Source organism: Myotis nattereri, assembly GCF_964212035.1.
Source record: "Myotis nattereri genome assembly, chromosome: 8".
NCBI lineage: Eukaryota > Metazoa > Chordata > Mammalia > Chiroptera > Vespertilionidae > Myotis > Myotis nattereri.
Genome location: NC_138083.1, coordinates 73,461,232 through 73,533,320, shown reverse-complemented (window position 1 = coordinate 73,533,320; position 72,089 = coordinate 73,461,232).

Genomic DNA, 72,089 nt, shown 5'->3' with positions numbered 1-72,089 from the left:
TCCAGATCTTAGCTATTGTAAATAGTGTTTCTATGAACATAGAGGAGCACATTTTCTTTCTGATTGGTGTTACGGGATTCTTAGGATATATTCCTAGAAGTGAGATCACTGGGTCAAATGGCTATTCTATTTTTTGTTGTTGTTTTTTGTGGAAACTCCACACTGTTTTCCATAGAGGTTGCAAGAGTCTGCATTCCCATCAGCAGTGTACTAGGGTTCCCTTTTCTCCACGTCCTCACCAGAACTTTTGTTTGTGTTGTTGACGGTAGCCATTCTGGCAGGTGTGGGGTGATAGCTCATTGTGGTTTGAATTTGCATCTCTTGGATGATTAGTGACTTTGAGCATTTTTTCATATATCTCTTGGAAGCCTATTTTTTGGGTTGTTTGTCTTTCTTTTGTTAAGTTTTATGAGTTATTTATATATTTTTAAAATTAACCTCTTATCAGATGTATTATTGGCAAATATGTTCCACTATACCTATTGGGATCTCTTTTCATTTTGTTGATAGTTTCTTTTACTGTGCAAAGCTTTTTATTTTGATGTAGTCCCATTTGTTTATTTTCTCCTTTGTTTCCCTTGTCCTAGGACATATTCCAACAAACATATTGCTACCAGGAGATATTCCAACAAACATGTCTGAGATTTTGCTGCCTTTGGTTTTTTCTAGGATTTTATGGTTTCACAACTTCAGTTTAATATTCTTATCCCTATTAGTAGTGTTACTTCTGAAATCTACTTTGTCTGACACTAAGATAGCCACTCCAGATTTTTTAATTGATATTAACATTTTATTTTACCTATTTGTTTTTAGCTTACTAGTGTTTTTGTATTAGAAACATGATTCTTTGTAGGCAGGATAGAGTGGAATCTCCCTTTTTAAACCAATTTTATAATCCCTGCCTTTTAATTGAGGTATTTAATCCATTTACATTTAATTGTATTGTTGTGATTAGATTTTCTTGTCTTTGTCTTTTTTTCCTGTTTCTTCATTTAGGGGATTAAGAAGTATAAATTGGTAGTTACAAAGTAACCACAGAGTTGTAAAATACAACTTAGGGAATATAGTCAATAATATTTTAATAACTATGTATGGTGCCAGATTGATACTAGGCTTATGGGGAGGATCACTTTGTAAATTATATAAATGTCTAATCACTATGCTGTACACCTGAAAACAATATAAAATAATATTGAATGTCAACTGTAATTAAAAAAATACAAAACTCACTGGTTCTCTGTTCATTTTGTCTGTAGTATTGGGTTTTGTGGGGGGGTTTTGAGTTTTTGATTGCTATGTCTTCAAGTTCATAATATTTTCTACTGCAATGTCTATTCTACAATTAACCTCAGCTAGTGTATTCTTCATCTTAAACATTGTTGTTTTTATCTACAGAACTTCTATTTGGATCTTTTTAATATGTTCTACATCTTCTCTGAACCTTTTCAATACACCAGAAAGTTTTCAGTTCAATTCCCACTCAGGGCACATACCTAGGTTGCTGGTTTGATCCCCGGTTGGGGCATGTATGGGAAGCAACCCATAGATAGGCTGACCGTTCAGATAGATTGATTTCTCCAAGACCACACATTGCCAAGAAATGGCAAAGCTAGTGTTGGAATTGCCTTAGGACGAAGAAAGGAAGTTTAAGTTTTATATTATGAACAAGTAAATCACAGGAGGACCTTGCCATGTACACACACCAGCAGCATAAATGCCACTCTTAAGCATTCGCTACAATTTCCCCTTAATGTTTCTACTTTTAAAGATCCAAATTCAGACAGTCTGGATTTGAATCCTGTCTCTATCACTTATAGTTAGTTCTCTGATCTTGAGCACATTGAAGCTTCAATTTGCCCATCTGTAAAATGGAGATAATGAGTATCTGCTAAATATGGTTGTTTTGAAGATCACATGAGATAATCCATGCAAAGCCTTTCCCACAGTGGTAAATATTATGTTTCCATGTATGAATTACTCTAAATGTTAGTACCAGGATGTGCTCTATAAAGCTTAGCTCTATCCTCAATTCAAATGAAGTTTTTCTTTCTCTTTGTCTTTCTTGACATCAAGAAATTGGTTTTTTTCCTCTTTAGATTCCTAAGATTTGCACTGGAATTTGAATTGCTCTTCCTGAACTTAACTGGTCTATCTGGTCTCCACTTAGAAAGTTGTTGCAGAGTGGTTCTGTTTTTTGTTGATTACGTTTCTATAATCCTCTCTTAAAATCTTTTCTTACTGGTCACTTCCCACGGTGTCTACCCAATTGGTTTCTCTAAGTGAAATCCCCATATTTTTATCATGTTTGTTTATTCTCTTTCAACAACTGTATAGTTGTTCTAATCCATCCTTTTACTTACCCATCCCTTTGGACCCACACAAATGGCATTCTTCTAGCAGACTTTTATGTAAGTCACCTCTTAGTTGCCCAATGCCAATGTTAACATATAAAAACCAGAGTTATACTATTTTTTCCCCACTGCAGCCACATGAAATTATAGTCAAATTCACATATAACTGTATTTCTGTGTTGTTGGTTTTGTTTTGTTTTGTTTTGTTTTTGCATCAGTCCCTGACCTTGGCTTTAGGAGAAAATATAAACAATTACTCTCGATACTTCACACAAATATTTGGTACATACTGTGACTTCTTTAAGAACTTGGAGGAGAGTGAGCAATAGATATGAAGTAAAAGATGTCTATTTATTCATCTGAGGCATCTTCTTCAGACAAGAGCCTTCAATGTTAAGGAAAGGGAGATCCATGCATTAGGGGTTAAAGATTTCCACAGCGCACAAAGGCACCTTTTGTAAGTGATCTCATTTAGAAACCATCACTGAGAAATCACACCCTTATTTCACACATCTCTCTCTCACCATTCACTGGGACACTGAGCCATGCCTTGATTATATCCCCAGAGAGCAAAGACGTACTTACAAAACTGCAAACAACTCAGTAAACTTGCTAAAAATACTTATATTTCTGTAGATGACTCTAAGCAGAAAGGGAGAAAAAATGTATTTAGTAAAACCAGAAATATCCAACAGACAGTGGAGTGGAACTGAACAAAATCTGATATAAATATATCATTTGGGTCCCATCTGAATTTAGCTATAAAGACTGTAACAATACAGTACAAATCTATCTTATCCAGCATTTGTCATCTAACTCGGGATATCAGACACTTTATAGCATTAGATAATACAGTTACAGAGACATCCACTAGCAGAGGGACAGGAAAATTAAAAGTCTTAAAGTCAGAGAGGCACAGCAGTTTTCCAAATGAGATTTATAAGCAAATTGGTAGACTGACAAGGCCCGCATGAATCATAATGCATGTTTAAAAAAGTGACTGTTTTGGAATGACATAAACTAGGTCCAGAGAGCATTAGAAAGGAAGAAGAAGAAAGATCCAGACCCCACACCTATGCGAGGAGCACCTGCCATGTCCCCACCATTGCTCCAATCCCTTCCACACACTCTATTCCATTTTATCTTTGGGGGGTCTCTCTGATATGGGCATCATCATCTTAACCTTACAAGGGGGGAAATGATAATCGGAGAATGAAAGGGAATATACCAAAGTCAGACAACACGTGTCAGAGGCAAGATTCAAGGTAAATCTTCCAACTTGTGGTGGTTCTTAAACTTCAGTGTTCATATGACTTGCGCGCGCGCGCATACGCGCGCGCACACACACACACACACACACACACACACACACACACCAATCCCCATAAATTTTGATTCAGAAGATCTGTGGTAGGAGTGTGCAGGGGATTTGAAGGATTTGGACCTAGTTAAAAAAAAAGGTCAGACCAAGTGCAGTAACATGCCAGAGCTGTATTGGGCAGCCCTTGTGCAGGGTTGCAGGAGAGGGGAAGTCCCTCACAGCTTGAGACCTTCCTGAGGCTTCAAGGGAACCACCACTGTCCAGAGGGGAGGAGGGCAAGAGAACTCCTGAGAAGGGGGACCTAAGCAGGACTTAGGTGCCTAGGTGGTGTCACTCAGCAGCTTGGTGGGGGTCCTGGGTCAGAGAACTCAAATGGGCCACAGTAGCTCAGGGCCTTAAACTACAATGTTATATCTTATCAAGGGGTAACAGCTGCCCAGGTGAGGTTTCCAGGGGTATGCAAAGCAGGCAGTTTTTAAATGGCTACGAATTTGCTTGTTGGGGTTGTTTTAAAGTAATTGGATGTGTTTAACTTTGGGTTTGGTGCTAGTAAGCTTTTGAAATAACAGGTCTCAGTCTGTAGTGAAGAAATGATAACTGCAGGGCCAATACACAGAGACCATCTTTGGGCCATTTATACAAAAGAGTGGGACACCTCATTCACGATCAGTCTGTTGTAGACCACATCTTTAGGCATAAAAAAATGTTTCAGATTCCATGTTTGGGCTCTCTCCCAGCCACCTGAAACGTGGATAAACATGCCCACTGATACTTTCCAAAAGGAGGGTTTCCTGGGAAACCAGGTGGAAGGTGGTCAGTGCTGAGTCAGTGTCAGCCTGGGCACATGCTGGTGGGCCTTGAGATCTGGGTTAGGGTGGCCAACATGCTCTCATCGTCTTAATGAGGACAAGTTCTCGCCATACCAGCTCAGCTTCTGCAATCCTTCTTTATGATCAATGTGAGAACAAGGCAGCTTTGGCCAATGAACTTCCCAACCTGGTTAGGACAAACAGTGAGGTACACACCACATTCGTATCATCTTATGACTCAAACCAACATATATGTATATGAAACTACTACTACAGGGGTGGGCAAAGTAGTTGTATAGTTGTGCGTATGTGAACCACAGAGTTTATCCTTATATTATTATTTTTTCATTATTGCATCATTTATTTGTATTACAACTATACACCTACTTTTGTCCCCTGTTGTATAAGCTCACAGATGGCAGGGGCTGGGTTTGTTTGAGGCATAATTGTGCACCCACTATATAAAGTGATGTCTTTCAAAGGAACATAGTTAGTAAATGAGTATTGGCTGAATGAAGAACATAGATATCCAAGTTTAGTGAATTCTATATATTCAAGTGTACACTGAGAAATCTCTGAAGCCATGTAACTCCAATCATTTCTCCCACCCTTCCTTCCAAATGAGGACTCCAGATTCTGGGGCTGAGCCACAAACTAAGTCTGCCACTGGGATATGGCATTTAGGACTGTGCTTATTAAACAGGAAGGGGTAGAGAAGGAATTGGGGGAAGAAGAGACAGAAAAACCCTTTGGGAAAAAAAGGCTTGAGAGGCAGGGTCCTCTCCTTCCTTACAGGTGGGGGTGAAGAAGGAAATTCTTCTTTTACCTTAAAATTTTTCCTAGGCTTGGCCAGGTGATCTGTTGGTTGGAGTATTGTCCCTTTCACTGAAAGGTGGTGAGTTTGTTTCCTGTTCAGGGCACATACCCAGGTTGCTGGTTCCATCCCCTGTTGGGGTGCATGTGTGAGGCAATGGGTCAATGTTTCTCTCTCTTCTCTCTCTCTCTCTCTCCCTCTCTCTTTTCCCACTCCCCTCTCCTCTCTCCTTCTCCCTTCCTTTCTCTAAAATCAATTTAAATTTTTTTCTTCCCTTCCCTATTCCCACCTCATTCTTTGTGACTCAATCAGAACTTCCCCTCTTTTTAAAGTCTGTTTCCAAGTGCCCAGGAATCACCTGGTGCTGGTAATAAGTCCTTGGGTGCTTCATGTGCATTTTAGAGTTTGAGAAGTACAGTCCTGGGGGATATCTTCCTGGTGGGAGTGGCAACTTACCTATGGCTTCCATTTATTTCCTTGTACATACTTCTCATTCTATTATAATGACTTTAGGAAATTCTCTCCCATTCTACAGCAGTCTTTTTCAAATGGCCTGCAAGTAATTAGTTGTATTATTGAAACTCATACCTGGATAGTGGAATCAATTTGGTGGGTCATAATCAGATTTTTTAAATGAAATAAAATAGGGTAAACTACTCCAGAATAGAATGGAAATGTCACTCAGGCAAGTATTGTTCAAAAACTTTGGAAACAATATATATCTATGTGTGTGTTTATGTAGACTGGATTATCTACGTATATTTACTGTGGTTCATGGTCATGAAAGCTTGATCCCCAATAGAGTCGAAACGTCTTGAATTCAGGGTGGGTCTATTTGCTCCACTCATTGTATGTATAACACCTAACACAGTGAGGATATAGAGTAGATGCCTCAAAATGTGGGATGTTGCATGGGAGGTTATAGATCATCATAGTGACATCAACTATTAGTAGAGATAACAACCAATGAGAGATGGCTAAAGGCAGAAGAAGAGGAAGCGCCTTGCAGAGCCCAGAAAGTAGGAGAGGGGGGAAGAGAGCTGCCAACAGATTTGAGTCCCTATATTGAGATAGGCCTGAGTCCAGTATCTGCATGGGATTCATGCTCCCAAGATTATGTGGCTTTTAAGGCATCCCAGTCTCCATCTGACTGTAGAAATATCCCTGAGCATATCATAAAAGGTACAGAAAAACGGCCATTAGCCTGCAAAATTAACCATAAGTAGAGGTTTAAAAAGAGATGGAAATAAAACACTGTGTGTAAAAGATTCAGGTTGAATCTCAGGCAGAATTTTACATTTGTAAGATGGCTAAACAAAGCTGAGTGAAGACCAACATCAGATATCCATCTTTTGCACAGTTACTGATGTGGTATCTACTAATCCCAGACACTGTGCTGGGTACTAGAGATGCAGAAGTGAGCAAGTGGACAAAATGGCACTGGTCTCATGAAACTGACATTTTAGTGAAGAAAGAAATAAACAAATAAAAAACCTCATATTTGTATTTATCTTTGTATTGTGTTTACATGATACTATCCAAAATTCTGCATTTTACTTACAATATTTATGTATACAATATGATGATCGCAGGTGGAAATATTGCTAATTGATGGAAGGTGAGAGGTAGTAGTCCATCATCTCCTCTCTTAGCCCCTCGCCTATGAGCTAGGAAGATCAGGATGAGGTGAGAACTACACCAAGAATACAGTTGATCCGAGATTGAATGCCATTTTTAAAATATATTTTTTATTGATTTCAGAGAGAGGAAGGAGGAGGAAAAGAGAGAAGCATTAATGATGAGAGAGAATCATTGATCAGCTACCTCCTGCACACCCCCCACTGGGGATTGAGTCCACAACCTGGGCATGTGCCCTGACCAGGAATCGAACCCTGACTTCCAGGCTCATGGGTCTATGCTCAATTACACTCACTAGGCTTGATTTAGATTTTTAAATGTGATTTAATTTATTTAAAAAATTCACTTCCTTTCTGTTTAGATCTGACAATCTGCTATCAAAGAAGCATGGCATTATAGGGAATATTAGCATGGTGAAGTCCACTGATGTTAGCACTTTGTTCTGCACAGCCCTAGGACATCAGTAACTGGAGACCCCAGTTCCCTCCTCACAAGCTTCAGGACACTGCCACTTAACACCTGCTCTATGTGTGGGAGTGCCATGGAAAGCTGTGCTTGGCACAGCTGTCCTGCTCCTGAATAACTTTGACAAAGCTCTCCAACATTCTCAGCTTTCAGATAGAGAAACTGAGATTCATTGAGATTCGCTGACTTGATCAAGGTCACATATTTAGGAAAAGTTGGGTGTAGACCTATGAATCATACTTGGTTTCCCTGATCTTGGTCAATTACAAAATAACAGACTTTCTACAATGTCTTACTACGGAAAGAAGTTTTCCAGGCTAGATTTCCCTTAGTGGGCAGAAGAACATGACTGGGCCAAGAATCGCTGGCCTTCTAGACTTTGGCATTACAGGTCCTTATCAGGTGATGGAGCATACACATGCTTCACTAGATACTTTCTCATAAGAGCTAACCAACAGAGACCTAACTCTGTGGAAATGTCGTTGTTCACATATCTTCTACCTTGATGCATACCATCTGCTCTCAACCCTGGTCTATTACAATCAGGATATATATATATATTAGAGGCCTGGTGTACAAAAATTTGTGCACTCGGGGGGGGGGGAGGGAGGGGAGGTCCCTAAGCCCAGCCTGTGCCCTCTTGCAGTCTGGGACCCCTCAGGGGATGACCACCTGCTGGCTTAGGCCCTCTCCCTGGGGGATTGGGTCTAAGATGGCAATCAGACATCCCTCTGGCAGCCTGGCAGCCCTTGGGGGATGTCCACTTGCCAGCAGGGAGTAGACCTAAGCTGCAGTCGGACATCCTTAGCGCTGCTGAGGAGGCAGGAGAGGCTCCCACCACCACCGCTGTACTGGCAGCCATCAGCCTGGCTTGTGGCTAAACAGAGCTCCTCTCATGTGAGAGTGCCCTGACCACCAGAGAGCAGCTCCTGCATTGAGCATTGGCCCCCTGATGGTCAGTGTGTGTCATAGTGACCAGTCATTCCCAGTCCTTCTGCTGTTAGGGTCAGTTTGCATATTACCCTGTTACTATATAGGATAGAGGCCTGGTGCACGGGTGGGGGCCGGCTGGTTTGCCCTGACGGGTGTCCCGGATCAGGGTGGGGGTCCCACTTGGGTGCCTGGCCAGCCTGGATGAGGGGATGATGACTGTTTGCAGCTGGTCACACCCCCTTCAGGGTGGGCATCCCTTCTGGGGTGCCTGGCCAGTCTGGGTGAGGGGCTGAGGGCCGTTTTCAGGCTGGTGGATGACTGAAGCTCCCAACCTCTCCTTTTTTTCTTTTTTTTTTCTTTTTTAATTCTGGGATTTATTTACCTTCTATTGCTGTCACTGGAGCTGAGAGCCGGCTTTAGCTCTGAGGCTCGGCTCCAGCTCTGAGACCTCGGCTGCTGAAAGCAGGTATCTGTGTTTGTTCGGCTTCTATAATTGAAACACTGTTTCAGCTACAGCTTTGATGACTGAAAGCAGGTTTCTGGGGTTTATTTACCTTCTATAATTACAACATTGTTTCTTAGACTGCAGCTCAGAACCTGGCAGCGGCAGGAGAGGAACCTTGGCTTCCTCCTTCACTGGAGCAAGCAAGCCTCCTGTTCACATCAGCTGCCTAGCTGCAGGCCGCCATCTTGGTTGGCAGTTAATTTGCATATCTCACTGATTAGCCAATGGGAAGGGTAGTGAAGTTATGGTTAATTACCATGTTTCTCTATTATTAGATAGGATAATTTTGTTTCCTTTCTCAAGGAATTTCTAAAATGTTGAAAGCAAAGTGTGCATCCAAGCTTAATTTTGAACTCCTTCTTCACCCTGTTTCCAACCATCAGGTTTATCCTCCATCTGTATTATCTTTTCACTCTGCCAACTCCAGGGAGACCTTTCTCTCCTTTGTATTCAAAGTGTTGGAGATGCTGGTTTTCTCTCATGGGCTTTTCTTTGGCTCAGCCCCACTTCTCATAAACAGAGATCCAGGCACACATTGTCATAGACCAGCCCTCAGAGTCTCATCTGCTGTAGGAGAGGTCCTCACAGCAGGCATCCGTTGACTTTCTCCATGCTGCTTTCCTATCCTTCCTAATAAAACAGTACTAATGCATCAGCTCTTGTTCAGTCACCTGTGTGTCTTTTTACCAATTGAATTGAGTTGGTCTACTTCCTAAAGGGTCTTATTCTTGTGTTTGCACTTACGCTTTTTCCCCCCTCCATCTAAGCATTTTAAATACATAAGAACAGATGCAACTGTTTTTAAACACAGTTGCAGAGTTTTTCCTCACAGACAAGACCCACGCATTCTGGTAAACCAGTTGGGTGACCCGGCTGAGCCATCAGTGGGATTCCTGACAGCCGTTTTCCAACCCACCCGCGCTAAGATGATTACAGTATGGGCTGTCTCAGGGGCACATCATGTGTTTTGTTTTGGTTTCTTTCTTTCTCTCACGGAGCATCCTAGCTGGAGCCATTCCACTGGCTTCTCCAATGCCAGCCCACAGGAGAGTTCCTTCCAACAGCTATCCGTAAATTCTGTGCGACTGCACTGGGCACAGCCACTGACCATTTCACAGCCACCCGGGCTCACCCTCTTTACTTCCCCTCTCCAAATAGCCTTTTCTGTTCTTCTGGGATTGGAACTAGAAACATCACACATCCCCAAGGCAGCAACAATATCCGTGTTTACTTTAGAAGACATTTTGATAAGCACCCAAGTGTTTTAGCTGAAACTGAAGGGTATTTTTGTGAGGGAGCAGATTGTGGGGAAGTTTTATGTTTCAACATACTCCAGGGAAAAGAAAATTACTTTCCTGGAAGGAAAGAAAAGAAAAAAGAAAAAGAGAGAGTGAAAAATAGAGAGTAAGTTCAAGCGCACGTCACAGAAAGACAAGCTAAGGGAATCCCAACAGCATAGAATTTTGGGGGGGCGGGGAGTGGCACCTCTCTTATCCCCCACCCAAAGCCCAGACTCTAGGGAAACTGCTGATGGTGCTGGAAACAATGCTTGTTTTGTGATTGGGAGCGAACTGCCTTCTTTCTGTGGGAGACTGAGCCCACAGAGTTTAACGTTCTGCTTTTCTGAGGGGAGCAAGCTCCCCAAAATGAGTGCGTAAAGAATAGGAACAGCTGAAAATTCCAGCCCACAGCTTCAAGTTTTCCAAAGCCTGTTTGCTTTGGCCCGCCCCTGCCATTCCTTTCTCTTTTTTCAGAAGTGTGAAATGGGTTGGTTGCTGGTATTTGTTCTGTGGTCTCTGCTAACTCTTCCATCTGTATAAACTCAGCTCTGCCAACCTAGCAGTGTAGCATACTTTCTCTTCAACTGGCTAAGGGGACGCGAAGGTCCTATTAAGTGGCGCTTTGAAGGCTTGCAAATGTGATGCTGGCTGTGGGATTGAGGGTGTGAGGCTTAACTGTGCTGCCCTCCCAGGGTCCGGCCTTTTCCTCTAGGACGAGTAGCTAAACCAGATGAGGAAAAGTAAATCCACATCTGGATTGGACTGTGCCTTCCCCGGAGCAGCGAAGGGGTGGAGGTGCCGATCAACGGTGCACAAATCTGAGCATCTGGACATGGGGCATTGCTCCTAGTGGTTTCTTCCTTTCTCATGTGAAAATATTTGTCTAGGGATGAAGAGAGTCATAGGAGAATCTATACAGTCCCATGTTTTCCCACTTTCCTTCTATATTTACCGGTATCCAGGTTGACCATTCTTCCAGAAGCAGCAGGTAGCAGTGTGCCAATATTTTTATTTCTGTTCTCACTATAACAACTTAGCCTATTTAATTAACTGTTTTTCACTTGTTACTGTTACCCAGCAAAAATATTGTCAAATACAACAATTTGTCTTGGGGTCAGAGACTAAAAAATGTGTAGAGGTGATGGCGTCTGCCAAGCTCAACAAGTATCACTGAGAAGTGTAAACAGCTATTAATGAAAAAAGTAGCCACAATTAAATAAACCAGGAGGTAGAGGACACAGGTGCCAAGAGAAGAGCTGTTTGCTGGCATGCCTGTTCTAATGGACAAAGGCTAAACCCAGCCCAATGGGGTCTTCAGTGGAGGGAAGCTGAAATTGAAGAGCAAAATAAATAATCATTACAAAGAAATGGTTTGAATAGTGCCCCACTGTCCTGCATGGCATTTAAAAAGATCTCAACTGTGTCACCAGGAAAGCCCATTAGCTCTTCTTTGGGCAGAGATGGCAAGCTCTGTCCCAGGGCTGCTTGGGGAAACTAGTTTTCAGATACTAGGTGTTCGTATAAACTTACTTTCACTAGTCTACTTCAGCATAGATGCTAAAATTTCAAGATCCTGACTTTCCTTTATATCCCTATTCCAGATAGAGCATTAATATGCTAATAATGGGGCAACATCAGACTCTATAAGATGTATTTCAAAGTTGTTGGATATTTTTACGTTTTTACAATAGAGCGGGCAATACATGCTTCCCATGATTGTGTTAAATAAAATTACCTTTATGAAATAGGCAATGACTTATCAGGAACAAAGTGAATCCTTAAAAAATAGTAACTAAATTTTTAAAATGGATGGTGGGCCTACAATAATCTTTGCCCTGTGCAATATAAGAAAGAAAAAATATAATTTCATTCTCTAAAGTCACTCTTATGCTGTGATGGATAATTCCAAAGAGATGGACAGAAACGTTAAGCACAGGAGTCTCCTTTTCATGGGAGAATTCTCCCCACCCTAAATCTCTTGGGCACATACATATAGGGTTTTTTAGACTTGGGGGCTCATGTAGCAGAAATTGAACATGATGGAGTCAGAACAATGGAAAATATCAGGAAACATTTCCGTAAGGCCACAGAAGCTTTAAATATATGTTCCAAAGTTCACAGGTACTTTTTCAAGGCAAGGCCAGCACCATGAGGTAAGACCCATCATTTGCTTTTGATTCTCTCTGGACAATTGTACTCTGAGTTCCTAGACGCAAGAGATTCTGTGTCTCCAGTACCAGAATAGTTAATAGTGCATAAATGGGTGCTTAATAAATCAGGGTAGTGACTTGAGTTCAAATCTTGCCTCTGCTACTTCCTACCTATGGTACATTACTCTCTCTGAGCCTTAATTTTCTCTTCCATTAAGTAGAGACACAAATCTTGTAGGATAGTTATGAAAATAAAATGGCTTTATATGTTGAGTGCTTATGGAATTGCCTGGTATATAGTAACAATCTGTGAATGATATTTGATATGATGATGATGCTGATGCTGATGACATAATGTATTGGTTGCTTACTATTAGCCACTCATTCTCCTTTCTTGCTAACAGAACCATAGTTTGGCAAAATAAAACATGGAAACTCTATTCCCTTTTGCCTGAGCTTGATCCGGCATGCAACCCAGTTCTGGCCAACAAAATATAATGGGTTTCTGCTGAAGCTATCTTAATCTAGTTCAAGGCACTGAGACAATTTACAGCTAGACTTTAATCAGTATAAGGACTGAATCTTTTATCCTTACACTTAGAGTGTAGCCGTTCCAAATCCCCAAACAAACTATGGTGGTGTGTTTGCTATAGCTCTCCTTCCTTGGCCCTGGGCTCCAAATTGTGCTCCTATAGTTCCATGTAGCTATACAATCTCAGCTCAGTTTTTCAGCCTCTCGGCTACCTATTGAGGTATCTTCGAGAGCTGCACTACTCTGGGGTTCCTTCTTCTCTAGAATACTGACTGACATGTAATTCTTCAATTTTAAAAAGCTGTTTGGTTTAGCTGTTCCAGCTGTTCTTAAGGAGACGCTGACCTGCATGTTGCAGCCCAGCAGAAGCAGAAGTCAACTTTGAATATTCTTGACGACTATGTAAAGACATGCTTATAACACTTTTAGATTCAAAGAATGTGTGATAAGTGAACTAATATAAAGCTGAAAGCTAAACAGTAATAGTCTCTGGGGAGAAAAAAAAACAAGAAAAGATAACGGAAGGAAAGAAGAAAGAAAAGCAAACAAAAATATGAGACGAAAAAAGCCAAACACCTCATGGCGTGGGTGTTCTTTTATGTCTATTTTATAATGGGGACTGACATTAAAAGAGACTTGCTCAAAATTCATGCAGATCATAGTCACTAGAGTTGGTTTTGAACTTGGGAGTTTCTGACTCCAGACTCTATTCGGCTCTCTTCTCAACATGCTTATCTTGTTTTATACTTTTGATTTTTCCCAATCTTTTAAATTGTGAATTCCGGTAACTAATCTGAGCTTTTTGATTCAACTGAAAACCTTTGGCTATTGAAGTTGACCATACAGAACCTTCTTTTTCCACCAATAGTGATCAATCCACACTAGCTAATCTCATCTCTGATCTCTATACTCTCCTCCTGGGTGGTTCTCTCCCACCGTGGAAATTAATATGAAAAATTCATGGGATGATAAGAAGGCAGCCATAGTGATCACCAAATGAGTAGAATGGATAGTATCTGTATCTCTCCCTTCCTCCTCCCCTCCCTCCTTTCCTTCTTTCCTTTCTTTCTCTTCCTTCTCCTCCTTCTCCTTTTCCTCCTCCTCCTCCTCTTCCTTCTTATCCTTCTTGTTCTTCTTGTTCTTCTTCCCTCTTGCTCTTGCTCTTTCTTTTCTTAACAAATATTGAGTCAGCAAATGCTGCGTGCTAATGGCATTGCTAAGTACTGGGTATATAATACGGAGAAGGTGATGTGATTTCTATTAGTCTGAAGCATACAGATGGGTGGACTCAAGTTGAGGCTGTGTTTTCAAATTTACTGCCCTGAGGAGGTGCAGGTTCATAGAAGACCAATGAAGAAGAGAAAAGGCCAGGTCATGAATGAAGCAGCCTACAGTTCTCATATTCCCTAGAGATGTGTCCATACCAAATGCAAAAGAAACAATTTCTCCAGGACCCCTCATTACCTTTGAGTAACAATGTCACTTTGGGCTGAATTGACCTAGTTTCTCAGACCCCATTCCAGCTCTCCACTTCCCTTGGCCACAACCCAAATAGCATAGAGACAGCTGAGCAGAAGCCCTGCCAGTGACAGGAGTTTGCCTTTCAGCAAGCCTGGCTGGTGGTGGAAAGCCAGAACATTTGACCCAACAAAGATATCTATCCAAGTCTTTAAAAATGTATGCACTTTTTTAAAAAATTCTGAAAACAAGTTACAGCCAAACTGATCAGATGACTAACTGAGAATTGCGTGTCTTCAAATGGTTGGATAGAACTAATTGAAACAGTATCTTCCACTGGCCTCTCATCCCCTTGAGTTTCCTCAGTGTCTGTGCCCAGTCTGACTCTAAGGGTATCCTTGAAGGCCAGTTATTTGTGGTTATATATAATTTGTCTGCTTGCTCTTAGGGCCACAGTGTTTTCATTTGTTTTGAAGAAGAAACACTGTCCTATGATCTCTTTTTAGTTCATTAACTCACAATAAAGCCAAGTGCAACGTCATTACACGTTGGTATAATAATTCTAATGTGAATGTGACTTCATGGCATCTGATGCTATCTTTGGATGTAGAGCCATCCATGTTTGAAAATGAAACATAGATTTATCTCTTTAATGCAGACAAGGCCTCCATTACTAGAAAGGAAATTTCAGGAGAGGGGAATATGAATTTGTGAGAGAGTTCTTTCCTGGAAGAACAGGGTTCTAGAAATAAATCTGGGCCGGAAGGAGGATGGGGAAGGCAGAGCTTGTGACATAGAGAAGCTAGCTTCCTCAGTCTTTGAACTAAAACCCACCCCTTTATAATGTTGTCCATTTGTGGTAGTTGTCGCCTCTGGAATAATGGCGAGCAAGTCTTATTCCCCATAACAACCTTCCCAATAACTGAACAAAGAGCTCATGCCCTCTTCCCCTCTTCTTGTGTTTTCTGTTCCAAGGTTGAACACTTTCCATTCTTCAAGTATTTCTGATATGGCATTTTGGCAGGAGGCAACTGGGATGGAAAATAAAAAGGTCCGTGAATAAGTACTCAGTGTACACTTTAGTAATGGCCAATCTCTCTCTGACCTGTAAGCCAACATTCTGACACCAGATCGGAGCACACACTTGGAGTGGCATGTCAGCGGGCAGCATTCCAAGCCTCTGCCTGTGAGGGGAAGCAAGAAAAACAGGCCAAAATATCTTTGCCCATATTAATTAAGAAATGTTTTCCCTTCATTGGTTCTCGTATAGAACTGACATTTTTTTGGTCACTTGTTAGAATTATTAAACGTTTTATATTGTAAGCTCTTAACGAATCTTTCCTTGAGATTCATTTGGAGTTACTTTAGTACCTAAAACATAACTCAGCAAATGTGATTTAGAGCCTCATGGTTTTTTAATTTATTTGTATTTCAGGAAATAATTCAACTATTCTTTACAACAGTCTCTGTTTTCTGAAACTGTGGAACCAAGAAAAAAAACAGACATCAAAAATGGGCTCCAAATCAGGCTGAAGTTAATTTTTTTAATTGAATTTCTGGGGTAGAGCTCAGAGCATAAGTCCTGGCATTTTTCAGGAAGTACTAGCTGTAATTATGATGGCACACCTCCACCTGTCTGCTCTGGCTTGTGGAGCCTGACAGAAACCAGATGAAAATAAGGAATAGATCAACTACATGTGCCCACTATTAGGTGGGTTCTGAAATTAAATTTGTAATTAATCTTGTAATCTTAGCACTCTACTTTTGTGTTCTTGAAAGGTAAGGTTAACACATCTGCAAATATTACTACTAATTATACCAATAGCAAAAATAGCCATCATGTTCCTGATTGTATAAAAATGGTTTTAATGTTTCACTATTAAGTATAATGTTGGCTCCTACTTTAAGATAGATTTATTAAATCATGTTGAAAATTATCTTCTAAGTTTTATATGAAATGCAATGAATTAACATTTTAAAATACATTTTCAAATTGCATTGAATTTTATTTATTTATTTATTTATTTATTTAATTATTAAATGTATTGTGGTAACATTAGTCAATATGAACATACTAGAGGCTCGATGCACGAAATTCGTGTAAGGGGCTTGGCCCCTGCCACTGTGGCAGCTGCCCAGGTCCCCGCCCGCCACCGCGGCCGAGGGCTTCTGCCTCAGCACGGTGGCCAGGGGCCTCTGCCTCAGCCCCTGCCATTGCGGCTTCATCTGGAAGATGTCCCGAAGGACGTCCTGTCTAATAAGCATATTACGCTTTTATCATTATAGATAGCTTTCACGTATGGGTTTCTATGTTACAAGATCTTCTATTGTACCATGTGCTCACCACCCAAATGCATTGAATTTTAAATATTGTTATTTAAATATTATTTTATTATTGGAATTATTTATATATTAATAAAATGCCCTAGTAGAGTCGGGTAAATTGGTGTTGACGGTGGCATATTTAAATCCACATAAAGACAGTACAGCTACATAACAAAACATAAACCCCTGATAATTATATATAACAAAACCAGGTTTCCAGGTATCCCTATGAAACACAAAATAAAAATGGGTTGGTCAAAATACAGACAACTGCAAACTGTGAGTGATATCAGCATGAGTGTGGGGATAAACAGAGGAAAGAAATCTGACAAACTATAGAAGAGGAGAACCAAAAAATGGCAAACAAGGACTCACTGTAGAGTACAGTAAGTGATGAGTTTTGTTAACTCTAATAGTGGGCGAATGCAAGAAGTATGAAGGTAATATGTGTAGGTAAGGTCTGAAGAATTCTGGGCATTATGAACTTTCTAAACTAGTCAAGCTCCTTTTGAAGACAAATGCCCACAGTGATGAAGAGTTTCTGGGATAGAATCCTCCTTGGGTAGAACAGAGACCATTAAAATAAAGAAAATGCAAGTTGTAGATAAAAGGAGAGGAGATGAACAGGGCCAAGGGATAGATTTGAAGTCAAGCTGAGAAAATTTGTGAAATTAGAAAAACTATCATGAGCCATGATTCTCTCCAAAAGTTCAAGAAAATTAATTTTGGGTAAAAGTGGGCAAGCATTAGAAAAGCACTGAGGGACTAACTCCCTATAGACAACAAATAGACACACAAAAAGACATGTCCACAACAAAGAATAAATATTTATAAATAAGATAACATATATTAAGAGTATGATACATAAAATGAAAGAACAAGATATAATATCACAATCAGAAAAAAATCAAACATGAGGTAAAAGAACTCAGGAAAGAATTATAAGTCAAATCTTAAAAATCACTTTAAAATTGAAGACCAAAATAGAAGGGACACAATTGCAAAGCAACCTGACACGTAATGGTTTAAGATAAATAGAAAGTGAAAATAGAGATTTTTTAAATAAACAAAATTATAAAAGACATGAAATAATTTAAGAAATAGCAACAAATACTGACTGGAGGTAAAGAAGATCCAATTAATGTATAATAGCAATCCCTGAAGAGTAAAAATAAAGGGGGAAAAAAAAAACAGAACAAAAGTAACAAGAGTAACTGAGAAAAACTCCTGAAAATTAAAATTACAACGTATTTTACAATAAAATATACAATATAAAAGCAAACCTATTTAATGAAAAGACACAGCACATATCTGAGAAAATTGATTCAGAGGATCCAACACTGAAACATATTCTAGAAAAATCGCTGGACTTGCAAAAACAAACAAACAACAACAACAACACGCAAAAAACCCTTTTGTCATCTAGGCAAAAAATTCAAAAGTTTTATAACAAAAAGAAATATTAGACTGCTATCAAACATTTTAGCAGCAATGCTTTATGTCAAAACAAAGATATGGACTAACATAGTCAAGGAAAAAACTGAACTAAGGATTTTATATCCATCTAAGCTACTTCTCACATATAAAAGCTATAAACTACTATCACATTTTAAAAGTCAGGTAATACTGTTTCCATGCACTCTTTCTGAGGAATCTGCTAGAAAACAAAGTTCAAACAAGTTAAATTATTATAAAGACATTGAAATAAGGATTGATGGAGAGCATTACATAATTCCAATGACAATTAAAATTTTAAATGAGTTAAAGAGGGCATAGTATATAATGGTTATAAACACTGACAATGTAGACAGAGTACTACTATTTCAAAAGTAAAGAATGGTAAGCATAAAGAATTTTAGTAGTATGCAGTCATCATATTGGTGGAATAGTATTGATATTGTTACTCTGAGACTGTCATACCATGTGGGATAAAACACATGACTAATTTTGAGATATTCTAATTCTATTATCCCTCTCTTCTTGAAAACTAGAATTATTGGTGTGAAGAAATGACATATGGAAGTAACCTAGAGAAATCAAGCCAACCATGCAATCTGGAATGTGATTTGTGATTAACAGTATAAACTCATAAAACACTTTAACTTAAAAAGTTAAAAGATCAATTTTAATTTTATAAAATGCATATAAAAATATTAGTGTATAATGTCTGTGAACTTAAGAGAATTAGAAAGTAACCAAAGCAAAAGGACACAGATATTTATGTTGTTTACAAATAATTCTTCCTTTCCAATCCTTATCTCATCTTGCCACACAGAATAGGAGCTACATTGTTAATCTATATTTATAAAAGCCAAGCGCCTGGAACAACTGGAATGACCAGAATGACCAGTTGCTATGATGAGCACTGCATCCGGCCAACCGGCCTGATTGGGGTGGGCTGGCTGAATCCCACCCATGCATGAATTCATGCACTGGGCCTTTAGTGTTAAATAAAAGCAAAAAAAAAAAAAAGCAAGCTTCGTTGTCATTATTTCAATCTTAAGTGAACATTTTTAAATATGTCATAATTAAGTATAAGTTTGCTTTACTTTTTTGGTGAGGCAGCAATTCTTAAAAGATGTTTTCATTAAAAAATATTAATTTACTTTTTGCTATAAGAGATGAAGAAATTCACACTACTACATTTTTGCCATCTTATTTTTCAAATCTCCCTTTTTTAGATTTATTATGATTTGAATGATGCCAAAGTTTATAACATTAAGTTATGTGCCAAAACCCTGATTATTAAAATTGTGTTGCTTTAATTCCAAGCTTAAATTTATTCATTGCTCATTATCATTTTTGTCATTTCTAATTTGCGATCTTTTGTTTTCAATTCATATTTATTCCATGATTGCTTTGATTTTATTACTGAACTTTTTTCAAAAGATACTGGTGGATACTCTATTTCATGAGTTCTTTGATATTTGAAAATATACATATGTTGCTTTTATAGATTAGTTGTGATATTCTTGAGTCTAGTAATTTGTCAGAAAGTATTTATCTGGCTCTGCAGAAGACCAAAAAGTCTTAATGTCAGCATTTGCTGATTTTCATGAGGTGAATTTTAAGCTACCAACATAATATCACGGAATGTAGAGTTGGGAAGGGATACTCCGGAGCACACCATTACAGTACATTATATAATATCTGCACTATATAGAAACAATAGCTATAAATAACTTGAAGATCACAGATAATCTATATATATAAAACCCTAATATGCAAATAAACTGAACAGTGGCACAACTGACCACCAGTCACTATGATGTGTGCTGACCACCAGGGGGCATGCGTGGAACACCGGGCACCAGTCGCTGTCATCAGGGGTGGCTCTGGTGATTACTGAATATTCTTTGCTCCTGCACTCCACGGTCCCGCCCAGCACTCACACCTGCTTCTGGTGCTGGAGCTGCTGCTCACACCTGCTGGCACCCAGCACTGGTCCCAATTGCTTGGCACCGTCAGCAGGTGCAACCAGATGCTGGCCCCGATCGTCCCTGAGAGCTTCTTCAACTCCCCCTGCTCCTGAAGGGTGATTTGGGCAGCAACTGCTTGTTGTACCTGCTGCTGGCGCCAGGCTGAATCACTCCACACCATCAGCGAGTGTGAGTGGGGCTTGCACTGTCAGTGCATGGGAGCAGTGGGGGGCGGGAGCGGGGCTGCCAGCAGACAGGGGACCCAGGACCACAGCGGGAGGGGCCAGGGGGGAGTGTGGAGGATAGGCCTAGACCTGCCCCTGTGCCCACTGCAGCCTCATGACCCACAGTTTCTTTGAAGGTGCACGAATTCATGCACTGGGCCCCTAGTAGTAAAATAATTAGGAATTTATGAGTCTTATTCTGTTTTTTTAAAATAATCCATTTAATTATATTTATTTAATTTTAAATAATGTCTGTTTAACAACTGACTGTAATGTTTCTAAAATTTTGATAGTGCTGGGTCCAATTCATTAGGTACTTGAGATCTCTGGTAACAATGTTCGTTTGTTTTCTTGCATTAAATATTACTGTGGAAACATCTGAAGCTTACATTTTGAAACATGACAACTAAACTATTGGACTTTGTTCCCACTTCCTACATTAAGCCCATAGAAATTTTGGACAAAATACTAACTAAAAATTAAATAAATCAAAATAAGGCAAGAGAGAACTCCATGTACAAGAAAGAAAAAGGAAATAAATTCCAGGGCAATAATTTCTAGGTGATTATGTGACAATACTCAGGTAAGGAGAGGAGGCACAGATTCTGGAAACTGGATACTGAGGTGCTAATGCCCATCCAAAGACAATAGAATATGAAGCAGCTGGAATTCAAATCCCACCTTGCCTTCATGGATTATAGAAGCTCTGTAGTTCAGCCCAAAATGAAATTCTAGGGTTTGGATCAAGAAAAAGAAAAGTTGCTGTCCATAAAGAAAAACTCCAGACCCATACTAGGAATAAATATATTATCCAACTTTAAATTAAATAAATGGTACATTAATGATAAGCCCAGAAATTAACACAAAATCTGGTTCCTGGTCATTATAATCTGTGAGCTTTCTATTGGGAACCCTCGTCATAAACAATCTTAAATCCATCTGGTAGCAATAGCTTTACAAGGCAAGATATGCAGAACTTCTACAGAAAGCTTAATCCTTTCTTAAGATAAACTCATGTCAAAAAGAATAAAACATAAGGCAAAGGTCCAGATGACCACCCCCTCCAAAAAAACAAAAACAAACAAAACCAAAACAAACTTAACAACTTAAGAACTAGAAGTACTAAAATAATATGGGAATGCTTATATAATAAAGATCAATAAAAGCCTTAGGTGTCATTTTGAAATAACAAAGCCCTATTTCTTTAAAAGTGCATTTGAAAAAGAACCGACTAAAATTTAAGAAAGTAAAAAAATAAATAATTTATTAGAGGTTTTAAAAAAATGAATAAATGGATTGAAAAGATTAAATGCAGCCGAAGAGAGAATTGATGTGGTGGAATATGGAGAAAAGAAATCATTTTCAAAAACACATAGGACATTTACAAAACATATTTTACAAGAAACACAAAAATAAATAGTACCATAAATTTACTTTACCCAATAACAACAGAAGTAGATTAGTGTAAATGATAAAGTAAAAACTAAAATAATCCACACATATCTGTAATTTTTAAAGGGTCTAAAAAAAAGTCAAAAGAAATAAAATGGAAATTGTGAAATAGATTTGAATGATAATGAAGATAGCACGAATGAAATAATAAAAAAGTAGCTGGAGTAATGTTAGGGGGAAATGAAGAACTTTGTACACAAATATTAGAACAAAAGATGGTACATTAATGGGCTAAATGTTCAATGCAATAATTTAGAAAAGAGCATATTAGAACTAAAGAAAATAGAACGTTGGAAATAATAAAGATCATAGGAGGACTTAACGAAAAAGAAAAAATCAAACAAAATCAATAAAATGGAAGGCTAATTTTCTGAATGATTAATAAAATGAATAAACTATCAAGACTAATGAAGTACAATAAATATTAAGGCACAAATAAGCATGTTAAAAAACAAAAGGAGACATAAATAAATATAGGGAAAGAATGTTGAACATTATGATCAATTTTATCCCAGTATTCTTGAAAATTTATATGAAGTGGACTTTTAAAAAATATAATTAAAAGAAATACAAATTCAGTTGATTTTAAAAATGACTGTTTTTTAAAGAATAGCTAATTCATATATTGCGTAACTGTTCTAGCCATTTAAAAAAACACACACACTTTTATTTCCAAAAAAAAAAATGATGAAACACTCCTTAAATTCTTTTATGAGATAGATAACTTCAAAACCAAAAATGGACAATGAAAACATGGAAATAATTAAAATAATGATATTACTAATAATTTAAAGATGTTATGGGCTTAATAAGGGTGATTTACATGTATAAATTCTTCTCATAACAAATCTACGGTAAGGAACATGATAGTTCCCATAGTTACAGATGAGGAAACTTTGGCAGAGAAATGGTTTACACAGACAGAACATGCTGCAAACCCAGAAGAGAACCCAGACAGTCTGGTTTCGGATCCTCTGCTCTTAACCACAGACTCCAATTTCTTAAATAAAATATTAGGAAAACAAATGCAGCACTGTATTTTTAATATAAAATGATAGTGTAGGATTAGGAAGATGTCCAGAGCAGTTTTTGTTATTCCCCGATTCACATTCCTGTAATATGCAATTCTCCCATCTATTGTCCAAGTCGCCAAAACATTTTATAAACTGACAAATATATCTTCCTTCTCCCACACTTGAAGTCTCAGATTTGTTCCCTTCCCATCACTTTCAGCTCTAGTTTATCCTATATAATAAAAGGCTAATATGCAAATTGCCAAACCGTGGAATGACCAGTTGCCACGATGCACACTGACCACCAGGGGGCAGACGCTCAATGCGGGAGCTGTCCCCTGGTGGTCAGTGCACTCCCACAGGGGGAGTGCCGCTTAGTCAGACGCCCTGAGCCGGGCTCACTGCTGGCGAGTGCAGTGGTGATGGGAGCCTCTCCCATCTCTGCGACAGCCCTAAGGATGTCCAACTGATGGGCCCACTCCCTACGCTCCCAGACTGCAAGAGGGCACAGGCTGGGCTGAGGGACACCCCTGCCCCCAAGTGCATGACTTTCATACACCGGGCCGCTAGTAGACATATTTGATAATGCTGTCACTCCCTTCCAACCCACCCATACTGTTTAAAACCAGTCAATAGTGCTTGTTTTTAAGCACAGTGAGCAAATTTCTCATCATTGCCTACAGGGTCTGTCTGGATCAAATTCTTCCTTTCTTCCTCCCTCCCTTCCTTCCTTCCTTCCTTCCTTCCTTCCTTCCTTCCTTCCTCCTTCCTTCCTTCCTTCCTTCCTTCCTTCCTTCCTTCCTTCCTTCCTTCTTCCTTCCTTCCTTCCTTCCTTCCTTCCTTCCTTCCTTCCTTCCTTCCTTTGTATATTTTGGCCACACTGGCCTTTCTGTCCAGAACTTGACCCCAGGTGTTCATTTGTGCTGTTCTCCTGCCTGGAGCTCCTCATCTTGAGCTTTACCTGGTTGCCTCCATCTTTCATGTCTCACTTCTATCATCATTTCTTCAGAGAAATTATCCCTGAACTTCCCCCTCCCAAGACTAGGTCAGGCTCCCTTATTTAATCTCAGATAGCACTCTATACAAGTGCATATGTAAGTTCATATGTACTTATAGGATAAGTTCATTAATATTTTTTCTCCATAAGAATACAAACAACAAGAGGTCAAGGACCATGTATTTCTTTTCTGGCATTGATTTCTTAGTGTCTAAGTCATTGATTTCTTAGAATAATCAATGAATTACTGAGAAAGAAGAAGGAAGAGATAATGTTATTTGGAAAAAAATGGCTGGAATTATTCTCCTCCTTGTATCTGTGAACCTTTGAAGTATGATTTGGCCACTCCTCCCATGAAGAGGAAGAGTTGTGTTTCCAAAATCTTTGAGTCCATATTAGCCATGTGATTTCCTTTGCTCAGTAGGACGTAGCAGAAGAAATGGTGTGCCAGTTCTGTACCTATGCTTCAAAAGGTCTTCTGGACTTCTGCCTTCTCTTCTGACCTCTGTGACTGCCATGTGAACAAGCCAAGGCTAGGCTAATGAAGGATGATGGACCACAGAGAAGGGCCGAGTCTCCCTCCCCATCCCACTCAAGGTCATCCTAGATCAGCCAGCCACTTGCCAACCTGCCAGCTGACTTCAGACACAAAAGCAAGGCCCAGCTGTTGGCCACTGATCCTGGCCCACAGAATCAGAACTGTCCAGCTCATCCTTACATTTGAGTGCAACAAGAAACGGTATTGCTTTAAGGCCACCAAGTTTTGGGGTGGAGGGAGGAAGAAGACAAGTTAAGGGAAAGAAAAAGAAGAGAATAAGACAGGAAGGTCTATCATGTATAAGTGGACAAAGATTCGTTGTTTAGTTCCAGACAAAAAGAATCCAACAAATAAGTTATACACAAAGAGAACTCGGTTTATATTCAGGCTAGACTTGCTAGAGATCTATGATTTACAAAAAAGTGGGATGAAGTCCCTGCCATGGACCCATATGATGCTCTGGGAGGAGGGCAGGGAAGATATAGGATTTTAAAGTTAGAGTTTCAAATCCTAGTTTATTTTACAAGTTTATGTACATAGATAATTTCCGCTCTAAATGTGCACAATGGAGCCAACATTTAGTACATCTACTTTGGGAGGGTGTGGCAATATTGACAAGACTGCTGATGGATGCCAGTATAGCAAATGCTCTATATTGTACTCACTGGACATCACATAGTGTTCTAAGTGCTCAACGTGGCTCATTTATTCTCATGACCAGCTTGCAAGGTGAGTACTAGGATTATCCCTATTTTGCAGATGAGGAAGCTAAAGCATAGAGAGGTCAGGTAGCTTGCTCAAAGTCACAGAGCCAGTAAATGGGGAGGCAGGATGCAAACCCCAAAAGTCCCAGTCCAGCCATCCATGCCTTAAAACCTTAAGCCCCTTAGCCATAGATGCACCAATGCTTACCCCCCATGGCTCCTGCCTGGTATTACAGGGATGAAACAGCTTGGCTACCAGACAGACTCTCCCTGCAAGTTAGAAACCCCCATGTCTGGTGCACACATGAACCTGGATTTTCCAACTGTGCTTGGCTCCTGCTCCCTGGAGAGAATGCAGTAAATCAGAAAGACCAGAACTGTCTCGGCCCATCCTGCTAATTAAACTCATCCAACTGACACTTTTGGCTACACCTAAGAGGATATTATTTTTAGCTTGTGTGGGTCAAAGGAGAAGGGAATGTGCCAAATTCAGGTTGTTGGAAAGGAAGAAAGAGAAGGGAGCTCAGAATGCATTATAGTTGCAACTCAATTTAATAAAATGGAGAAGATTGGGAACTTCTGTGCCTGTATGCTAAACAGTGCCAACTGCCTTAACAGCCACATTTAAATGGGTGGAATATTTCTCTACTCACACATTCCTAATGGGATAGCAACTGTAGATATTAGAAGGATCTAGAAGTTTCTTTTTTATTCTTATTAAGATTTACTGGAACAGGCGTGGATAGAAGGAACTTTCCATCTCCTCCGCCCTATTTTCTTTCAGAGCTCTCTGACAACCCCACCTTGGCGTCCTCAGACGTAATGAATGAGGTATTAACCCGACCCCGATTAGGAAACTTGGAGGGTCATCGGCAGGGCTCCTTCTGATAAAGACCAGGCCAGACCGAGCCGCAAGGCTCAGCCCGTTGATAACCCTGGAGCCTGCAGAACCACGGGAGCTCGGCTGAGGGGTACATCTGCGGTCTGGCTCCCAGGGCTCCATCCATCTAAGTCGGTTTTACTCTTCTGCTCACTGCTTCCTTCTTCCTTCGGCCTCTCCCTCCCCGCTTCTGATCCGATCCAGTGACTAAAAATGGAAGATCCCCAGCCATTCCTCAGCAGTCTGAAAACTGCCGAAGCCCAGACAGCTCAACCCTGGTAAGCTGAGGCATAAAACCCTGTAGTCCTGTAATACAAATCATGAAACCCTTAAGACACAACTCACAGGAAAAAGAAATTTTGGGTTTGGTCCTGCCCTTCATGTGATGAATAGATGTCATTGTTTGGCCTGGCGCAAAGACTTCATTGTGTGACAAGCCTACCCATTTTGCTCCTGGACGGAGCAAGAGAAAAAAATACTCCTGAGAGAAAAAATACTCAGGTCATTTTTCTCAGGAGCATACTGGTGGATTTTCAGCATATATGATTAACAGATACCATAGAACTGACTTAATGCACTAGCTAATAGGCATTGCAAAAGTGGCTGTGGAGTGTACTAATTAGGAATGGGTAAAAGCCAGACCTGGGTTGGAATTTCAAGTCAGTACTTACTACCTAAATGACTTTAGGTGAGTCATGTCATTTTTGACATAGATACATTCTTGTAAAGTGGAGTGAATAGTAGATACTTCATAGGATTGCGTAGAGAATGCCACTGTGAGAGGATGCTATTGAAGGTCTCAGGAGAGTACCTGGCACAGAATGGCTGGTCCCTCAATATCAGCTGCTGTTATGAGGTCACCCATGGACATGAGGGACAGGGTCTGAGGTAAGATCTAAACCACATCATCTTGGCATGAGGTAGGCTCTACTTTTCAAGTCTCAATAAATGGCTTCTAATAACCAACGGGTACATAACCCAAAATGACCATCATCAGTTTAAAGCAATTGTTCATTGTTGATACCTAACTGTTCCTTCATTTAACAACTTCTTATTTAAAACACGCCCCCCCCAAAAAAAACAGTGAATAATAAATTTATTTAGAAGACACTTTGTAAAGAGTACAATAAATTGAATTTTAATAGTGGGCAGTTGGTCAACATGTAATAGGTTTTGTAGTAAATGAAATAATGGTTGCATTATTCCATGCCTCTCAAGGGAATGGGAAAACTGCTTGACTTGAAGGCTTTGAATGATGGGAAATGAAATGTTCAGTGGTGTCCCAACCTGGGGTCATTTTAACCCCCCGCAGGGCATTTGACATTGTCTGGAGACATTTTTCATTGTCACAACTAGGACGAGGGGAGTTTCAACTGGCATCTAATAGAGAGGGTCCAAAGATGCTGCTTAACGTCCTACAGTGCACAGGACAGCCCGTCACAACAAAAAATTATCTGACCCCAAATGGCACTGGTGCCGAGATTGGGAAACCATGGTCCATACAAACCTATGGAACTCTGAGGAGGGATCTTAAATGGCTTCTGATTGTGAGAGGAAATTTAGTGAGAGTTTAAAACAGTGGCATTGACTTAGAACACATTTCACCTAATAAATCACAGGAGAATCATTTGTAAACATTGTACTTCTTAATTATTTTCATTTTTCACACTACATTTTTTTCCAAATCATCACTGTTTCAGAGGTGACATGAGTTGGCTGCTTTGATTTTGTCTTTAAAGGAAGGAGAAAAAAGCAGAGGTTGAGCTAGTGCTGTCTCCATCGTTCACAGTGAAATGTATTCCTGTGCCCCCCCTCCCCCATAAAAAAAAAGAAAAGCAAAAAAAATGAATTGCTAAGATTTTATGTGCCTTAACTTCATCGTAAAGACTTTCTTCCTCTGAATTCACCATAAGCATGGTTTCTGATCCAAGGATAAGATTTCCCTAGTAGCTGCCAATGTGGAAATCAAAACATTCAAAAGTATGAGGAACAGGTATAGATCCCATTCATTGTTTAGTTTTCTTTACCTTTCATGCCCCCAGAGTATGGCTTCACCCATCTGAGAAAGTCATTAGTGAGAGAAGAGAGTGTATAAGCACTGCCTTGAAAATGGGGCATGTTTGCTGTTTTTGGAAAATATCAGCTTGGAAGAGATCAAATTCAGTAGAGGGCAATGCTGTGAAAGTAAAATCAAATGATTCTTTGATTTCAGAGGCTCATGGTTATACTTTGACACTGCCCCATCCTCACACGCTCTTCTAAGTTTCATGTGTCAAGCAAAGCCATACTTGGCCCCAGGAGGGCCTGCGTTCCGTAGGGCACATGTAGGTAGATCAGTGTCACAATCTTTATCCAGAACAGTGGGCAAACTGGCATTTATTAGATTTGGATTAGGAGCCAGAAACTGGGCAAGGTGTTTTAGAAACATAGTTCCTCCAGAGGAACCTCAGAAGCCACAGCTAGGTTAGCATAAGAAAAAAGATTCGGGTGGATTCTTGTTTAAATGAACATAAATACAAATCTGGATTAATAAACATACTTTTAAAAAATGTCAGTGCAGTCATGGAGCCACTGTCTTGTTTACTATTATCCACAGTTGGTTTCTTCCTTCCCAAGGTTGTGATGCCCTTCGAGCCAAGGCCTCCTAAAATCCAGCAATTTCTCTGCATCTGTGTATCCCCATACCTAGAAGAATGGCTATCTTGTGGCAGATTCCCAAAGATCCCAGCTGAATTATTGTATTTCAGTTCCAACATGGGTGGATGTTTCCCATGATGCCTGGGATATAGTGTGGACTCCAATACATAATATATTTAAATTGAATTTATCCACAATCTAATAAGACTAACAAAAGCTATACCATAGAGTGGGTGCCAAAATGTAAATGAACTAACATCAGCGACAGTGCCTAGCATGGTCTTTGGTGAAGAGGGGGGACTCAGTTAATGTTTGCTAGTGCAACATTAGTACCGAGAAGGGCCTCTTACAATGCTGCAGCTACGGGTTTGCACACGGACCCAGCCAAGTTTTGCTGGCACTGGGTCTGCTCTGAGAAGCTCCTTGGGATGCAGCATGGTGTCTGCTGTGGAGCCCTGCTCTTCACCTGAGCTATGTATGGCCCTTAAATGTGACAGGTCAGTACCTTCTGCTGGGATGAGACGTGGGAGATGTAGACAATTAGCCTTCTAAGCAGTAGGTGCAAAATAAACTCCCTATAACTGAGAATGGATTTCTAGGGACAAATGAGCAATATGAAATAAATTTTAAAAAGATAACCTCAATTTAAAAATGGGTATAGAAGCTTGCCCATGACTCCCCAACCCTCTATGAGTAGATTCATATCACTGGGATGTTGCTTCAGTAAAACCCCACATTTCACAGTACCTCAAGTGTACTATACTTCACCTCCTCTTTTTACTTTCTAAGCTGATTTTTACTTTTAATGAACATTTCTCCTATTACTGTGTTATTTGCTGAGGCAAATCATCACCCCTACTTTGAAGGAACAGCCTAAAGAAAGTAAACATTGCTCAATAGTACAGTGTGGCCATGACAATGATAATAACAAGGGTAATCATAGTGAACATTGATTAAGTCCCTTCCATGTGCCAGGCTCTGTGATAGGGGTGTAGAGCGTGGAATAACCCTTTGCAGTTGGGATCCTGGGATCAAGGTTCGTTTCCTACTTGATTCCTGGTTCTCTCCAAGATCAGAAGTTACATCTCCTTACACCCATAAAGGATCCGGAAAAAACTAAGCACCAATGATTAGTAAGCATCTCACTAAGTGTTTTTCCTGTTTCCAATACACTCCTTGAATCACAGAGATTTGGTAAGACAGCAGGAGCAAGTCAATCCATACCTCATAACTACAACAGTAAATACATTGATCAGGGTGGTCCACTCACTCACGAAATATTTATTGAGCATAGACTATGTGCCAGATACCATTCTAGGCCTCAGATCTATGCAGAGAATGAGGCATAAGAAGGTCCTGCCCTCAGGAGGCTGACATCTCAGTGGAAGAAGATATGATAATCAGCAGAGAGAGAGAGAGAGAGAGAGAGAGAGAGAAAACACATGAATGCCTAAACAAAATTGTTTCAGATAACAATAAATCCTGGAAGAATATAAAACAAGGCCAGAGATAGCAGGTGCTTAGGGTAGCAGAGGATGGGGCAGAGCCAGCTGAGAAGGGGCATCAGAGGAGGCCCCATGGGAGAGATGCTATTCCAGCTGACAGAGCAGCCATGCCAAGACCAGATCGAAGACCATTCCAGGAGAGGCCTAGAGAGGGCCAGGGGCAGGAAGGAGGTTTGGTATTTGAGAAACAGAAGGAAAACCAGTGTGGCTAACTAAGGTGATAGTAGTAAAAAATGAGGAGAGAGAAATCAGCAAGGCCTAAGCACTCAGGGCTCTGAGGACCAAGCTAGGGAGCTTACAAAAATCATCACTAGGTCTAACTAGGAGCGTGACATGGCTGTCTTTACATTTCAGAGAGGTCACCAAGGGTGACATGTGACTTCTGTCCCAGATGGTCAAGTAAAAGTTCCCATTTGTCATCCTAAGGACCATCTTTTATTCATTTACCCCCAAAGCAGCAACTGTGCCTCTTCTATATCCAGGCACTTGGCCAGACTCAGGCTGCAATGGTGAATAAAATATACAAAGTCCTTGGCCTTGTGGAGCTAAGAGTCTTGTGGGACTTTCAGTCCATGAGTGGGTACGGTTACAATGCAATGATGCCTCCATTGGGGAGGTTCAAGGGCTACTGAAGACGCAGCCAGAGCAAGGCTTTCTAGAAGACCTGACTTTCCAATTGCAACTTAATGATTATCAGAAGTCATCCGCGTTAACAGAGGGAGTCGGGGCCAAAAGTATTTGTGACATTTCCAAGTCCGGGGGGGGTGGGGAGAGTCAGTTTCTCGCTGAGAAAGGGGCAGCAGTTGGCAGGGCAGCCGCAGAGCTTAGGAGAAGTGAGGAAGCGGCCTAAGCAGGAGGCTGGCCCACAGCTTGAGGGCCCACGAGCCAGGAGTGGGTTTGTGCTGTGCAGTCATCTGTAAAGAAGGGCCCCAGCAGCTCCTGATTCAACAGAACCAGAAGGCAGCTTGTGGGAGAGAATTCAGGTGCGTGAGAGTAAAGCATCAAAGGGTTCCCCTAGCTAAATGGTTACTTTAGCATTCAAGGTGCTCTTCCTCCAAGCACAGCCTTCACCTACCTTCCAGCCCAGCCGTGGGCAAACTACAGCCAGTGCCGTTTGAAATGAATAAAACTAAAAAAAAAAAAAAAAGACCGTACCCTTTTATGTAATGATGTTTACTTTGAATTTATATTAGTTCACACAAACACTCCATCCATGCTTTTGTTCCGGCCCTCCGGTCCAGTTTAAGAACCCATTGTGGCCCTCGAGTCAAAAAGTTTGCCCACCCCTGTTCCAGCCCTTTCCTGGCCTGTATGGGGAAGCCACTCCCTGCTCCCAGACACCTGTGTGTGTCTCCTCTGCAAGGCTGAATTGTGGTGGCTTTATGTCAAGGGCACAGATGGAGAAGGAGGAGCTGTGATTGATGCTGCTGCTCCCAGGCTGCAGGAGAGCTGTTTGCACAACTCAATGGGCCATGCCCCATCAGCCCTTCCAAGCAAGGAAGCAGCACCCTGCACTGCCAGAAAGGCAGTGATGGGACCTCTGACTCAGCGTATAGTTGAACCAGCAGCAGGCTGTCCCCAAGAGAAAGCAGAGGAGACAGAGCTAGGGTTTCTGAATCTCTCAAAAGCTAACAAGAGCATATGATATGCTCTTTGCAAACCAGTGGGGCTTTCTACTATTGATGAAACAGCATGGTAGACAGGCTAATAAGATCAGCTTTAGAGCCATCAGCCTGAGTTCAAATCCTGGCTCTGCCACTTCCTAATTGTATGATACCAAGTTCTCTGCCCCGTAGTTCCCTCATCAGTATATTGAGGGTAGGAGGTTGTTATAAGGACTCAGGAAATCGATAAATGTAAGGATCATAGACCAGTGCACGGCATATGATAAGTGCTTGTTTAATGTGAACTGTCATTACTCCCTATTCTGTGCCAAACTCTGGGGATTAAGAAATGATAAACATAGTATTTAAGAACTTCAGAGCCTAGTCAGAGAGAAAGAAATGGCATTTATTGATCTCCTACTATGTGCTAGGTATTTTGCATATATTAGCTGTAATAAAAAATACCTTGTTTATTTTTATCTGTCTGAGGTTGAGACAACTTGCCTTAGAGTCAACTCCACTTTACTTAAAGCAGCTTCAGCGACTCCCTGCCTCTTGAAGCCTAAAGCTTCCATAAATGCAATGCTTTTTCACTCCTGCCATATTATTCATACTTGAAGGCACTACTGGGGGTGATAGATTTGTATCCTCCACAGTTCATTGCTTGGGGGCTGGTGCAGAGCAGTCATTTAATACAGTGGATTTGCCTTGTAATTGAAGTTGGGTTTTAACCTATGGTTTAAATCACTCAGACAAAGGCACCCTTAGGAATCTCTCAAAGCACACATGATGCTTTGCACATGCAATGTACAGGGCTGGGTATATAGACAAAGGGCGTGGCTTGTGTTGGTTTTCATGTTTAAAACTTTGAAGTTAAAAATGTTGGATGCACAGTAGGGTTTCACCGGATGAGCTGTACTAGGAAACACAGATGCCCCTGGTGCAGGAACCTCTGCATAGAAGTATCAGGGAAATTGCTGTGTGAACTATTGCTGTTCCCATTTCTGCTTACGTAAGATGGGGACAAGAACAACGCACATTGCACAAGGTGGGTCGTCTCGACTAAGTGACCCCGGGCGCTTTGCATTCTTACAAGCTTGTGTTGCCACTTCTATCTGCTGTTAGGAAGAGTAATACCTCTCAAATCCCCACTGGAGTCTCTCAGACCCAGTGTCCTCTCAAGCAGAAATGTTTCCCATGGTACAGAGTATTCCAGGGAATCCTTGCAGCTCTGGGGAAGACTCTGGGAGAGCTAGCCAAGACTACATTTCTCACATCCAGAAGGAAAGGATGCTTCGATTATGAGAAAAAGAAAATATTTTGGGGGTGTCTGTGGATCCTCTAAAAAGAAAGGAGGCAGATTCACAGCTTCAACGAAGGAAGACAGAGAGGAAGTGCTCCACAAGAATGTGTCTCAGAACCTGACTGGGTGATGAATCTGAAGGAATTTCCTTAAACTGAGGCATGAAGATGAGGAAAACAGCCAGGAGCAAAACTTTTAAACAAAATCATAGCATTGAGATTATAATAAAGTTGTCTTTAGCTGGCATTTATCCAGTGCCCATAAGATTTCAGGAACCAGGTTAAGCGAATCATATTTAAGGTCTCATTGAATACTAACAATACTGGAGGCTCTATTTTCAGATGCAAGGTGTCCCATTATCAGCTAGTTGTAAAGTTGGGGCACAGAGCCAAGCATTTCTACTGAAAAATCCAAGACAGGATCTTGACCCTAAACTCAAGCCTTCCCCTGCCCACAAACCAGAAAACTTTGATGTGAAATCCTTGATCTCAGTGTGGCTGCCAGGTCATCTCTGCAGATAAGGAGAACAGATCCCTTTTGCTACCACTAAGTGGTCAGGAGTGGGGGAAATGCATCCTCTAATATGCATGGCACTCCTGGGTGCACTCCCTGCCATATATGCATGTGGCTGTGTTCTACAGCAGCTACTCAAACACAGAACATGCAACACGCAGAGCCTTGCTATTGTCATCATGGTGTCAGTTTTGTGAATGAGATGAGATAAAATTAGAGATAGCTTGATGTGGAGAAAACAAAGGGAAATGACAGAATAAAATAAAAATTAAAAACACCTATTTGCTAATGTAATATTTAACAAAAACTAGCCCTAGAGGGCTTTCTTTGTCAGGAGATTTCTTTTATTTGTGTGAAATCTCCATGAATGCTTTGCTGTAAGAAGAAGGCACATTGTTAGAAAGGCAATTTACCCTTCATTTGTAACAGAGTCTTGAATTTTACCTGTGCCTTTCCAGATCTGACCTCTGACCTCAAGTTGTCAAGCTGCCCGCTCCTAGTTTCCTTGGAGTTGATGGTCATGCCATGTGCTTCCGCATTCAGAAAATCAAGCCTTAGGTCAAATTCCATACCTCTGTGAAAATCTATAGAAAATTACCTTTCTAAATAACCTTGGATTAATGGCTTAACTCTTAAATGACTGATTCTTCCTATCAGATGTAGAAAAAACTGAGTGTTTTCAATAATTGCCTGAAATCTTATGTAGTTAGAAGCTTCATTTTGTCTTATTCTACTCTGTTGCATTGCTATTAAAATACATTATGTAATATATAATCTGCAATATATTGAAGTATACAAATTATGATATATTGTATTATTAAAATCATGTTATAGTAAATGAAATACTTTATATAGTATTTATATTTATAAATATATTTATTGATATATTGATTGTATATTTATAAATATAGTGAAAGTGATGATTTAAAAAAAAAAAAAGATTTCTGGGCTTTAGGGAAAAGATTGGAAAGCTATGATCCACAGGCCAAAGCCAGCTCACCACTTGTTTTTGTAAATAAAGTTTTATTGGAACAGAGCCACATTCATTCATTTACATATTGCTTGTGGCAGATTTTGTATTACAACAGTTGCAAAAAAGACAATATGGCTCATCAAGCCTAAAATATTTATGATCTAGCCCTTCACAGAAAAGTTTTGCCAACCCCTATCTTAAAATAGCATAGAAATTACAAAATTGACACTCAGTTTCCTCCTTGTCAAATGAGAAGTGTTGACGGGGTGATAGCTAAAACTAAGATTACTTTCCTGCGTTCTGATCAAATACAAAGTAAGACCTATTTTACATCTATTAGTTCAGTAAATTTTAGGGTTGTGTGTCCAAATATTCTAATATCTTTAATGATGAGTCATGGATCCTGTAGCTTCTCTAAGACTTTTGTAGACAGAATGGCATCTTTTAGGTTATGACCATTCTATACTACAGGATGGAGATATATATATATATATATATCACATTACAAACTCTAGGCATTAAACTCTTTATCCACTTCCAAATGACCTCACCCATCTCATGCCTACCTCTTCCCACCTCTTATGGAACCAGAGCCCTAAATTCTAACACCTTGAATGAAGAGGGTCAGATGTTTCTATTTACCAATGCGTTCAAGTCATCAATAAGCCAGATTTGGTGTGATGTTGCACAGGAGAGGAACTAACCCAGTGTGTGCAGCACAAATGGCTGTGTCACCTCCATGCCTACACCTTGCCACCACTGAGTCTTCCCCATGGGCTATGCTGCCAGCCTTCCATTTCTTCTCTGTCTTAATGGCCTCTGATCTCCCCCAGCCATTATTCCAATGTGAAGATGTATCCTTGCCACTTGGTATTTGGACTGACCCACTTACTGATCTTAGCTCTTGGATCGTCCTTATAAAAACTTAGAGGTTGGCCTCATTCAACCAGACCTGTCTCCACCATGGCTCTGGCTCCAATTGGCAAGGAATAAGCAGTGTGGAGCCACTGAGAAGCCAAAGGGAATGGAGAGTGGCTAAGCAGAGGCAGGGCTCCATATGAATTGGGAAGCAGCTGGGCCAACGGGCAGTAACTTGACTTATAAATATGAAAGATGCAATTGTTCTGCTGAATGCCGTGCCTCACTCCTGTCTCCACAAAGGCCAGAGCCATCTGTGCTTAAAAAACACAATCAGGGAAGGTTATTATGAGGAATCTCAGTGGCAGTAAAAGTAGCAAAACAGATTGAGATGGAATTGTTAGAAGCCAAAAATGCCACATCAAAGCACTTCTGAAATGTCTAGCTAACTTGCAGGATATGCGTTTCATTCTTTTAAACTTCTGGGGAGAGAAAGAGAGAGCCCATCTCCATACTTTAATGCTTTAATGCCTCGTGGTTAGGAAGATGAACTTTGGAGCCAGACTACCTGGTTCCATTCATGCTCTATCTTTCACCAGGTACATAACTTTGGGCAAGTTTAATTGACTTCTTTGTGCCTCAGTTTCCCTTTCTGTACAGCATAATAATGATAGTGAGCACTGCATCAGATGATCATGCAGAGCCTTAGCTGTTACTACTTATGTTTGTCATATGCCAGACCCTGAGCTGGGGCGTCCATCTCACTTACTTATCACCACGAGTAGGACAAAGCAGGAGCTATTACATCCATGTTTTACAGATGTGGAAACAGAGGCTGAGAAAGTTTAAGTAACTTATCAAAGATCAAAGAGTGAGGAAATGGTAGGATGTGGAAGTGAACTCAAATCTGTCTAATTCCCAAGCTGGGCTTTTCAACATTCTGCTATCCCACCTAATTCAAAAAAGGGTTTGGATCAAAAGTGATTCTTTCCTTTTAACTCATTAGATCCTGCAGAGTCTTGTTCCTGGAAATCACCATCTGTGGGCTGAGCTATCGATGCAGGCGGTGGAGGCAAGGGCCTGAGCTTGTTTGTATTCAGTCTACAGCTTTCTCTTGAAAAAAATCAACCGCATGTAACAAACAAGCAACTCTGAGAAAGTGTGGAGATTTCTTTTTTGATTCTTAGATCTTGAATGAGGCACTTATCATCATGTATGTTTGCTAATCCAGAGTATTTGCCCTGCTCATTTGCTGCTTCTCCTCTGTTATTCTCATTCCTTTCCCTTAGCAGTTTTTGCAATGCACCTTTGCAGAATACCTGCTATTGTTTGACATGTGTCTCACAAAGAAGAAAATCTACACAATTCTTGTTAACAGGGAAATCTAAGAATGCCTAAAAGCAGAGGCTCCATGGAAAAGGAGAGGGAAAGAAAGGAAGAGAGAGAAGTGAAGAGCCAAGTTGTATCAGATGTCAGTAGTAGATAAAGTGAGGTTTAAGGACAGCTTCAGCTGCAAGAGAAAAGCCAACAGGGTTAAATAAATAAGCCACAGGTAAGAAAACCCTAAATTTGGTTAATTCGGAGGTTAACCCACTTCACCAAACACCCAAGTGCTTTCCATTTTTCTGTTCTGCTATCTTCGGCATATAGACTTTGTCCTCAAGACGGTTCCCCTCAAGGCCAGGATGCTTGAGAATTTACATCTGGACATAAAAACATTCAAAGGAAGAGGAAGACTATCTATTCTGATGGATTCTCTTTTTTTTAACATATTTTTATTGATTTCAGAGAGGAAGGGAGAGGAAGAGAGAGATAGAAACATCAATGCTGACAGAGAATCATTGATCAGCTGCCTCCTGCACGCCCCCTCCTGGGGATCGAGCCCCCAACCCAGGCACGTGCCCTTGACTGAAATTGAACCTGGGACCCTTCAGTCCATAGGCCGAGGCTCTGTCCACGGAGCCAAACTGGCTAGGGCCTGATGGATTCTTCTCAAGGCTTAGGAAGCCTTTCTAGAATCTCCATCAGTTCTCTCTTTGTGCCAACAAAAAACTAATCACAGACCCACTTCTGCACCGGTTCCTGGGAAGGGGAGGAGCCTCCCTGGTTTAAGTCGGAGATAGAATAGGTCCTGGGGAGTAAACCATTGTGACCTTTCTGCACCACTTGACACATTCATGTCAAAGAAGGCACATCTGCTAAATACCTGAACCACAGGCTGCATTGCATGTGGAGAAAAGGGACCCAGCATCCAACCACCTGAAAGCAGAGGCCCTTAGGGAAGGACCGGGGCTTGGGGGAACACGCGAGCTGTGTGCCCTGTCCCCTCAATGGCCAGGGCCATTGCCCATTCATTCAGACACTGTAGCTAGAGAGATGATCAATATAGACAAAGTCCCTACCTTCAAAGACTTTACATTCTAGTGGCGGTAGGGTGAGAGAGAGACAAAAATGAAGAATAGACATGTAGCCCTAGCCAGTTCGGCTCAGTGGATAGAGTGTCAGCCTGCGAACTGAAGGGTACCAGGTTCAATTCAGGTCAAGGGCACACGCTCTGGTTGTGGGCTCGATCCACAGTAGGGGCCCATGCAAGAGGCAGCCATCAATGAGTCTCTCTCATCACTGATGTTTCTCTCTCTCTCTCTCTCTCTCTCTCTCTCTCTCTCTCTCTCTCCCTCTTCTTTCCTCTTTGAAATTAATAAAAAATATATTTTTAAAAAAAGGATAGACATGTAATATGTTGTATGGCAAAGAGCAACTATTTTCAACCTTTTCAACTCATGGCACACATAATCTAATTACAAAAATTCTGTGGCACACCAAAAAAAAATACATTTTTTGCTGATCTGACAAAATATAAGTATAACTTTCATTCATTCAGACCAGATGGCTATTGTGAGCCTTTGGCCATCTAAAGGAAAAGAGCTCAGTGCCCCTGACTAAATAGTCAGGTATTACATGCTTTAAAAATTCTTGTGGCACACCACTTGAAAAATCACTGTTCTAGATCACAAGAACCAAAAGAACTAAGAAGAAAGTTTATTTGCTCAAGATTCTATCTCCAGCAGGGGGCACATTGCTCCACATGCAGTAGCCACTCAATAAATCCTTTCTGAGTGATGGAGTCAGGAACTAAAGAGCATGTGGTATTGGCATCTGGCGGTGCAACAGGAAAAGAACATCTTTCCTGGGGACCACCCACCACTACCTAATGCAGCACACCAAACCCCCGCTGTCCCCAGCCCAGTTGTCCTGCTCCAGGGAAGTTCCCTGGGTTTGCATGCATTCCTTGCAAATAAATGCTATAAAATATAAAGGCTAGATATTACTCTTCTATCCTATCCATGGTTGAGTAGCAGACTTGTTTTTGCCTGTGCAGCTTGTACCCTATTAAGATGGGGCACAGGAAGATACAAATCCTCTTTCCCTGGGGATGTGTTTTTAAAGACTCTAGTCTAGAGAATAGAGTTGACAACCAAGACTTTGTAACACCCTGATGACGAACACTGTAGCCACACATTGCTTCTTTGTGTATAGCAAGGCCGCAAAAAATAGTAATGCATACAGAGGAAAGAACATATTGGGCTGTATTTATTACTCCCAGATCTCTGGGGCTCAAGCATCAGACTCAGAAGGAAGTTGTGTTTCACTGAATGTCCACATTGCGCTAGACACCTTTAATAAAAATACTAATGATGGAAAATAAGGTTAAGTGCTTGCCTGCAAGATCTCATTCCATCTCTGTAATGCTTAGAGACAGATCCTATCATTATACCATTTTACAGATGAGAAAACAGAAGCTCAGGGTGGGCAGTGATGTGTCTAATATCACATGGTAGATGAGTCATAGAGAAAGGATTTAAGCCAGGTCATCTATCTCCAAAGCCTCGGTAAGTCTCTACATTTAATGTCTTAGTTTGGGATCCTCTGCTGAAAGCATAGAATAAAAAAGACCTTGGATGCAAGTAGTAGTTTATTTAGAGAGTGATCTCTGGGAGCAGGAGTGAAGGAGTTGGGAGAGTGAGTAGAAAGAGAGGAAATGCCACCGTAAGAGTGCCTGCTGTGGTTTGAGGTCTTAAATGGGCTGAGCGTTCATTCACCTGCTTCAGTCTTCACTGGTTAAGGATAGCTCCTGGGGTGTTAATTCTCTTGTCCTTTCAGGATGTCTAAAGAGGGCTGAATAGGCTCCAGAAACTTTTGAAAAAAGACACCGAGTGAGAAAGGCAAATAGAAGTTCAGCAAGCACTTAAAGTGACGTGCTGTCAGCATGGGCCTTATAAACTGGACTCCCCAACTGCAGCTGAAATCGTAAGTGGGCTGGATGTGGTACTGGCCACCTGAGCTCCACTACACTCACTGTAGCTCAAGTTCAAGTTCATCTCTTCCTCACCATGACCTTGTGAGTTAGGTGTGAAGGTCTCTACTTTCCAGGGAGGGAAGATTGAGGCCATGGATTGTCAATGACTTGGCAACGGGCGCACAAATGAACAGCGCCCTTCGAGCCTCTGTTTATAGGCAGATTCTTCACATTGGGCTTTCTTTATACTGTGCCACACTCTGTTCCATAAAAGGCTTAATGCACACAGATACGAGAAACCAGGTCAGAGAATGCCTAGCCTTCACTCTCAGGACGGCCTCGAAGGGCGTGAGGTAGGAATATCAGAACTCGGTGCTCATCCAAAGAAGAGAACACCCCAGCCAGACTTCCTCTGAGATATGTCCAAGTGAGCAGGAGGGCATCATTATTTTTAGCAACAAAAGGTGAGCTCATGTTCTTATGGATAGTTTATCTTTACAATACAGACTTTGATGTTTCCTCAGTCCTCAGAGATTTGCTTTGCATATTGAAGAAGACACTGGGTGTGTTTTTTTTTTCATTTGCTTTTTAATCAGCTCTAAAATTTTTATATTTATGCACAACATGAGTCTTTGGGGGAGTGGCATCCCATGCATAATGTTTGTGGGTCTTCATCAATTTCTCCCCCAGTAATATGCAAAAAGGATAAAGCATTCCATGGCCCCCATAGGTTCCTAGTTTGTCTTCCCTCTCTAAACAAGAGAAGAAAAGACTTGAGGCAAGTTCCTATGTTTCAATCATCCAGGAAGCGATTCTGGGCGATAATAAGAGAGAATAGCAAAGAAGGGGGAAAGAGGGAAATTACTGGCTTGGTCAAAGCTTGCAAAACGACACCAGTGATTAAAACATCTTATGCTGTCCTCGGGCTGCAGAAGCTATCACTGACAAAAGAGCTCATACACACACACACAAAAGGAAAGAAATTAGCCATTAAGAAATATTTCAGCATAATGCAATTATTACAGCTGTATAATTGAATGGGGAAACCATTGATCTGTAGTAGAAAGGAAATTGCTCTTCTCATTGTGTTCCTATGAATATGTGAACATTAATCTCCATCTATAATCAACGTTCATTTCAAATCTGATTGCGTGCTACTAAACACCCGTAGCTATGCTAACATTATGTTAATATGGTTCAACATCATAGCTCCCAGCTTCACAGCACAAATATTTTTCTTTGGCAATCAATAGTAATTTCAGCTGAGTGGATGGAAGTCACGTTTTAATGGTAATCTTTCCTCCAAGCCTCCAAGTGGAAACTCAGTTGGTGTCTTAACATGGCTGCAGTGCATTGCATATAATCAGATAAATTAACCTGAAAAGAAATGAAACGAGAGAAAGGACAGGAGAGAATGTGGATCAGAAATAAGAAGTTAGCTTGGCAAAACTCTAAAGCTCCCTAAATGATGAAAGTACTTTTTAGGTAGGAAAGAAGTGAGGATGAATGGGCAGATGGGACTGGATGCAGGCATGTTGATGAGGGGGAGAGTTGTGCAGATAAGGGGCTGGGATTGTTAAGAAATGAGGTTCTATTCCTTTGGCTGTAAACCAATGAGATGCAGCAGCCAGGTACCTGTGCAACCTTGATTTTGCCAAAGCAATGGAGAGGTATGAGGAAGGAATAGGAAGCCTGACACACCTGGTGCATGGAATCCCCTTTACTTTTGAAGAATCACTCAAATGTCTCTCCTTTCTGTTATGCATTCATTTACAGAGGACAATAGAAAACATAGATCATTTAATACATGTATATAATTATAAAAATATAGAATACTTTGAAGGTGAAGAAATGTGTGAGGGAGAAATCCACGTTTTTAAGCACCACTACTGCTTGGCACTAGGAATATAAAGGTGAACAAAGCACATCTCTTCTCACAGAGAATTGATGGCCCAGAATGGGAATCAGACACAAGCAACTCCCAGTATCAACCTTTGGGAGTTCTCTGTGCCCTCCTCGCTCCCCTAGGCATTATGAAACTTTTCCTCCATGAAAGAAAGATAAGAGAGAGAGAGAGAGAAAATATAAAGTTTTGGTTACATGTACTTGTCAAGCCTTATTTTAGCCCCAAAGACCTGAAAGATGAAATTCTTAAATGAAATCATTGGCTTGGCTCCTCCATCCAAGGCTGCTGCCCTCCACTGCCCCTCTTCATCCACAGCTTCTCTATCACGGGTTCATTCTCTGAGAAGAAGGACCTTAAAGTGTGCATGTTGCTCATTATCAGGCAAAGGAAAAGAAAAGAACACGAGAAGGTGCCAGCCTCTTTTCTTCCCTTCTCCTGCTCGCCAAGGAGAATTCTTATTTGTTCCTTCCCATTACCGCTCCCAAAATCCTCCCTCTTCCCTCTCCTTTCTGGGTCCTGTTTTGAAGATCAGAGGCGAACATTCTCTGAAAGGAAGGGAAATCCTGGGAAGACATGACCTGGGCCTCTGAGAAAGGAGGAGGAGGGCACTTCTGGCAAACGACCATCAACCTGAAACACTTGCTTGTTTGACTTCAGAAAGAGAAGAGATTTATGAAAGAGAAGGGTCCACAGGTATGGGAAATATCTGACATTGTAACTGACGCCCCTGGCCTCCCCACACCTTAGATTGTTCCTTTTTAATCCTTCATCTACATGAGAGCCAAGGAAGCTGGCTCAATTAGGCACAATCTTGACGACATTTGGAAACTAAGCATCCAGAACATAGAAACAAGACTATATATTTTCAGCCATGATTAAAGTCACACAATACCCAATGAAGTATTTGAAAAAATTTCACTTTAAACTCACTGTTAAATGTTTAGAAGCCTATTTTGAGTTTTATTGCTTATTAGCAAAGCCAAAAAAAAAAAAGAAAAGAAAAGAAAAAAAGCTGTTTGGGGAAAATATTCAATCTTCCCAACACAAGAAAAACAGCTGAAATCATATACTGAAAACAAGATGGCTACAAATAAAAATGTATTCCTTTGTCAGCAGATTGTGTTGAAAAATGTGGAGAAAACCTTGCTAAAGATTTGAAGAGTCAAGTGCTAACAGAAATTACTTGGTGTGTGAGGTTGCTATACTGTTGGGTGGATGTACAGATGTTTCTAACACTTCTTTCCTTATGGAATTTGCCACATGAAATACAGAATAAACATTTTTTAACATGAAAGAATACATGTAATGGAGAAAAAAGCAATAAATAGCTTTTTAACGAAACCAATATTTTATGAAATAACAATAAGTTGATCTACAAATAAAGTAGCTGATTGGCTGGAATTTTTTAATTTTAAGTATGAAATTCATAGACTAAATCATTGTCCATAGGAAAAATAGTCGAGATCATAGTTTGTGCAAAAATGTTTATAGGTTATTGTTATGTGCTTAATTTTATGAGAGAAAATGTCTTTAAAAATACAAAAAAAATAATCTTTATAGTGAGGTAGAAAGTGACAATAAAAAATAATTTTCATAATGTAGCAAAGAACTTAAAAGAATTGCTAGGGCGCTGACTGGTTTGGCTCAGTGGATAGAGCATCGGCCTGTGGACTGAAGGGTCCCAGGTTCGATTCCGGTCAAGGGCATGGACCTTGGTTGCGGGCACATCCCCAGTAGGAGGTGTGCAGGAGGCAGCTGATCGATGTTTCTCTCTCATGGATGTTTCTAACTCTCTATCCCTCTCCTTTCCTCTCTGTAAAAAAAATCAATAAAATATATTTAAAAAAATAAAAATCTTAAAAAAAAAGAATTGCTAGGCTGTTTATGGTTTATGGTGTTTTTTTTTTTCTTTTATAAAATGACAAGTGTTCCAAGTTAACTGAACATTTTTGTCTGTTATTGCAATGCCTCTTGGTATAATGCCACTTGTCAGGTAAATAATAATGACAACAATGCTAGTAATAATAAGTATAATTTCTCACTTCAAGATATAAGAACCCTCATATCTATATCTTTTTAAATACATAACCAGAGTATTTAACCTGTATAAAATTCTTCTAAACAAAAAGTTATAGTAGAATTGAAGTGTTTGCATTAATACGTGGGGGCAACGCCTCCCAATTATTTTCTGAAACTACTAATTGGCATTATGGAAGATATATGTTTCCTAGATTGCATCAAAAACTACAGCATAATTGGGGAATGAAATAAGATTGACAGGCGAGGGTGAAGATGAGGAAAGCAGAGGCTGGAGTGTCCCTCCTTTTCATTTTGATCATTGTGTTGATGCTAGCGATCTCTTGGTTTATAATACGCCACTCCTAAACTTTGTTACCTTACATGGCCCTGATGTTGGAGGTCCTCAGGCCTTAGGGTCTCTGGGGCAGGCAATCAAATGCAGCTGAGGCTGGGCAACATCGGAAGGCTTCTTTTGTTTATTATTTTTCAATTACAGTTTACATCCAATATTATTCTGTATTCGTTTCTGAGGCACAGCCAAGTGGTTAGAAACGCATGTACTTTACAGGGTGGTCCCCCTGCTGCTTCAAGTACCCACCTGGCCCCACACCTATTTGTCTTGATAGTATTGACTGTATTCCCTATGCTGTATTATCCTAAGTGAAATAAGCCAGCCACAGAAAGACAAATGCCATAGTAATTTTGCTTATATGAAGGCTTCTTTATTCAGAGGTTATGCTTGGTCTGGAATCAGTGGTGTGGCTGGAATGACTGGATACTGGATGGCATCTCTCTCACCAAGCAGCTACCCTATGTGAGTGGCTTTGCTCCCTTACAGCTCAGTGGGCCCAGGATAGTCTGACTTCTCACCTGATGGCTGGTTTCCCCAGTTTGAGCATGCCAAAGGACTCAAGGGGAGGCTCTATGGTTTCTTATAACAGAGGCATGGGAGCCCCAGAAAGTTTCTGCCATCCCATTTTGTTAGTCAAGATATTGCTGGGGCCAGGCTAGATACAAAAGGATGGGAATCAGGCTCCATCAAAGCACAGAGCATCACAAGTATCCAGAGAGAAGGAACTAAAGACAGCCCTCAACTTCTGTGTCAATTAACAGGAATAATGGATCTCAAATGGTATATTATTCAGTGCTTAGATTACATGTAGAACACAGTCAAATCCTTAAAACTCAAGCATAGCATATGTGGTTATAATGACTGGTCCCTTTTCATATATTCTTTAACATGAAAAAAGCCTGACAAAGAATTTTTTTTTCTGTTTGGGGCATATAATACTAACAGTTGATGTTTATTGAGCATTTCTAATATGCTGAGATTTTTTCACAAATGATCCAGTTTGATTTTCTCCCCAAACCTTTCTGTTAGTTACTTAGTGTATTTTGATTCCCCAGATAAAAATAAAGCTCAGGGAACTTTGTGATTTTTCGTGGGTCACATACCACATATGTAGCACATGGATGAGAGCAACTTGGCTGGCTAACAGCAGGTCTGAGCTCTGATTTGACTCCAAGTCAGGGCACATACCTGCAGTTGAAAACCTTTAAGTATAAACATGTTCAATTCCATTTTATTACATACATTTCAGTTTATTAACATAGGCCACAAAAATGTGGTCTGTCCTTTCTATAGGATATATAATTACCATAAAGATGATGTAGTGCTTATGTATTTATTTGAAAATAATGTTGTAGGAATATATACTACATATAGAATATATATACTACATATTTCTTACATACACACATAGCATATGGCCATAGAAAGATAAGTTAGAAACTGTTCAATGTAGTTCATACTGGGGAAATGGGAATGGGTCTATTTGACAAGAAGAAAGGAAAGCCCTTTTGTATTTTCTTACTAGTGGCCCGGTGCACAAATTAGTGCACATTGAAAGGAAATTAATTAGAAGAAATATTTTAATATAGCTATTCGCCCTTTCTCTATAATAAAAGTGTCAACCAAATTCATGGTCAACAATGACAGATCGAAACACATGTGTGTGATTGGTGCCAGTGAGAGCTTTATATGTATCATGCATTTGCAAGTCAACTTAGCCATATTTATATATTAAACTTGCTTAATTAGACCTGCTTTCTAATTTAGCTAAATTTTTTTCCAACCCTGTGAAGCACCCCAACTTCTCTTTCAGGTAATTGTCAGCAACACAGCAATAGATATCAACATAAAGCAGATTATTATTGTAGATCACACAGGGAGAACAAAGGGTAAAATATTTAACTGCAGCAGTGTTTGACTATATTCTGCACAATGAGAAAACCTGAAGTCATTTTCAAGATCCACCATTTCTTCTTTTCAGTCAGGTCAAGTTTCTAAACTTTCTAAATCTCTGTTTTCTGGCTAATGAAATGAAAATAGGATTCTACCAAGTCTCCTATATACCTACTCCAGGACTTCTGTGAGGATCAAATGAGATGAGGCATGGGAAAACGCTTCACAGACATTCGGTTAAAGTGTACAATGTTTGTACCCGGCTATAAAGCAAGTCATGTTCCTGGGCTGAAGATACTCCAAGAAGGCTAGTCACTAGGGAGAGGAAGCTGGGTGTTGCTATGTGACATCATGACCCAGCACCCACAGCCACCGTTTTCGGGCTGGGCTGGGCTATGGGCTACATTTGGCACCATGGGGTCTTGGCAGCATTGGCTGCAATTTTGTGGGCTGTCACTCCAAGGTGGTGGTGTGGCCTGTGTCCCACTTGGGGAAAGCCAGGTGATGCTTTGTGGGCGCCAGGTCCGCAATGCCATTTCTTTGTAAATGGCCAGGGTATGCCATGGCAGTTCCTGCATTGAGCGTCTGCCCCCTGATGGTCAGTGCACATCATAGTGACCAATCAGATGATCAGACACTTAGCATATTAGCCTTTTATATATATCAGCGGTTCACAACCTGTGGGTTGCGACCCGTTTGGGAATCAAACGACCCTTTCACAGGGGTCGCCTAAGACCATTGGAAAACACATATATAATTACATATTGTTTTTGTGATTAATCACTATGCTTTAATTATGTTCAATTTGTAACAATGAAAATACATCCTGCATATCAGATATTTACATTACGATTCATAACAGTAGCAAAATTACAGTTATGAAGTAGCAACGAAAATAATTTTATGGTTGGGGGTCACCACAACATGAGGAACTGTATTAAAGGGTCGTGGCATCAGGACGGTTGAGAACCACTGATTTTATTATTTAGTGTCATAGCAGGAGTAGTTCCTATCCTGCTTCAGCCCACCCATACAGATGACTGCCTTGGACAGGTGGCTCAGTTAATTGGAACATCATCTCATACACCAAAAAGGTTGTGGATTTGACTCCCAGTCAGGGCACATACCTAGGCTGTACCTTTGATCCCCAATTGGGGCATGAATTAGAAGGAACTGATCAGTGTTCCTCACATCAGTTTCTCTCTCTCTCTTTCTCTCTCAAAATTAGTAAAAACATATCCTTGGGTGAAGATTTTTAAAAAAGAAAAAATATTACCTACACCTTTGTCTACAGTTCCCATATACGTGACTTTGGCTTTTGACCTCAAGGACCTCAAGCCTCCTCTTTGTCTCTCTATCTCCATCTTTATCTCTTCATCTCTGTCTATGTCTGTCTCTTTCTCTCTCACTTTTCCCCAGGCTTTTCCTTGCTCTGCTGGCTTTGACCAGGTTAGAAGCCCCTGGGAACAGACCTCAGCCAATGAGGGACAACAATGATGCATACATACTCTGACCTCTCTGAGGAGTATTCTGCACAGACTCTCAGGGGTCCCCCTGGGACTGCACCCCAGTTGCCCACAGCCATGCTCTGCCATTCACACCTCCTTTATTGGCATTCTCCCCTTCCCTGTCTCACTTCCCACTTCCTCACCATTCTTCCTGGGATCACCTCCCAAATAAACCGCCTGCATCTGAATTCTTGTTCTAGCATCTGCTTTGGGAAGACCCCAAACTAAGACAACTACTATTGGACTTTTTGTTTGTGATAATGTAACTCTCACTTAAGCAAACAAACAAAGATCCCACTACATTTAAATGAATAAAATCATTAAAGAGGACACTGTTTTCAGGCACCAGTGTGGGAGGCATTATCTCCATGCACTTACTGGGCCTGTGGCCGAGGCTCTGCATAGCTTCCACCGATGGACACAAACACATCCTAAGGCCACCGCTGAGCCTTTGGAAACCCGACTCTGGACAGAGGGCTGTCCAACGAGGCTCAGAGAGCAGGATTCTGTGTGCACTGAGTCGCAAAACTATAGCTTGACTTGCTTCTCTGTTTCCCATCCCCACCCCCTCTCACAACCATCTTTGATTTAACGCTGCTTTGTGCCATTACTAAGGGATGATCGCTTCCCGGAGTACACGGGATGGGCCCAGAGACCCCGGATTCATTGTCTGTCTCTGACACTGTGCCCTTCGCCCTGGCCCTGAGGAGCCGAACAAAGTCGTCTCAAGATTACAAGCCATTTCAGCCTGATCAGGGGTTACGGCTCCCACTTTTTAACATCCTGCTTTTATTTGCAGGCTATGAAGTGTAATAGTTCACCATTTTGGTTTAAGTATCACCATAAAAGTCAGTGAGATGGAACAGGCAATAAGTAGTTCTTTTACATAGCATAGCTGAGGCTGGGGCTTGCGTCCTCATTAACCCACAGAAATGGCTCTGAGATAAAACGCCGGTGGGCACTCCTTAGCCTCCGGGATCCATCAGCACCGGTGGAGTCCACCTCCTCCTGACCCGTGTGCCTCCCTCTGTCCCTCCCTGATGCTGATGCTAAGCGAGGTGGGAAAGCAGGAAGGCAGAGAGCAGATGAACATCTTAAGGGGATTCTGGGTGTGTGGATGAAGCATCCAGCTTTGGTTTGAAAATTGAAAAAAACGATTCCCAATACAGAGGTGTTGACCCAAAAAGACACCACTCCTTGCTATCCACTGGGCATCAGAGAGTCTAAGAGGCCAGAATCTGTTCCAAAGGCATGGAATGAGCAGGCATAGGCAATGGTCTGAATGTTTGTGTCTGCCTCAAAATTCAGGTTAAAATCCTAACACCCCATGTGAAGGTATGAGGAGCTGGGGCCTTTGAAAGGTGCTTAAAACCTGAGGGTACAGCCCTCATGAGTGCTCTTATAAAGCACACTCCACAGAGCTCCCTAGTCCCTTCCTCCAGCTGAGGACACAGCAAGAAGTCTGCAACCAGAGCCCAACCATTCTGGCACCCTGAGCTCCAGCCTCTAGCCTCCAGCCTCCATAACTGTGAGAAGCAACTTTCTGCTGTTAAACAACAGAGCAGCTCCAATGGACTGAGGCAGCACAGCAGAAGACAATCTCATTCTGCTTATCATGGTGGCATTAGCTTTTGTCAGAATTCCAGGGGAAACTTTCTACAGAACACCCATTCCTTGGTTCTATGAACAAAAGGAGTTCCTTAGTGAAATAATTTATGGAAAAAGGTTTACCAAGGATTTTTACTATATAGAACAGTGATGGCGAACCTTTTGAGCTCGGCGTGTCAGCATTTTGAAAAACCCTAATTTAACTCTGGTGCTGTGTCACATATAGAATTTTTTTGATATTTGCAACCATAGTAAAACCAAGACTTATAAGACTTATATTTTTGATATTTATTTCATATATTTAAATACCATTTAACAGAAAAATCAACCAAAAAAAATGAGTTTGCGTGTCAGAGGTTCACCATCACTGATATGGAACTTAGGACTCTAAGAGCTTTAATAGACATTACCAAGCATTTTTATTTAAATCTTTTCTCAAAGAATATCTTCTGGAGTTCATGTTTCATGCTTTATTGGCATAATGGGACTCCCCACCCCTGTCCCAATGTACACAGAGACGATGCAGAACCTTACCCCATCCATGATGACTGGACACTTTAACACACTGGCAATAAGCACTCACTGCACTAATGATACATGTCCTCCCATTCTTTTACATCTGTTGCTCATACACTAAGGTTCCCATCACTCTCATCCAATTCTACACCTCCTCTAAATGACAGAGGAGGACTTACAGCCCAGACATTGTATCTCAGTTACCCTTATAGCTAAGCCATTATTTTCTAAAGGATTATTATTCCATCTCCCTTTTCTCTCTCAGCCCTCAAATCCTCATTTGCACTTTTTCCCAACAGATTTCATTTTTCTTAAAACAGAGAGATATACCCTTTATAAAATGGCCTATTAAAGAGACCATTTAATACATTTTCTCCCATGACCAAAACTTGGTACGTCCTCAGTACATGTTATTGTCTTGTCCTATATTTCCTTTCCTTTATTTTCTTTAAAAATTTTGTTTTCTAAGGGTTAAAGCCCTTCAGAGTGGTTATCAGATTCAATGGGACTCAAAGGCCACACTAACCCAAGGTTGCCATGGCCATGTAGTGAGATACTTCTTATTTTCACATTCATTCCAGACAATGCTAATCAAATGTGGCATAATTTACCTCTTTACTTCCCTCCAGATAATTCCAATTGAATCCATTAGATTGGCCCTGAGAGATAAAACTTGTTTGGCCTTTCTGCCTTGGAATCTCATTTTCTTAAAAAAAAACAGTACTCTTGAAATGTCTTTCCAATCATCTTTCTCTTTTTCATAAAGGTGAAATCATGGTCATGTGATTGTCTCTTAACAGATATACATTGTTTAGGCCAGAGAAGCTACTTTGCTGGCCCTTGTGTGGTCTTTAATTTGCAGAAATGCCTCTTTTGTTCCATATCTTTCAAGTTGTCAAACATCTCCTTTTCTGGTCCATAGTTACCATTCACCTGTCTCATTTGCCCATCATGAGGTAATGGGGTAGGGAGGAGCAACATTCACCAATTCCAGAGCTTGAGCCAAGTAGAGAAATATCTATGCTACTAAGTCCATGGCTATGAAAAGGTTATTTCTTAATAGTACAAAAATGCAACAGGATACTACAGAAAAGTCTGTCTTTGGATACCAGAGAAATAATGCATGCTCCTGCATCGATAAGTAAATACATGATGACTAGAATGGGGCAAGTCAACCTTTAATATTACTAATTGCAAAACCGAACTTAGTGTATCAATGCAGGCAGCTCCTTCTATGTCAGCCTAGATTCTGTATTAAGTAAGGGCGTACCTTGAAGTCATCCTTCAGTAGTTCACTGGCCACTTGTAGTTAAAGAAGAGAGCCAATGTGGTAGCTTCTATCATCCACACACAGAAGAATCAGGAACTTAACCAGTCAGGGATAACTTTGCACTTGGACACATCAGAACCCAACACTCCACTGCATGAAAATGCACCCAACATCTGGTCCTTGCAGCAGCAGTTAAACCTAACTAAGGTTCCCATCCCTCTATGCCTAATTCTTGGCTCCCTACCTCTAAAAGATAGGACGAGGGTTGTAATCAAGCCCCAGATTCTAAGCTCTCCACCAAAGCACACCTTTATCACATTTTCTCTGCATGGCTATATTTCTGATTTATTTCCTTCAATTCCACTCTCCCTCACTTGTTCCAACAACAATTTTGCATTTTTCCCAATTTTGCTTACTCTATTAAAGTTTAAGTTCCTCACTTTCTTCTCCATTATACTCTTGGTTTAACCTCTGCGACTATTTCAATTATCCCCTTTAGCAATGGTGCCTCCATCAAGCTTATATTGGTACTGACTGGGCTTCCTCTGGCCTGTGCACGGGGACCAAGAAGCTGTTTTGCTGTGTTTTGTTTTGTTTTGTTTTTCCAACCATTTACAGAGACTTCAAAGGATAAAACTGCAGCATTAGTCTTACTGTCACCATTTTGCCAAGCATAACATTTCTAATCAATTAATATCAGCAGATTATTGCCAGAAAAATTACCAAGGTCTCATCAAAGAACCATCTCATTGTCCTTTCCCCAAAAGGTTTGCCTTCATGGGTACCTTCACCATTCGCTACTTTTCTTTGTGCTTGAGGAAACTTGACTTTTTTGTCCTTGAATTATTCCTCTGAACTGTTAGATGTGCCCTGGGCTTCATATGTGCAATATTAGGATGGTGCATTTCCCCACAGCATTAAGGATTCAACCTGCAACTACCCATCCTCAGATGATTAATATAGGTTGGTTTGTGTCCTCTCAGTGTAAGACATCCTAAAACATGGTGAAGTCCTCTGAGATACGAGTAAGATTTAACTTACACCCAATCCTCCTATATCACAGCACAACTAAGACCTCCTGGTGACGTTATGATTGTGATCCCTTGTCTTGGGCTTCAGATGACAGAACAAAACAACATTAAGACCAACAGGGCAGAGCTAAGGGCAGTGGATGTCCAGAAATTGAAGCAGCCACTACTGTCTTCCTTAAGTTAAGCTCTTGAGAACTCCCTAGGGAGATGAAGTTCCTTCCTTGGACACAATGATCATTTCTTCACTGTATGTAGATATGCTGCCCCACTAGAACTAACATCCCCACTGTTGGTTTGTGGACATCTATTTGTCCATCTAGTTCTTAAATTATTTACCTGTGTACTCATCCAGATGTCTGGGATGAACAGACATCACAGAGGAGGTGTTACTTAATTCAACATGATTTAAAGTGTCACACACTCTGTCTATATTTGGAAATATCTACTCTCCTGGCATCACACAGAGCCAGACACCGCCTAAGGCCTTATGTTTCCTGTTTGACTTAGCAACCTGTACAAACATCTCTTTTACATATTATCAATGTGTCTTTAATAGTCTGGCAATTCATGAAGCATTCTCAGTTTGATTAGAATAGGAACCATCCTGCAGGCTGTGGTATGTGAGGACCCAACTGGCTCATACAACCAAGTACAATTTCAAAATACTCACATGAGCCCAGAAGAGTATCTTCATGCCGTTTGAAGAACACTCATCCTTAATTGTAACTTATATGTAAGAACTTGACATGTGTTTAAGAACACATGGTCTGGTAATAGATCTTTCAATTTTGTGCTTATTTTTGTTTTGACAGAGGATGGTGTACAGGTGTGATTTACTAAAATAAGTATTGTAACAATAATGAACTTTTTTTTTTTTTGCTATGCCATACTGTCTTTCTCTCTCTATCAGTAAAATATTGGCTACAAATAGTTTCTACAACCCTCCTTGAAGGCTTCCAACAACCTATCACACAGCTGTTTCTGTGCACCACATTAGCTATGGAAAGAATAACTGTGTTCAGGGAGACATTAGGGAGAGACAGAACCACTCCTTTAGGGTGAAAACCCCATTGGGGTAGCCTTGCTGAGCCCTCCAGACTAGAAATTCAGACACCCAACTGGTATCATGTCTGCCAAGTGGGTAGACATGAAGTAGCAATGAGGACTAATATGAATGGAGCCTAGAAAAAATGGGACAAAGAAGCAAGATAGCCCAAATTATTCCCCAGACTAGATAAAAGTGCCCCTTAAGCTCACCCATCCTCAAGTTCACTGAACAACTTTCTAATGCCTGACGCAGTTTTTGTTGTATTTTGGCAGCAAGAAAAAAGAAGTGGAGGAAGAGATTCTTGGTGATCAACGGAAATAACCTATTCGCCTGGAAGGTAGGGGTGACTCTATCAATTGATTCAGTGTTATCTGGTTTGTACATCCATTGTTAATGAGTTTGATACTGTGAGTTATTTCTAAGAGTTTGCTCATCAGATGAACAACCACCAATCAAATATTTCAGGACATGAAAAGTTGAGGGGGCTGTCACTTCTTTACCCTGGCCTATTGAATGCCCTCTTGGAGGGAATTTGAATCGTGAGCCAAGTATAAAAATTATAAATCATTGGAACTGAGTCTAGAGGCACTTTTTGAGACTTTCCATGAGTTCCTGCCTCTGAGATCCCTCCTGGCTTATGTCCTTCTCAAAACCTGGCAGTTCAGCTTTTCCTTCACTTCTCTGAACTATTCACTACATACCTCAAAAAAAATTTTTTTTTCATTTGCTTCCATTAGCCTGATATGGATTCTATTTCTTGCAACCCCAAATCATAAGTCACCCAGGAGCCATGAGGCCTTTCCATTGAGGTACAAATCGAGGCACGTGGAAGCCACAATTTGTTTAACTGGATTTCAGGACCCAGGGGCAGATAATTAACCTTTTATTAGGAAGGCTATGAACCCTGCCTCCTCCTCCCCAGGCAGAGACAAAGAGTTCTCCACCCAGGCCTGGCTGAGCAAGGCGACTGTGTGAGCCCACATGCGTTTGCACAGGAAGGAGCTGCTGGAACTTGCTCAGGAGGCCCTGGCCAGCACCAAATGCTAGAAGGCCCAGGAGGAGGGCCCAGCCTCACCCTGGGCGGTCGGGTGGAAATAAACTGTGTCTACCGCCTGGTTCTGGCAGCAAAAACAGCACCAGCACCAGAGAAGGTTCGGACTCCAGACCCCCCAAAACCAGGAAATTCCAAGCTGGAGCTAAAATTGTAGCTGGCCTCCGCAGCCGTGTTCCCAGCTCTCACACTCTGCAGCCTCAGCACAGCATGCATGCACACACCAGCCTGCCCACGTGGGTTGAATTATGGAGGCACAGGACGGCTGAGGCCAAGGCCCTCCGTAACTCTCCCACTCTCTGAACCCTGGGGCGAGAGGGATCCTTCACCCACCTCGTGCTTGAATGCTTGGACTGAGCTGGCCGTTCACTTTAACCATGGCATCAGAAACAGATGGGCCAGGCACTGAACTACAGATTTAATGAAAATTATTTATCCACTCTTTCCAACAACATTTTGATCAAAGCCATATTATCCTCATTTTACAGCAGTTGTCCAGGGTTATATGATGTGTATTTGCCAGGTTAGGAATCTGAGCCCAGGTCTCATATGTTTGAAGCCCAGGTAACTATTTGATACTTTCTAACTGATGGAACTGAGCAAATTTGAACTGATGTTAGGCTCAAGGGCCCTTTTTAAATTATAAAACCAGACTAGATGTTTCTATTGAAAGAGCCAGGAAATGCTTTCTTCTAGGTCAGGAGATTTTCCTCTGTCCTGACAAGGTCATTGTCATTAGTCGGAATGATCAATTCAGAAAGGATATGACTTGGAGGATAGAGCCTGGATGAAGAATTAGGAATCCAATCGAATCCAAAGCCACTCCTTGGCTCTGTGTGCATGATATAGGTTCTAACATTCACTTTCCTTGTGTTTTCAATCCATTCATTTATAAGACAGGGCATAACAGTGTGCACTACCATAGCAGTGTACTGTGTGAATAAGACAGTGACCTATAGAAAGGTAGAGGGAAGGGGCTATGTGCCCCAGTTGGGATAAATTTTTACCACTAACAGTATTTAGACATGAAAAAGTAGGGGCTTTTAGTTGCATGATTGTTTTAATTTTTTTCTGTAGACAGTGCAACTGTTATGACCTGCAGGAGGGAGTGGTGTGGCAGGAGTTCGGACACCTCCCAACTCTTCTAATTCTGCATGCCCCTAGATCAAGGAATTTACCCCCCCCCCAAAAAAAAAATGCAAGGCTACTACTAGAAAAGAAGTTATAGCTCATGAACACCAATTTATCACTCACAAATCCGGAAACTGAAGCCTCTACAAGAGAAGTGGTTTGCCCAGGATCACATAGTAAATCAGCAGCACAGTGAAGGCTGAAGCCAATCTTCTCCAAATAAAAGGGAATTTCAGAACAGATGCAAAATGGTATTTATCATACCAGTGTCCCAGGGCCAGAAGACGACCCCCGATATTTCCTAAGAACCCAGGCACTTCTGACTCTGGCCCTCACGGCAGGAGCATTGGACTTGGGTTCCAAAGACTTGGCTCAAGTCCTTGGGTGCTGACAATCTCACTGGGGAGAGGAGACAAGACATGAACAGCATTCACACTATAAGATAGAAATGACTGCCCAAGGTACCAATACAAGCAGCATCACAACACAGCACATGACGAGTTGTCAAATTAATGCCCCAGGAAGGCAGAGGAGAGCAATCACTCGCCTCTGCCGTGAGCCCCTCCCAGCTCACCTCGGGTCCCTCTGCTTTCTCCCTAAGCCCTTCATCAGAAACTTAAACAGGCGGTTACCTTGGTCATTATATGTTTAGGAAACATGATGGGGTAAGGGAAACAATAAGAGATGTGGAGTCAATAGACTTATGTTTACACCCCACCTCTGCCATGTGCCGATTGAGTGACCTTGGATGAGTTTCTTTACCACTGAGACTGTGTTCTCTCTTCTGCAACGAGGGAGCAGTAATCCGCACTTCTCATAAGTGGTTGAGAGTTCAAAGAGAAGCTAGTAGAAAGCATGCACCATTGTGTTTGGCTCATGGTGAACGCAGAGTAACTTCTTTTTCTTCAATAGGAGTGCTTTCTCCTTGAGGGTAAGCTCAGGCCTTATATGACTTACCATCACTCCTGGCTCCTTCGCAAGTCCATTTTCTTTTAACAGAAGAGAGTTGGATTTATACTCCTTTTCGTTGAACATCAATCAGAATCTGAGTTGGGTTTCTTGATAGCTCATCATGGCCCCAGATCTACTCTGTGGCTCTATCATGGTCTAATGCAGTCATGCCAAAACTAAAGAAGAAAAATTACTCCCTCAAACATCTCAAAGCCCCAGAGGTTTTACTGGTGGTCTCTGTATGATGACCTCTACAGCACATTAATTTCCTCAGGACATGTAAACTGATGGGAAATTATGAATTTAATAAAATAAATGAAATTCTCATTGTAGAACCTGACAAATTAGTCCCCCTTAAAGAAAACTATCACTTATCATTATAGCCATAGAGTGCTATACCACAATTAGTTAAAAGTACTGAACTGTTTATAAAACCGATTACTTTTTTATTTATTAACATTTTATTATGTATTACCATAGAAAGAATGTTTTATCTCTCTCATACACACATAATATAACCTGTGTGTGCATTATATATGTGTGTGGTCATCTTATTAAAGGGCAAAAAGCATTAATTTATTTTCTGATTATGATGGGATTTATACAAATTGTGGAAAAGACAGTGTACCAGTCAGTCAGTGACCAAAGAGGAGACAAAAAACACATAGTAATTTAAACAGGAAACGTTTAATACAAATAATTACTAAGTTTGATGTGGAATTACCTATAAAGGGTAAAAATAATTTCAAAAAACGCAGTGATGGCAGAATAGGAAGCAGCCCCCAGCTCTAGGGTGAGGCAGAGAGTCCCAGGAAGGGGCAGCTCTGGGAGACCCTTGCACTTGCCAGAGCAAAGATCCAGATCGGATCTGGTTCGCATGGTGCTGCTTTGGTCCCCTGGATGGTGAAGTTCCTTGAGGTGTGGCCCTCTGGGTGCAGGGGTAAAATATCATGCCTCCGGGGGTAGTGTGGTGAAACGCCCTGGAGGTGAGCATCACTGGGTGTCCCTCTAGCCACCTAGTAGGAGCAAGACTCAATTCCAGAACCTGGTTCCCTTTCTGGTTTAGTGTCTCTCCAGCGCCCTCTACTGACATATCTTACCACTGTGTTGGTTGGCAAAGCAACAGTATTCCACTGCCATAAGCATGGCGACTAGGAATGGATGGATAGCTGAGAGACACAAATTGATAACTAACACATACAACAAAATGTAAGAAAATAAATTAACATCACCAAAAAACCCAATGCCCTGCAAAAAATTTTATTGACCCCTTCAAATATCAACCCCCTTCCAAAACTTCTATTTATTTGGAAGTGGGTGGTATCTTTTTATAGATTTTTTTACATAACTAAGATTATATTTTATATATGATTTATCTTTATTTTTTTACTTAACATCATAACAAAAGTCGTGTTTTATATCATTAAAATTAATTTAATGTAATTTTATTGGGTGCATAATATTCCAAAATGGAATATTTATTTAAGTAGCCTTCTAAATTAATAAGAAAAATGTAACAACCTAATATATAAAAGACCAAGGAACTCTTCACTAAATATAAACTATGACCATTAAACAAAGAAGAGGAAATGTTAAACCTCTTTAATAATCAAAGAAAATTATCCTTGTGATAAAAAAATACAGCAAAGCTGGGCATTCGCTTGTGGTCATGCTGATTTTCTTGTAGGAACATCTGCATTACTACTCAAAGCAATTTCACACAATGACAAATTCTTTAACTCCAAAACTTACTTTTCTTTAAGTGAGAATGGCTGTCAGTCATAATTTTTCAAATTATGTGTATGTTATGTGAGTGAGACTTTGGTATGTTCTAAAAAGGCAGATGGGAACCATACTGCAACCTTCATCTCTCCCAGGGTTGCCTCCAGCAAAATGATTTGGAATGGTTTTTAAATGTCTTCCCTGGAGAAAGATTCCCAAAAGGCTTCTTCTAGACTAAACCTTTGGCTCTTCTTGGCACAATGCCTGCAGTGGTCGGGCCCTGGGAAATGCTGAGGATCTCAGCAGGGGAGATGCAACTCAAGAGGGCCCAGTTCCAGGCTTATCCTGACTCCAAATTTGTTTGTACTCCGGCCTCAGCACTGAGAATGGCCAGTCTCCTGACTCTGCTGTGGACAATGAAAGAGCTGTAACATTCATTTATGAAGCTGCCATTCCCCTGTCCTCAATGTCCATTTACATCTGTAATAGTGGAAGCTGGATTTGCAGAGTACCAGCTCCTTCTCTAAACTGCTGTATGTTCATGGATAATTACATAGGTCCATGAACGTTGACTTTCTCACCCAGAAATTTGGGGCAGTGCTTGCTTTATCTATGTTACTGGGTTAGTTATTGGGAGAAATGCAACTAATTTCAAGGCAATGTGCAAAATGCTTTAGACTCTGAAATGTCTGAATCAAACCAGACATTTTGGATTCAAATCTTGTTTCCACAGCTGTGCATCCTTGAGAAAGTTTACTTACCCTCTGAGCATTCAATTTCACCATCTGTAACATGGAAATAATTTCTTATAGAATTATCATGAGAATTAAATTATATAATACATGCAAGCACTATCAGAAAGCCAAAAACTAGTTTACTACTTAAGCATTCTTTCCTACAGTCTCTTATTAATTCGATCATGTCTTCAATGCTTGCTCTCTCAGTTCTACCAAGCAGCATTTTGTAATTTATGTTTTTGGTACTTTTGATATCATTGGACACGATGAACGGCATTTTTCCAGCATAACTCTCATCTCTCTGAAGTCTGGGGTTATATTCCCACACCTCTCACTCATTTATTCAACAAAAATTTATTGAGCACCTACTAGATTCTAGACCAGTGATGGCGAACCTATGACACATGAGTCAGAGGTGACACGCAAACTCATTTTTTTGCTTGATTTTTCTTTGTTAAATGGCATTTAAATATATAAAATAAATATCAAAAATATAAGTCTTTGTTTTACTATGGTTGCAAATATCAAAACATTTCTATATGTGACATGGCACCAGAGTTAAGTTAGGGTTTTTCAAAATGCTGACACGCCACGCTCAAAAGGTTCGCCATCACTGTCCTAGACCTTGTGCCAGGCCTGTGAGATATAATTACAACTTACACTCCATCCTGGTCACTTACATCCCAGTGCTCAAGTTCTAACTTGGAAGACAGGCAAGTTCACAAAGTAACAAGTAGGCAATAAAATCAAGGATAAGGTTCGATGGGAAATAAAGTTAGATGGGATTAGTTCTTCCTACCAGGATTAGGACAGTTCTGCTAGGTCATTTGATCAGGGCTATGAATGTAGTGGCAGGTGAAGAGGAAAAACGGTACCCTAGGCCCAAAAAAGAGATAGTTCAAGGGCATGAGCACACATGACCTATTCAGGAGAGGTTGGACAGCTGACTCTGGCAACAGTAAAGGGAATATAAGAAAGAATGGCTGCAAAAGTTGAATAGAAAAAAATGCAAGGACCAGAAGGGACTTTGAAACTAGATGAAGGATTTGGATGTCTTCCTAGAAATTAGGGGTTTGAAACATGTGGCCACCAGGCAGTCCTGATCTAATGAGGTCAGTGTCTTTAGAGTCTCTGTTGAATATGGGGCATGCATTACCTATTTAGCCACAGAGCCCACCAGGCCTTATTGCCTTACACTGAACCCCTTCCCACATATCCCTAAGGGCTTTGAGTTTGCAACTCTGCTTTGTTTCAGAGAGCTTCTAAAGAGTTTATACCAGGTATTGACTTCATCAAACCCCTCTGGATACTGTGAGGAGAAGGTATGGTGTGTAATAGGATGTAAAATTGTGGATGGAAAGAGCAGCTAAAAAGCTACTGCAATAAAATAAAAAGGATTTTTAAAAATAAGTGTTTGCAAGGATTGGAATAACCAAAACTTTCATACACTACAATTACTAAAAGTATCAATGAGTAGAACCATGTGACAAACTTTTTGGTAATATCCATTAAGCTGAACATCCGCAGGCCTTAGGACCCAGTAAGTCCATCCCCAGATCCACTCCCAACAGTTCTGTGCACATATGTTTATAGCACTGGTATTCATAATAACCCCAAACTAGAACCCCCCCAAAAGCACAGCACATAGTAGATAAATAATTTGGTGTATCATCATATAATAGGTTACTTACCTTACAATCTATTGTTGTATTTATGCTCTATGGGTATGCACAACATGTATAAATACTGTAACATAATATTTAATTAAAGAAGACAAACTCCAAATGTTACATGCCAAATTAGTCTGCATATATGAAGTACAAAAGCAGGCAAACTAAAATTGACTATTAGAGAATGATTACCTTTGGTGGGTAGCAGTGCAGGTCGGGAAGAGGGTGACGAGAGGGCTTCTGGAATGCTGGGGATGCTCTATTTTTCAATCTAAGAATCAATTTCATGGGTGTGTTCAGTACATAAACTGGGGGAAAAGTGTACGTATGAGTTGTACACTTTTCTGAATATACTTTAATATTTTTTTTTATGTTTTTGGAATTCTTTTTTTTTTTATTGATTAAGATATTACATATGTGTACCCTCTACCCCCCTACCCCACCCCCGCTCATCCCCTCACCCCCCCGTTGTCCGTGTCCATTGGTTAGTCCTATATGCTTGCATATAAGTCCTTTGGTTGATCCTTCCCCCTTGCCCCCACCCTCCCCTACCTTCCCTCCAAGGCCCGACAGTCCAATCAAAGCCTCTCCGTCTCTGGATCAGTCCTTGTTCATCAGTTTATGTTGTTCATTATATTCCACAAATAAGTGAGATCTTGTGGTATTTATCCGCTCTCCAGTTCCATCGATGCTGTGGCAAGTGGTAAGAGTTCCTTTTTCTTCTTCCTCTTCTTAAAGAATACCTTTCAGCATTTCATATAATGCTGGTTTGGTGGTGATGAACTCCTTTAGCTTTTCCTTATCTGTGAAGCTCTTTATCTGACCTTCAATTCTGAATGATAACTTTGCTGGATAAAGTAATCTTGGTTGTAGGTTCTTGGTATTCATCACTTTGAATATTTCTTGCCACTCTCTTCTGGCCTGCATGGTTTCTGTTGAGAAATCAGCTGACAGTCGGATGGGTACTCCCTTGTAGGTAACTGACTGTCTTTCTCTTGCTGCTTTTAAGATTCTCTCCTTATCTTTTGCTCTTGGCATTTTAATTATGATGTGTCTTGGTGTGGTCCTCTTTGGATTCCTTTTGTTTGGGGTTCTCTGCGCTTCTTGGACTTGTAGGTCCATTTCTTTCACCAGGTGGGGGAAGTTTTCTGTCATTATTTCTTCAAAAAGGTTTTCAATATCTTGCCCTCTCTCTCCTTCTGGTACCCCTATAATTCTGATGTTGGTACGCTTGAAGTTGTCCCAGAGCTTCCTTACACTATCTTCATACTTTTTGAATCTCTTTTCTTTTTTCTTTTTCGGTTGGGTATTTTTTGTTTCTTTGTGTTTCAAATCTTTGACTTGATTCTTGGGATCCTCTTGTCTGCTGTTGGATCTCTGTAAAATATTCTTTATTTCAGTCAGTGTATGCTTAATTTCTAGTTGGTCCTTTTTCATGTCCTCCATGGTCTCACTATACTCCTTGAGGGATTCATTAAATTTATCGGCGGTTTCCATAAAATTCTTGACAAACCTTATAAACGTGGCCTTGAACTCTATATCCAGTCGTCTGTCCTCCTCCGTTTCTGACAATTGTGACCTGTTTCTCTGTCTCCGCATTTTGGCTGCTTCCCTGTGTTGATAGAGTGTCCCTGCGCGCCAAGTGTCCTGTAGGGCCCAGTAGCTCAGCCTCCCCAGTTACCTGGGGTGGACACTCTTGGTGCACTCTTGGTGCCTTGGTTGATGTAGGATCACTGGGAGGAATTGACCTCCAGGCCAATTGGCTGTGGGAAGCAGCTGTGTCTGAAGTGGGAGAATGGTCCCCCTCTGACCACTGGGTACAGTGGCTCCTGGATCTAAGGAGGTGCTAATTCAGCCTCTGCCTGAGGCCTCACAGCCGGGTCACGAAGAGGCTTAGCTGTGAAGCAATGCAAGCCTCTGTGGGGCCTTGGGCCTTCTCTTGGAAGTTCCGGGTCTGGCTGGCTCGGCTGCAGTTAGGTAATTATCAGGTTGCGAAGGGCCGGGGCATTCACATGCAAAAGCCTCTGCTGCAGCCTGGGTGGGGCGGAGTCTCAGGGAGTCAAAAGGCCGGAGAAAGAAGCAATGGCTGATTCTCCGTGCCTGGAGTCGCGCGTCTCAGTGTCCCGGTAATGGCTGCAAGCACCTCTGAGGGAAATCCGCCCTCAAGTTCACCCGCTGCTGCCTGAGAGAGCAGCCTCTCCCCGTATGTGTCCTGGGTCCCCAGAGACTTCCCAGAACCGGAGATCAGAGCAGTCGGGAGCTTGTGATTCAAAAAGACAGCCGCATCCTCAGGTGCCACCCCCTTTCCGCGCACGCGAGCCGCCGCCGTACCTCTGCACTCAGCCTCCGCAGCTCCTCTGGCTCTCAGCGTGCTTTTCTTGTCTTCTAGTTGTAGAAATTACACTCAGCCAGCCTTCCTGTTTTTCTGGACGATGTTTGCTCCGTCCTTTGGGATAATTTTCAATTGCTGTGGGAGGCGACTATTTCCCGGTGTTTATCTATGCCGCCATCTTAGTTTCTCTATACTTTAATATTAAAAGTTTGACAAACTAAAAAAAAAAAATAAAATAAGTTTCAGGTCACTACAAATAATGCTATTTTAGTAGACCAGTTGAAAATTAATAGAACCTTAACGAGGGAGATAACTGTAGTAACTACTCATTTATTCATCCATTCACTCATTCAATTTTTGTTAAGTGTCTACTATGCATCAAACACTCTACTAAGTGCTAAGGACTCCAAAAGCTAGAGCACATGGGAGGAGAAGGCTGTTAAACAATCAACCACTCAACTAAATAATTTCAGTGAGGAAAAGGCGGTTGATACACAAAACAAGGTGATGAGATACAGCGCAAGTGGGCAGCAGTGAGGGGCTTGGCTAGGATTAAGTACTTCTGGGCAATTAGGGGTGATAAGACTCACAGGCTGCGAGTGTATCCAATGCCAGCAGATTTTGCTTTGTCCTGGCAGTGAGGCAGGATTTCCACAACACTCCCCTAAGGAAGGGACCACGTGCAATAATGAGGCACGATCCCCATGTCATAGCCCACAGCACTTTCTCAGGACAAACCGATGATCCAAGGCTCATAGTGTCATCATTGGGCACTAGGAAGTGTCTTTTGCTGTGAGCTTGTACAATTTTCAATGGACATTCTTTACCACTACTTGTCCTGTTTTATAGGATTCTCAACTCTTTGCCCCCAAAGTGGATTATATCCCAAGGAAACCCAACAGCATATCTAACAAACCCTTCATCTCAACATTTTTAAAATGTTTTTCTCTCCAGCTCCCTGCCAATTCTAATCATAATTGGTATTTCTTTGTTTCCAGGGCTTTTTCAACCAACATTACTTTGGAAATATTTCTTAAAATTTACTTTTTATTTTTAATTTTTGAATCATTTTAGATTTCACAGTTATTCTAAACTTCCCACTAATCCTTATGTGAGTTAGCGGACTCACTGGAAGAAAAGGTACACATATTTTTTTGAAGACAGACTAGCAATAAAATGGAAAGCTCTAGTTTTAATGATATTACTAGAGCCTCTAAAAATAAACGTGCCATATAAATGTAAACTTCTAATCACAGTTTTTCATGGTGGAGCACGCAGCAAAGACAACTTGAAAATAGCTCAGCTTTTCAGAAGGAGTTATTGCCAGACTGGATTTATTTTCAAGAATATTGGTTCTCCAGTCTGTCCACACATGTCCAAAGCCTACATCTGTTGAGGGCCCGGCTTAGATATGAACACATCCATGAAGACTTTTCTGATAGCCTTAGCCACAAATGCTTTCTCCTGGCCAAACTGTTGTACCTGTCATTTATACCTTCCACACACATAACCAGATGAGGGCACATCTATCTCCCCACCTGGCCAATGAATAGCTTGACAAAAGGGATTGTGGCCCTAGCTAGTGTGGCTCAGTTGGGTGAGCATCATCCTTACACTGAAAGGTTTCCAGTTGGATTCCTGGTTAGGACACATGCCTGGGTTATGGGTTTAATCCCTGTTGGGGTACATGCAGGGGGCAACCAATTGATGTGGAGTTTTTCTTCTCTCTCTCCCCCCCTCTCCCTTTCTCTTTCTCTCAAATCAATAAAAGCATATTTAAAACAAGAAAAAAGAGGGATTGTGTTAGCTTTGTATTTTCCACAACAACCCCATAAGGAGGGTCTCCATAACTACTCACTTTTTGCAGGGGAGGATATTAGAGCATGGAAGCATTAGGCAACTTCCTTCCTCAGTGCTAGAACTGAGCCCCAGGGGGTCTGCTTCTAGGAGAGGTTCGTATCTTTGATGCCACTTTGCCTCTTACCTAGCACAGTGGAAGTTCATAAACACACGTTGAATAAGTTGGCCCAGACCATGGCAGCGACCATGAATTTTTTGACAGAAGAAAATAGGAAGTGAATTCTAGCCTCACAAGTGCCTTGTGGTGGGTTTAAGAGAATTAGGGTCTTCATTCCAACACTCCAGTGACCTCCTTGCTGGGATGTATCCTCTAAGTACCACGGTGCTCCCAGGAGCGTGACACCCTCTGCCCAGCGGTCATATAACCACTGTCTCCTATAATGTCCATCCAGCTGCTTGAAGGACTCCCCGAGGGGCAGGCTGTGAGGACAGGTGGGCCTCTCGGAAGGGAATGGATACACACTTAAGCAGTTGGCAGAGATGTGTGTTTTCCATTCCCTTTATTAACTCCCATTATAAAAATGAAGATGCATCCCCATGGGATCAAACATTTGGCCCCACTACTAGGCAAAAATGACCTGTACAAAGGAAACAAATCCTTTCCAATCAGCTGTTTAAAAGAAAGATGGTAATGGATGAGAAAAACCCGAAGGGAAAATGGGAATGATCTTCAGAGAGCAATGGTAAACTACATAAAACATTAAGCAGGCAAAAATACCTTTTAGGAAAGAAAAGGGAGGAAGTAGGCCCACCAAAGGAGCTGAAGCCAATGTGAACATTCGTTTATTCTTTTACTTTTTCACCCACTTATTCAATTACTCAACGTGTACCACTGTTGTGTGCTGTATGCACTCTGCTCCATATTCACAAGGAAAAGACAAATTAGAAGACACTCAGGGAGTGACATGAGGAAAACTGTGCTTGAGTGGATGTGGGGGTGCTATGACAGCGTCTAGCATCAGCATTGAGGGGCAGCACAGAAGGGACTCTGGAATAGGATGTGTGGGCAAGAATCCTGTTCTACAGCAGACCAACTGTTACCCTGAGCAAGGCACTCAACCTCACTCTACCTCCGTTTCCCCATCTACAAAGTAGGGAGTAGTCTATGAAACAAAAAGGTTGTTATAAGGATTAAATGAATTAATATTGGTACATCAGTTGAAAATGAAATATACATGCATTTTTACCACTATTACCTGTAAGAGATTGGGGGGAGATTCAGCTTATTCATCTATAAAGTGGGTAAATTACACATCTCAAGATTAAATGTATGAAAATAATATATTATATTATATATCCCATATCATATATACATACCACGTATATCTATACATATGTATGCATAAGATAAATATACAAAGTACTTGAGAGTGCAGTGCACCCAGAAACACTCAAGTAGCTAATGTTAAGTACTAAGTCAAGATCTATTGTATCAAATTTAGATAATTTTATTATTTTATAATAAAGTATCTAATAGGAAATGAGACAGAAAGAGGTAATGAATCATATATACATATATATACCAGAGGCCCAGTACATGAATTCATGCACGGGTGGGATCTGTCCAGTCCAGCCCCGATCAGCCCAATCAGGGCCAGGCCAGAAGGGAGGAGGGGCCGGGCAGGTGATTGGCCGCCGGGCCCTGCCCCTGGTTGGTGGGGAGGGGCTGTGGGCAATGGGCCAGCCAGCCCCACCCCCAAATCGGGTGGCAGGGCTGATAGGGAGTAGGGCCAGCCAGGGGACGGGGTTGACCAGGGGGAGGGACCACAGGTGGTTGATCAGCTGGCCCCATCCCTGATCAGCGTGGAGGGGCTGATCTGTGGTGGGGCCAGGCAGGGGGAGGGGCTGTGGGCCTATCAGAGTGGTGGGGGCCCATTTGGGGTGGGGCCAGCAAAGGGGAGGGGCTGCTGGAGGTTGGCTAGCCAGCCCCACCCCTGATCGGGCTGGTTTGCTGGCCACAGTCGTTCTGGTTGTTACGGCATTCTGGTTGCTGGCTTTATATATATATTCTTTTTTTAAAAGTTGCTGAGCTCCTATCATGGGCAAAACACTAAAACTCCATAGTGAAAAGAGACTGTTACTGCAGTGGGGGGGGCTGACATTATAACCAGTTGTTGTGGCTTGAGATGAGAGGACTGTGACCACTCACATACAGAGGTTGGGGGGGAAGAGCAATCTGGTGGGGGAAGTTCATGAGGTCAGTTAGGGCATGTGAGGGTGACAGGAAGTGTAAACAGGAAGACATGAAGGTTGGGAATTGGAGGGGAGAATAGGGTTTGTTATGGATTTGGGGGTTACCTGCAGTTGGATAGAAGACAGGGAGGTCACCTAGACTGCACAAATGGAGTGAGGAGCAATAGTTGATTAAGAATGGAATGCTTGGTTACTCAAAAAATTAGAAGATGCAGGTAGAGGAAAGATTGCCGTAATGGACCCTGAGGAAAGAGTCAGCAAAGGGGAGCCTGGATTCTGCAAGGAATACGAGACTGTGGAGGATGATGGGATAGGCATGGTCATGTCCTGCAGCCTGGAGAAGCTCACGCTCACCCAGCAGCTGAGGGAGGTGCACAGGGTTTGTTACATCCGTGCTACGATAGCAGGACTTTGAGATACTTCCAGGGTCATCATGAGATTCTTGCTGTCAAGCAGCATCTCATGTCCTGAAAGTCACTCACATTCTGCTCATAACAAGTCCTTCCTTTATAGTTTGCTACAAGCTCTCTCTCGTCTTGTCTTGGCCTCACCCTGGGGACCAGGTAGCACTGGGATCACTATGGCCATTTACAGATGAGGAGGAAATAGGTTCAGAGGGTTAAACACTGTCTGAGGCCCAGCAGATTTATTGGCATCGTGCAATATACTTGCTGTTCCCTACCTGACCCTGACCTTGAAGAATTGTGTCTTCTGAGATATATTTGCAGAAATTATGCTCTGCAGGGTCTTGAAGGGGCATTTTGGATCCACATGAACCATGACATATGGGGAGTTAACTTCTTTAAATCCTTTGACAACTGAATAAAGAAATGCATAGGGACTAAACCAGGCATTGGGCATTTCACAGTGATGGACAGTGACAGGCAGAAACACATCACTATGTGTCATTACATCCCACCCACTCCCCCACCCCCAACAGACAGAGCCACCAGGCTGAGCCTCCTGGGATGGCCAGGCCAGCAGGCTGCATACGCTCCCTCCCCTGTGCGGGCCATATTTCTTACATCCAGTGGGGCAAGGACTCAATGGCTGCTTCCGACTTAGGACCTCAGCTCAGACTCTGGGTCCCTTCCTCCTGTGGTTCAGTCGGACCTCCTTATTTCTGAAGTCAGCAGCTTCCCTAAAGCGTAGAGACACAGATGTCATAACTCAGAGGCCAAACAGCAGGAGCCACCAAGGAGGGGAGGAAGGAACGAAACGGCTAGCCTGGAGGAGCCAGGAGCTAGGAGGCAGGGCCCCAGAGAGGACCCAGTGTCCTGGCCTCAGATGTCCTAGAAGGGGGTCAGCAGTCCCTGCTGCAATTCCAGTTCAGTGTGTTAAGATGTGTCAAGTTGTCTTGGTCCTGTTCGCAGAATCTTTAAATTAACATGGCAGACATTTGGCTGACTGTGACTTTGAGCACTTAAATAATGTTAGATAATTATATTATTTTCCCATAAAATTTCAAGTTGCAGATATCTTGCTTCATTTTTAAAATACATTTATATGTATATATATATATATATATATATATATATATATATATAGCATATCCTATATAATAAAGAGCTAATATGCTAATTAGACCGAACAGCAGAACAACTGTCTGGAAGCAGGGCTACGAGGGGCTGCGGGGTCTGGCCGAGACTGCGAGGGCCGAGCCCCTTGCACAAATTTTGTGCATCGGACCTCTAGTGTGTGTGTGTGTGTGTGTGTGTGTGTGTGTCTGTGTATATATATATGTGTGTATATATATATATATATATATATATATATATATATATATATATAAAATAAACATATAGAAAAGTACAATATACATACATATGTATAGTACTCACAGAATTTTCACAAATTGAACACACTCATGGAACCAGCACCCAAACCCAAATATACAGTACCCCAGCACCCCAAAGTCCCTATAGAGCTTAACTCTTAATTTAAAAGAAAATTCCATCTTAGAAACTCAGCCAACACCCCAAATACCATTCTGATTTAGGTTGAAAACAAATAAGGAAATACTAGCCAATATGTGGGCTCCCGCTCTCCTGTGTGCTTTCTGTCCAGGTCTATTCCATAGAGGGAGTTACACCCTTTCCCAACTTGCCAACAAGGCCCATGCAGGTTCACTCTGTGTGCACAAAGTGGACCCAGAGCCCTTGGCTGTGGCTGTTCTGTGGAGCCTAACATTTTCACACTGACAGCCAGTCTGAAGTTGAGGCTAGCCACAAGATGGTAACTACACCCAGAATGGGCACAGGATAGTGGAGGAAGCAGGGTATCTTTCCAGGTCTCTACTAATTAGTAAATCTCACCACCTCCAGCCAAGTTCACCCACAAAACCTTTCTCCCCCAACACACTGAACCGCAGCTCCTTACATGGCCCTCCTGTGTGGTCCTGGTCAATTCTGGCTGTGGTCTGCAGTATATCAAGTTTATGATTTTCTGCTTTAAAACAGTGTACACATTTTGAGAGGGTGAACTTTATCTGCATCCACCAATGTAGCCGTTATTCAATAAATGCCAAGTGAATTTGAGGTTCTTTTCTTTTTTTAAATCCTCACCCAAGGATATGTTTATTGATTTTAGATAGAGAAGAACAGGAACGAGCACCCAAATCCAAATATATAGTACCCCAGCACCCCAAAAGTCCCTATAAAGCTTAACTCTTAATTTAAAAGAAAATTACATCTTTTGAGAGAGAGAGAAAGAGAGAGAGAGAAAAAAAAACATCCATCAATTGCTTCCCATATACACCTCAATTGGTAATTGAATCCACAACCTGGGTATGTGCCCTGACCAGGAATTGAACCAGCAACCTTTGGAGTATGGGATGATGCTCTAACCAACTGAGCCACTCAGGCAGGGATAAGTTTGAAGTTCTTAATGATGAAGTCTATGAGAAATTCAGCCTGAAATTATAAATAAAATGGTGTATGTAAAAGCCTATATAGTTCCTTCCCTAAGACAAATAACTTTCATAAGATTATTCAAAAATAAGAAATGTTAATGGTGAGCTCTTGAAGGAGGGTATAACTCTTACTCATGTCTAGGTGTCCTTACATCCACCAAATACTCAATAGATATGCATTTCAGAAGAATCATCAGACCCTCCTGATCACTAACAATTGACTTACAGATATTAAGTGGACAGTGCCCAATAATTGGCTTCCTGTTCCACTTAACAACTACCTAACTTACCCTCAGACATATCGTCTGAGAGGTAATTCTTGTCCTGAATTTTTCTCTACAGAAGAGGAAGAAAGTATATCAGTTAACAATTCCTATCATTTGATTTTCAAGTATGTAATTGTCAAATGGCAACTCTAAGTGGTAGAGAGAACAGAAAAGAATAGCTCATTACTAATGATAATAAAACTAATAATATCAATGATATCTACCATTTATTAATACATTTAAAGAGCCAAATATTAGACAGATTTCTAATTATGAATGCTCTCATAATATTTTCTCAAGAGGGAAGTAAAAAAAAAAGCATTAGTTTTAGCTCTACTTTTAAAATGGGGAAACTTGGTTGAGAGAAATCAAAGGCCTTGGCCAAGGATGCAGTCATAGAGCTAAAAGCAAGCCTAGACATGCCTGGTTCCACAGCCTGTGCTGGGAACTGAAAAGCAAATTTACAACAGTCAGTTGTAAATCCAAAATTGTGTAGATGCTGGTGTTAGTTTTAGACTCCATTATTCTTGATTCTTACACTCTACTTCTTTACATTGAAACAATCTCTAGATTTCCTTCCAGAGCATGAGGGTTTTCCAATTCTGATTCTCAGTCAGATCACACAATGGCTTGGCAGGCTTCTCCAAACCCTGGCAGAGTTTCCATTGCCCACAAGATGGCATTGAGGAGTGACCAAACCCTCCAGGTCTGGATGTCTTACATGAGCAGTTCCACCTCAGCATAAATGCATCATCATTCTCCAGCAGGATCTGCTAACAGTTTTGGACCAAGGCAGGAGAATGGACCTAGTTAGATATATCAATTACCTGTCATGTGCCAAGTTCTACAGTAAGTGCTTTGCAGCAGAGCAAAGTCTCAGAAACTCCTTGGGGTTCCCAGTCAGAATCTGTAGGTACTTGGTAATTGTGTTGGTTTAACAAAAACCTCCTGAGGATCCCTGGTTTTATATCTTCATTCTAGATTGACAATAGTAGGTGCCCAACCTGTTGAAGAATTGATGACTGATGTTCTCTACAATCCCTTGAATGCTGACTTTCTCTGCATAAGGTTGGGATTGATTTCACATCCAGAAAATAGCAAGGTTGCCAAGAGAGTTGAGATTCTGGGAAGGGAGGAGCAGAGTCTGCCAAAAAGACTCCTAGACCATAAGAACCCTGATTTGCAGCTCTAGGTCCCTCCTTGGAACTCTTGAACAAATCTTAGTGAGCCTTAAGGTCTTCATCTTGACAATAATTGTGTTTTCCTTGAATAATTTATATTATCAAAATAATCAAGTTTGCTAAGGAATGCAAATTATAATGCAGACAAAGTCACTATGCATTCACTATGTTACCTTTTGGTAGGTGACACCAAATATGGTCTTATATTAAGATTTCAGGGTCAGGTCTGAGCCTGAATCTCAGCTCTAGCATTTATTTAGCAGTATGATCTTAGATAAATCATGTAGTTCTAAGAACTACAATCTCTACATTTGTAAAATGGGGGTAAAAATACTACAAACTTCCTGGAGTTTTGTGAAGACTAAGATAAATATAAAATATTTAGCATAATGCCTAGCACATAGTTAGTACTCACAATGCTACTACTAATCTACAGTAATAAAAGACAAACATGCAAATTGACCGTACCTTCACTATGCCTTAAGCCACACTCATCAGCCAATCAGAGCAACTACATGCAAATTAACCCAACCAAGATGGCGGCCGGCAGCCACAGAACTGGAGCAAGCAGGAGGCTTGGTTGCCCCAGTGATGGAGGAAGCCAAGCTTCCCGCCTGCCATGGCAGCTCTGAGCTCCTCTCAAGGCTACAAAGTTTCAATTATAGAAGGTAAATAAATCCCAGAATTAAAAAAAAGAAAAAGAAAAAAAGGAGAGGCTGGGAGCTTCCGTCTCTGGGGTGGCTTGGCCAGCCTGAAAACGGCCCTCAGCCCCTCACCCAGACTGGCCAGGCACCCCAGTGGGGACTCCCTACCCTAAAGGGGGTGTGGCCAGCCTGAAAAAAAGCCATCAGCCCCTCACCCAGGCTGGCCAAACCTCCATGGGGTGAGGATCCCCACTCGGGGGTTGGGGGCAGGAGCTTGGACAGCCTGAAAACGGCCCTCAGCCCCTCACCCAGACTGGCCAGGCACCCCAGTAGGGACTCCCACCCTAAAGGGGGTGTGACCAGCTGCAAACAGCCATCAGCCCCTCACCACGGCTGGCCAGGCACCCCAGCGGGACCCCCACCCTGAAGGGGGTGTGACCAGCTGCAAACAGCCATCAGCACCTCACCCCAGCTGGCCAGGCACCCCAGTGGGACCCCCACCCTGATCCAGAACACCCTTCAGGGCAAATCAGCCAGCCCCCACCCGTGCACCAGGCCTCTATCCTCTGTAATAAAAGGGTAATATGAAAACTGACCCTAACAGCAGAATGACTGGGAATGACTGATCACTATGACACACACTGACCACCAGGGGGCAGATGCTCAATGCAGGAGCTGCCCCCTGGTGGTCAGTGCACTCCCACAGGGGAAGCTCTGCTCAGCCACAAGCCAGGCTGATGGCTGCCAGTACAGTGGTGGTGGTGGGAGACTCTCCCGCCTCCTCAGCAGTG